This window comes from Musa acuminata, chromosome BXJ2-5 (assembly GCF_036884655.1).
Source record: "Musa acuminata AAA Group cultivar baxijiao chromosome BXJ2-5, Cavendish_Baxijiao_AAA, whole genome shotgun sequence".
NCBI classification, from domain to species: Eukaryota; Viridiplantae; Streptophyta; class Magnoliopsida; order Zingiberales; family Musaceae; genus Musa; species Musa acuminata.
The window spans coordinates 18,510,710-18,572,500 of record NC_088342.1 but is presented as its reverse complement, the minus strand read 5'-3'; the positions used below and the strand labels follow the sequence as shown (position 1 = coordinate 18,572,500).

Below are 61,791 nucleotides of genomic sequence, written 5' to 3'. Positions count from 1 at the left end.
TTTATTTTTTTATTTAAATAATTTAATTTATTTAGGGATATTTTGTACATGTAATGAGTCTCCATGTGTCAATCTTTATTCGGGAAAAAGGAAGCAAATGCGAAAAAGATGAAAGAAATTAAATTTATTTTATATTAAAGATTTATCTTTACAAAGATAAAAAAATCTATCAATAAAAATATTATGAAGTTTTTTTTTCAAATTAAGTTAGAATTATTGTCTTAGAACTTATTACATATATGATTTGATATAATTGTAATCTTTCTTATCTTTATATTTTTCTATCTTATTCTTATATTTGAGCTTATAAAAATCGTTTTACTAAGTCACTTTTTGGGTGGTACGAGATCATATTTATTTTTCAAATTGAATGTTAAAATGAGAGTTTTGTCCATGAGCTAGAGGGAATCTGATAGTTATTATTATATATTTTTTATTATCTTTCGATTATTTTTATTCTCTTTTCATTATTTAGTCCTTTGTCATAAGAAAATTGTGCTTTGATTCTACATTAGGAGTTACATATGGTTTTACTTGATATATTATATTTCTTTCTTTATTTATTTTTAATGATACAGATCGTCAATTATAAAAATAATTGTATAATAATATTATAAATAATATTATAAAATAATTTTATAAAATAAAAAATATTGTTATATATATATATATATTACATTCACAGTGAACATGTATAGACAATAAAATATTGTTAATATAATAAAATAAGAGCAGCTATATCGATGGGATGAAAGAGTAACAAATATATTATGATTTTTTTCTATTTTATCCGTATAAAAAAAAAATAATCACTTAAAAGAAATATCTCTGATAATAATAAAAAAAAAAAGAGTGAGATACCTAAATATCCTTTGAGATTCAAACCATTTAAATATTGAGCCGAACTGATTAAGAATCTGCTTCCGGATTTTCCTCGATCCGTATCTTATAAGTATGCTTCATGTGATATATATCTCAATCATCTTACAATGTCTGTGATGAGGTTCGCACATCTTATGGGCTTATGGGCCGACGGGCCCTCAGAAACCCAATGGCAACTTTGTAATACTATAGCAGCCGACAAAGCATCTATTTAAGACCACCACTAGCCCTTCCGCCTTCTTTACGATTGGGCGTTTTCTTAGGGTTTTCGGGCGGCGCTATCTCCCCTCCCTCGACGGTCTATCGTAACAATGACTGCCCCGACGCAAGAGGAGCTCCTCGCCGCACACCTCGAGCAGCAAAAGATCGATGTCAGTCTTTTCGATCTTTACTTCTTGTTATTCTACGACCGAATCGGTGCCTTTAAACCCCCTTTATTTATTCTGATTTGTTTTCTCTTCTAGAGTTTAGAATATATGAAGTTCTCAATATTGTTTGTTGTCATAATTTTTACTATGAGTTAGTGTCTACTTTGCGTAGACTTTAAGGGCATGTGTTTTCATGTATCATTATCTCCATATTTATATGCTTGTGTATTTCTTTCATCGAAATTTGTCTCTTTTACAGCGTAAGAATATTACGCTTAAATATGCGATAGTTTATTGTAGCTTAGCTGCGGCGATTAAGTGAGTAGAATGATGGCTCATCGTTGTGTTGTTGGGATTGGGAGATTCTGATATCATTCTAGGACGGTCACGGAAAGGTAATTTGTGCCGTTATTGGGATCCTAAGCATATGTTGGTGTCTCATGCATGGGGAGCTTCTTGCCTGAGAAACATATTGCAAAAAAATGGCCTTTTTTGGTCCTTTTTCTAGTTCTTGTAAAGTTGTTAAAACGTTCACTTGAGTCTACTTTTGATGTAGAGTTAATTCAGTCCAGCATTTTACTTACTGGCAGAGCCTTACGTCAAGGGGTGAATTAATATTATAAGTTAAGGAGTTCATACTACAAAACTGTAATTTTGATTTTTTTTGGAATTCTATTCTTTGTCAGGTGGCTGGTTTTGAAATCTTTTCATTGCCTCTGAAAAAGAAAGAAATAAATGCTTCTAGATTTCTCACTGTTAGTTTGATTCATTCTCATACACTGGTGTATTCTGCTTACGGTTGTGGTTGCTTATATTATCCTGAAAATTGGCTTGTAGAGGCTAATTTTATTGCTTTTTATGATTTTTCTTGTGCAAGAAATATGCATAGTAGGTTGCAAGATGGTAGTGTATGAATTAGATCAAGCAGGGGATTTGACTCTAGATTTGAGTTTCATTTTGATTTTCCATTTAGGTGATTTTAAAGTTCTCATCTAGAAAGTCCAGATTTAGTGAATCTTGGATCTATACTAGCCTAGTCAGAAGCCTTATTATTAAGGTTTACTTTAGGTTATCTTTTAATTGGTTGTTAGTTTCTTTCTATAGAAAACTATATTGAAAATCCTTTGGTAATCGATGTTTAGTTCTTTGTTGAATTAGACTATAACTTTTAATTTATTTTTTCATATAAATTTTTAGTCCTTTATACATAATTATTCTGTTATCAAAGAACATACTTAAATGTAAACTCTTCCAAGATGCATTGTTTTGCATCACTATCACATAAAGTATACGTAAAAAGTTAAAAGCGTGTATAGTTAGATGTTGTTCATAAATATGCTTCATTTGTATGCAAAGAACACAAATGAATAGAATAAAGGTGAAGGGGAGAGAGGTGGGGGAGTGGGAGGTTACGAGTTATATAACAAGAGAAAATGAAGTTGGGAAGTTCTATTTCCAGTCTTTTGAAGAAGATGGGATTAACAATAAATTTTCCATCGGGATTCCATCTGTGTATTAGATACAAAATAATGGCTCTTGTTGCTATTCAAATGATGGGATGTGGACTGCTACACTGGATGTAATTTCTCTCTAGATCATTCCATCTATTACGTAACATGAGTGGTTGGTCAAAACTCAGTTTTCCTCAATAGGATAGCATATTTGTTGTTTGAGGGTGCGATTAGGAAACAATTGCATTTTTCATGTGCATTTATAGAAAAGGGTCTAAGGGAATATGTAGTTATTGGAATGCTTTGAATGTTTGGTAAATAATAGATGAAAAATATACTTTTAATATTTATTCAAAAGTGAATATATATATATATATATTTATATTTAAATTAATAAGTAAATAAATAAAAGAATTTAAGCTTGCAAAATTTCATATGGCCTAGATATATAATAAATAAAAAATATAATCTCACTAAATCATGTCATCACATTAAGATACATCGCTCATTAAGCTGGTGGCTATTTGATCATGCAAATTAGCCATGTCATAATATACATTGTCATTAGAGCTTGTGAGAGAATGAGTAAATTGAGAGAACAGGAGAGGAAATGAAGTTAGGGTTTTTATTATACAGTGGTAATCTTGTGATTTTGGAGTATGTCATAGGGTACTTAGAGAAATTAAAAAAATTCATCAGCATCCCAGAAATGTTGAAATGCCAATGCTACCGTAAGGTAGCATTAGTTTTTGAGCATTTGTAATGCACCATCCAGGCTAAATTCGAATTGGAAAAAAATTACCAAACACCAAATCACATTTAGAATGAGCACTACTGGGGCCTCGAGGCACATTTCGAATGTGTTTCCAAATGCATCATGAATGGCTGAACAATCCTTATATCTCTTAACATCCAATAACAACATGTATATGACAACAGAAGTTCCTTTCTATTGTAATTAGTCTCCTAGATAATCCTAGAAGAATCAATACAAGACTTGGGGATCTTTATGGCATTCTGACCTTGTTGGTAAATTTTGATGGCTTCTAGTGCAAAATGATTTCTCCTTTTCAACCATACATATTGTTTTTTTTCAAGAATGTGGGGAGTTTTATTCTTGAAGAAATTAGAAATCATGATCATAATTACCATCTAATAGTCGAGTTGGTAACTCTTTCAGCAAATGTTGCATTTTGAGAGATGCTGCCGAACTTCCCACTATCAGATGGAGTATATGTAAGATGCTGATGGTGTTGTAGGTGTACCTCAGCAGATTTTGTTGAAAGGATGCAACATCAATTATATTTCTTTCATTATCTCATTATTAAAAAGATAATGAATATCTTTAATTGTTTGCTAATTGATAAATGATTTACTAAAATATTGGCAGCCATAATAAGCAACCAGTTGCTAAAGACTTGACAGTTTTTACAAGATATCGCCATGGGATCCATCATTAGGTAATACCATTTTGGGTGTTATATATGAATTCATCCTAAGGATTGAGTTTGGGTGAGGGAATTTGATATCTGTAGTGGTTCTCATCCCTGCCAGTAAGTAAATATATGTCATGTTAAGTTTGTCTCCTGGATCTGTCAGATCAGGTTAAAAATTTCATGAGATCTTCCATGCACCTGGATGTAAATGGTCTTACTAAGCCACATATGTTTTACTTAATCAGGAATGCTGTAGGAAGTAATCTGATCTGTATTTACTCTTTTTGTAGGTTTACCTGCATGAAATGAAAGTTAAAAACTTTTTTGTTGTTGAACTCTATAGCATTGTTCAAAAGATTATATCCGATTTGGATTGGACAAAATGAATTGGATTATATTGGTGGCACCAAGATCGGGATTGCCAAGAAAAAAATTTACAAGTAAAATATAGAAAATCATGAAAATATCAAAATAAAGAGTCATTTTATTATATTTAAAAAACCATGTATTTTAAAACATATGAAACTAAAATATTAAACATGAAGATATATTAAATAATAATGAACAACAGTGGAAATATGTTCATTATAAAATGGCTCTGATTTGTTTGGTGGAAGTAAGTACATAAATTATATCATACCATGATAATTCCTGTAGTAAATAATTATTATACATGTTATCCACCTGAAACTTTGAAAGGTAATGTGATACATTTTTCATCCTAGTTTTACTCCAGTCATAATGCCTATCATGCAAAAGGCTTATAAATCAAAATTTTCATTTGAAGATTGCAACATGGAATTTCAGATTAATTGTAAATTTCACTCTTATCAATCTTAGCATCCTAATGTTGAATTAAAATCAATGCTGTATTCTTTACTTTATTTTGTCTATATTCTTTCCTCTATGCGTTGCACACTTTGGTGGGTGAACATTACAGTAATTGTAGTCAACAACAAATAACATAGTTGTAGTAAATTACAAATTTGATAATAACAGTATTTTTTTCCTCTGTTTCACAATCGTAGTCATTGGATTTTCTTTTATCTCTCTATCTCTTCTTTTAAACTAATTCGAATTGATTTTTAACTAAGATTGAGAAATTGTCCAAAACATGATCAGCCTTGGACAAAATTATAGATTGGGTGGGATGGTACTATGTTTTCTTGGACTATAAATTCTGCTCTGATTCTAGCAACTCATCTCTAATGATGATTCCCCTTTATTGAACCAGGAATCTGTAGTTGGACAGAAATGGTTAATAATGTTAGTATATGTGCTGAGAATCTTGCACTGCAGGTTATAGAAAAGATGGACCTGTGGTATTTTTAATGTCCAATGGCTTCTCTTTGGTAGATTTGGGCAGTAAGTATCCCTATCAGTGGTTTAGGCTCATGGAGGTGCAGATGGTCAAGAATACTAAGATCTGACAATTGCATTAACATAATGAATGACATCTATGTAACTGTGCAATCTACACAATCTACTAATGGTACACAATTTAATTTTGGGAGCAAATCCTTAGTTTCTTCTCTATGCCTGTTTGATGTCTTTATCTATATGTGGTCTCTTTCATCAAATACTTCCTGATGTATGGGCTTCCTGATCTAGTTGAGTGTATATTTTATGGAGAGTTACTTTGGAAATCATAATATGCTCTGAAAAAATATTTAGCATAGTTGGATTGTTTAGCTGCTTCCTACCACTGGACTGGTAAAAATGACATGTTTTATTGCTTAATACTATATTTTTATCTAATTTTTACTTCTGTAAATCATATGTTTATATATTGCTGGTGTCATATTGCTCAGATGAATTCAAATATTATCATCTTGCTGCCTTTCACTTTATTTTTTAAGTTTCAGATATCAGAGATCAATTCTTTCATGCGTTTTTGCAGCCAGATGAGCCCATAGTTGAGGAGGATGATGATGATGATGATGATGAGGATGATGATGACAAGGATGATGATGTTGAAGGTAAATCTGATATTTTTGCTTAATTCTGTTCCTTGTATCTTGAATGAATAAATTCAGAAGCCTATTGGACAGGTATGAAGCATCTTAATTAAGTTGTTTTGTAATTTTCACAATGAGTAGTTTGTATTTGTGACTGTGGCTGGTTATTATATATAAATATGCTATATATCAACCAATCAATATTGACAAAAGCTGTCACAATGAGTATGCATTTTGACAATACTGGCAAAATGCTTGACCTAGTGATACAAATCCGATGTGAAACCTTATGTTTGTAGCTGCAACTCTGTTTGCCGCCGCTGCCTTCATCCGTCGCCCTTCCCTTCCTCAGCCACCAGTTACTCTTCTCAGTTCTCTTTTTAGAACTATTTAGCATTGGTTATAATTGTTTAGCACCATACTGATTCACTCTTTAGAACTCTTCAGCACTGGTTTGAACCGCTTAACACCATATTGATCCACTTGTTTAGGACTCGTTAGAAACCTGTTTAGCATAGGTCTCCATCAGTGGAAACTATATTCTGACATTTTTATTTTTATGATCATATTTATCAATTACAATATTTTCTTTTAAAATTTAATATTCTGGAGCTTCTCGCTTCTCTCGGGCAGATGCCTAGGTGAGTATCTTAGGTGTCTTGGGACCTTGGCACCTTTTAAAAACACCGCCTCAAACTGTACATTCTTCCATCTTCAGCCTCCATTTCCATGATGGTCCTTACCGTTAAGGCATTCATAGCAAAGGTTAAGCTGATTTCTTTCTTGTTTGGCTTCTCCTTCTTAGTTCCTTATTTGAATGTCTCCCTTCCCTTCTCTTTTCTCTTTCATATTGTTTTGGTTGGATAGCCAGAATTCAAGTCTAAATTGACTTTTTTACTTTCGAGCAATCGTGGTTGATTATCACCCACTTATAGATGCCTGATTTCTTATGCATATTGCACTCAATCGGCCTTGTTCCAGGTTAGCCTATTCCAATCTGCATTGCTCGAGTTTGAAACTTTTCTTTGATTAAGATATAATTGTCCTTTAAGAGGGTGGGCCTTAGTAGAACGGTAAGGTTCCTTTGCGACCTGGGAGACTAAGGCTTGAGTCATGAAAAGAGCCTCTTTAAATATTTAAAGTTGTGATCGTGTACATTGATCCTCTCCGGACCTCGTATTGGTGGAAGACTCATCCACTAGATACACCCTTTCTTTGTCCTTCTTGTAAGTCTTATCCTCTAGTTACAAGAATAATAGGTGAAAATATCTTGTTTCTGATTTCGATGCTTTTCAATATGAAGCTGACCATTTTGTATAATCTTCATCCGGTTCCCCTTAATTTGCTATTTCATTTTTTGAAAAATAAACGCAGGACAAACAGGAGATGCTGCTGGAAGGTCCAAGCAAAGCAGAAGCGAGAAAAAGAGCCGTAAGGCCATGCTGAAGCTCGGGATGAAGCCGATTCCTGGTGTCAGTCGAGTAACTGTGAAGAAGAGCAAGAATGTAAGTTGTGATGGGCTTTATTGTTGCTACTCACACTATTTTTGTAGACAATTGTGATTATATGTAGTTTCTGTTGTTTTCTTTCAGATATTATTTGTTATATCGAAGCCAGATGTTTTCAAAAGTCCAACCTCAGACACTTACGTTATATTTGGAGAGGCAAAGATAGAGGATCTGAGCTCACAACTGCAGACTCAGGCTGCAGAACAGTTCAAGGCACCTGATCTAAGCCATGTGATCTCAAAGCCTGAGACATCTGCAATGGCTCAGGATGATGAAGAAGTTGACGAGACGGGGGTTGAACCCAAGGACATTGAACTGGTCATGACCCAGGCTGGGGTTTCAAGGTCCAAGGCAGTCAAGGCACTCAAAGCTGCAGATGGTGACATTGTCACTGCAATCATGGAGCTTACTAATTAAACCTTTGGATTTGAGTTTGTCTACAACCTTTTGTTATCTTTCTTGTTTTCTCGAGGATATAACAGCTGAATGTTATTTGATCGCCAAGAGTTTTCAACTGTTTGTTGTATAAGTAGGGTGAACTGTTATCTGTGCTTAAGTAGGTCTGCTGGTGGTTCTCGCTCATTTGAGTCCAGCTGTGATGTGATCTTGTGATCATGAAGATCTGATAACTGGTGAGATGAGTCATTATACTATGCTTAAGAGATCAGCTCTAGTGTATGCAACATACCATAGAAAAAGTATCATGGGCTGGCAACAAACTTATAGGCAAATAGCAGGATTTCAAGTTTTGATGTTGAACTGACGATTCGAGTACAGTTCTTCACCCTACAAAGCTCAGTAGCAGCCGAAACATTTATCATAACTTAGAGATGAACTTCATATTTATTTGTGAAAGCTTTGTGATCATTTTCACTAGGTTCTAAAAGCAAATAGTAGCACCCTAAATGTGTTTTGTATGTGGTAATTATGATTGTTTAAATCAAGGACTTTGGAGATCATAATAATGGTCAGCTGATGGGTGTGAAACTTTGAGAGACCATTTTTTTGCTTGTGTCGTTGTGCTTATAGATTTGATCGAATGACTAGTGTATTATATTTGATCAATGGATCTTTTATCAAATAGTCGGGTGTCGTGATCTGCATAATTTTATTGATACTTTTAGTTATTTCCACTTTTAATTAGGATAATAGGACAATTTGCATGAAATAAGTGGTACAATAGTTTTGTTTGTTAGATTGGAAATTTTGTGTCGTCAATCCAACTGAAACTTGACGGAATTTTGGGGATGACTTTTTCTCGATTTTGTTAATCAACTTGATTATCAAGCTTCCAAATACTGATCGAAGTGGGACGGGTATAATATTATCACATTATGATCTAACTTGAGATGGAAGTGATGAAATCTGACCATTCTCTGACTGTGGTCGATGATGCCAATCTGTCCTTGGATGACTTTCCCTACGATCTCAAACAGCGACGAATTGATGATTAAATTCCTCGATATGATGAGATTGATTCGATTTGTCCCATTTTTCGAATGCTTTTATTTCCGATAGACGAACATAAATGCTTGCTTCATGAGATGATGGAGATCTTTAATCCAGAGACAGTTTCTCTTGATGATAATAAAAAAGAATATATATATATATATATATATATATATATATATATATATATATTGTTTCCTATATATGGGTGTTAACAAATTTCAGTAGTGATTTTCATTAATAGAATAGATAAAATGTAAAACTTAGTTGATTGAATCATCATCCGATAACCCTTAATCACGTTTATGTTGTTGAATGACGTTTCCAATTGAGAAACTTTAATAATAAATGAATATATATATGTATATATATATACAGCATTACATTTTCTAATGCCAAGGTGGTCAACTCACTATTTTTGAAATCTTCCCTATAATTATGTGGAAACGTTAGAGAAAATTCCCATCCCTTGGCGTTAGGAATAGCTCCTTACATCAAACTCCCTTGCCACAATCCAAAACCCATTAGATCTAGAAGCCTAAAACACCACCCCGCCCTTCTTTTCACCGTTTCCTTCCAAATCATCCGGAGAAAACACGATCAGTATAATAAAAATGTAAAAAAAAAAAAAAAAACTAAATCGCGTCGCCGCCTTCGAAGCGAAGCCAAGAAGACGTGGTTTTGAACCCCACCACCGATCGACGCTTCTTCTATTCCGCCCCACGCCAACCTCGTCTCCTCCGGCGATCTCGTTGGCCGGATTCCGCCGATGCCCGCTACGGCTGTCGCCGGAATCTAATTAGGCGTTCCCCCCTCGACGTCTTGGTGAGATCCCCGCGCGCGCTCTCTCCCCCCCTTCCTTAGCCTGCTTCCCTGCCCCCAAGCCTCCCGGTTCTTCTTTCATGGATCGGATTAACCTAGGGCATGGGAACGCCGGGCCTAGGAGCTCCCTTGGTGAAGCTTTTGATGGTGGATTTGCTTCCCCTGCCCCTTTTTTCCCTTCTCCCTACCTTCCCTCGGTTTCGGCCCCCGGGAAGCCGTCAACAGCCGCGGGGCTATCCAGACCCCGGCTTGTGAAGTCGAGGAAGCAATTCGCATCGCCTCGGGTGAGGGCGGCTGTGATCACCGATGCGGAGGATGGATCCGGGTTCAACCCATTCCGCTCAAGCATGGGGGTCACACCATCGGGCGCTCCGGAACGAAATGAGGGTGGTGGATTGCAGGGGCTTCATGAGAAGCTCCACGGATGCAAGCCATTTGATCCAAAAGCCGGTGAAAAGGTGTCTGGGAATACGAAATCGGGTAGTTTCGACTCTGTGAAGCATGAGATTCATACTGGTGCTTCTGTCTTCGAGAGTGGTGAGGAGAAATTCTCCGGCACAGGACGGAGCACCGGAGAAGATTCCATGAAGCTAGAGTTTGCTGGTTATGAGTCAAAACCAGCTATGTCGAATTTAGGATATGGGAGCACGGTAGATTGTGCATATCATTTTGGGCGTGATGATGCTGGTGTTTTTGTGTCTGGAAGTGCCATGAAGGAAAATGCTATTTCTGGTCAAAACTTGCCTGAGGATTTGTGTGTACCAAGTTTGGATAATTTTGTGTCAGTAGAATCCGGAAGCTCTGGGTTTGCCTTTGGTCGTGTCTCCTTATCGAATTTGAGTATGGAAAACATTGGGTCTCAGAATAAGGCAAGCAATTTGGGTGTGTTTCCATTTGGGTGTGATGTGAAGAGAAGTACAAAGTCTCACGAGATTTCAACAGCAGGTACCAGTTATCCAGAGTTGGGCGGCTTTGAGTTCGGAAAGTCTGAAAGTGTTCCATTTGTTTCTGAGTTAACCGATGATTCGACAAACACTGGTTCTGATAAAATATCTGGGAATCCATCCACCTTCAAAGATGAGCGATGTGTGGATTCTGTTTCCAGTTTGTATGCAAGTGTAAGTGGTCTGAACAAAAGTGATACGTTGAGTTGGAACAAGCCACAGGGCTCAGGGGTGCCAAGCATGGGTAGTTTTTTACCTGCAAAGCCTGAAAATGCTTTTGTCTTTGGTGCAAATTCGGGGAATTCAGATTCAAGAAATAGTGTCTCTATGAGTAATACAGGTACGTTTACTGATGAAAGAAGTGGGAGTTCTGATGCATATGATACTGGGGTTCAGAGAAGTTCTAATTCAAGTAAGAAGTCATTTAATGTTTCTGATGAAGTTTTATTCTCGGGTCTCCATGGAGAAATGACGAAACTGAATTTGCATAACTCTGGTGATGAAGATGCTTCTAAAGGGAGAAAACAAGCTTATGAGAGGGCAAAGGATAATGTTGGTAATTCTTTTCTGTTTGGTGGCAATATGACCACTCTAAGTTCCTTGGGTGGCTGTGATGTGAACACATTGTCGGAGGAGATGAAGAAGGCGACTATTGGGAGTACGATGCCATCACACAATGTTAGGAATGGAAGTCTGGATAACCCAGAAGGTTTCTTTGTCTTCGGGTCCAATATGAAGAAAAGCTTCACTTCATCTCAGACATCAACCATGTCTGAGAAGAGCTTTCCATCAAAGATTATAAATGTCATGCAAAAGCTGAACATTGAGGACTTCGAGGATGATGGTAACTTTAGTAGAAGCAAAGATGCTGATTGCCAGTTTAAGGTAGTTGTCATGGCAAATGATCCTGATAAAGTTCTATATACAGGAGACACAAATGTGTCTGCTTCTTTTGATGGTAATGCAGTTAAGACATTATATAATGACATCAAAATGTTGAACATAAGGGACAAAACAGGAAATTCAGATGCCAATGCAGAAAGAACTAGGAATGTGTTCCCAAATGCATCTGCTTCTTCTAAACATACTTTCGTGGTGAGCAACCAGGAGAAAAGTTCAATTGGAGATGATTTTCGATCATCTAAAGTAGATAGTGACTTTAGGTCCAGGGAATATGCTGAACCTACTTTTCATCGGTCATCATCTGGCCATGACCCCCGGTCTGTTGAGATTGGCTTCAATTTCACAAGCATGCAAGAAGAAGTTGGAATGTCACACATGGAATTTAGAAGCCCAAAATCTGTTGCTCCTGGTTTATCGAAGGAGAGTTTGTTTACTGGACCACGTTCAAATATGACATTCGGTGGAAGAAAGGTAGAATCTAAAGGTACAAAAACAAAGAAAAGAAATGGTAAACCAAAGCACTCCATTCCATTGCAGCAGACCTTTGCTCAAACATTTGTCTCCGTGGAAAAAGTTTTGGAAGGTAAGGATCCAGAATCTCTTGATGGTTACTCACCGATGGATTATTCTCCTTATCAGGAGAATTTAGTTGCTGATCAAACTTCAAGAGAAGCTTCAATACCGTCAAATGAGTCCATCCATATTGCCTCACCTAGTGCATCAATTGTGATGGAAAATCCAATTCCTGTATATGAAAGTGAATTTCTTGTTTCTGCAACAGAACACTTGTATATTGCTGAAGATGATTTAACACATGAAAAACCAAATCATAATAATTCCAGATGTCATGATGAAAGTGAATATCTTGTTTCTGCCACACAGCGTTTGGATATTAATGAAGATGATTTAACACATGGAGAAAGAGATCATAATGATTCTAGAGATCATGTTGATGAGGAATTTGGTCTCGAATGTTCAGATGATGGACAAAGATGTGAACCTGATGGGAAAACGGTTGTTTCCAAATCTGAATATGAGGATCTTGCTTGTGGAAGTAGCAGCACTTTAATGGAAACAGAAACTCACCTTTTTGGTTCAGAGATCGTCACACAAGCTGGTGAGAATGGTACAAGCTTAACTTCGGCTTCTAGCTTAGCAGGTTTTGGTGGTTCAAACTTTGCTTTTGGTGCAATATCTTTTGCTCAAGATCCATTATCAGTGTCAAAGCGACAACTTCGACGGAAAAGTAGGACAAAAGTTGGTCAGGAGATGCTTAATCCTAGTTTAAATGCTGATGTTCCTTTTGTTTCCCCTTTTGCGAATATGCTTCCAGCTACCTGCAGTTCTGTACGTCCAGATCCTGCAGGAGACCTAAAATCCATACAATCTGGTCCACAGAATGTAGTTAATACTAGAGTTGAAACTGGTACGAAACCAGAGGTCTTGAGGGATCCAGTTACCACTGATTCTGAAATAGTTGCAGAGCAAGAAGCCTGTGAGAGATGGCGTCTCAGGTACTTGAGAATATGACTTTCCACCATTTGTGGACTCCCATGAACAATTTTATATAGCTCCTGGTTTACGAGAATGGTTGCAGAATTCATATTCCTTATTTCTACCTCTAGTAAAAATTTTGATTAATTATATTGTGGATTAGAGACACATTGTCTGCATTAATTAAATTGCAATTCAGTAGTCACCTCTGGGACTTATTGCTGATGATTTTATGTACATTAGGGGCAATCAAGCTTATGCAAAAGGACTACTGCTTAAAGCTGAGGAGTATTATACACAGGGGGTGAACTCTGTCTCTCGGAAGGAAATTTCTCTAAGCTACAATCGAGCATTGATGTTGTGCTACAGCAACCGTGCAGCTGCACGGATGTCTCTTGGAAGAATGAGAGAAGCCCTTAATGACTGTATGCTGGCTGCTGCAATTGATTCCCACTTTCTAAGGGTTCAAGTCAGGGCTGCAAAGTAAGGTTTCCTTGGTTCTCTTAATCCATTTCTGCCTTATCTTTTTTCATTAGGTTCATAGCTGAAATTATTCTTTTTGTTTTTTGGACTTATACATCTTTATTGCACTCAATAATTGTTGAGACATTATTTCTCAACTCATCTGAATGTTGATATAGTAAAATTATGAGTCACATCATGCAAAGGTGACAATAAGTTAATGGTAAAGAAAAGTATTAAGCTGTATTGTCAAACTTTTTTCCTTTCACAGTTTTCTTTATATAATGAAATTGACAATAAAATGTCTACATTTAAATTGTTGACTTGGAATATACATATAGACAATGAAGAATAAATAGGAAAAGACATTTGAACGTTAAAATGAACAAAGAAAAGATTCACATTTTTTAATAAAATTAATGTCAAATACCTTTTTCCTCTTCAATTTCTATTTAGATTAAAAGATGAGAAACAAGTATTTAGATTTCAGAGCTAATTGTTAGGTTAAAGCTTTTCCATAATGTCAAACACTTCTCCTTTCCAATTTCTATCTTCATTGTTAAGCTGAAAAGCAAGTATTTAGATTTCAGAGTTTATTGTTTTGTTTTGTTGAAGTTATTGCATTGATGCCGTGGCAAGAAAATTTGTCATCATCAGTTCACAAAGGTTGCTGCATCTTTATTTTTGTTTCAAATATTTTTCTAAGTGTATCTCTCTGGGTTGGATTGTATCTTATTCTCTTGACATGGGTTGGGCCAAGACCAATCAAGGTTTGCCATGCCACAATGTATTGCTTGGTACTAGCGGTATAGGAGATCGGTACGGGTGGTACACATCGGTTTGTCGGTATGTCCCACTATATGTCGGTACATCGGGATGGTTCAATATGTATTATACCAATAGCCGATTGGTATACCGGTATAAAATGGTAAGACGAACCATGGGACCAATGCTTCTGTAAGGCTTATTTGTGCTGGCAGGTTGGAAATGTTAGTTTCAAAAAGTTTTTAGAAGTGCTACTTTTGGACCCATTGACTCTGTACTACTCTCCAAAAATATTATGTTCTTTTTCTTAATGTTGCAGCACCTAATTTAGGCATTTCTTTTATGTCTTATCAAACACCTTTGAACAATTTCTGGTTTTAGGCAATATCATAATGTATCATCTGGAATATTTTAATATAAAATAACAATGTTTTGTTTCATATGGCATATGACAAAATATTTTAATTCTTGAATTGTTCATCCTCATAAACCGTGCCTTATAGTTCAGCTACACCATATATCCATCATTTTGGTAGCCATCATGTCGTTGCTACTTCCTAATCTTTCTAGCCTTCCGTTTTGGTGGCATCTCAATGTTTCATCTAGCCATAGTGGTGCACTATAGGATCAACTTGTTAGGGATTTTCAAAATGAGAATTTAGATTTTGTACTAACTAATAATGATATTTGTTAAATTAATGAGAATTTGATTAGCATATATTCTAAGGTCACTGTAGTGAGAAACTTTAGTTGAACAAGTGAGACAATAAAGCACCAATAACAAGCCATAATCTCCCAACAACAAGAGAGGACCCTAAAGAGCAAGGATTGAAATATCGTACCGTACCGGAGTTTCGACGTTCGGTACGGTACGGTACGATATTGTATATCGAGCGGTATATCGTTCGGTATATATATATATATATATATATATATATATATATATATATAATTTTCGGTGACGTCGCCTTGTTTATATATATATAAAAATTAATAAATATATATTTATATATAAAAATATTATATATATATAAGATTATATATATATATTTATAAAAGATGACGTCACCTTTTATAAATAAATAAATAAATAAATATATATATATATATATATGTATTCGGTCCCGTCCGATAAGGGCGGTCCGTGTATCGATCGGCTGACGGACCGGTATGTACCGCCCGATACGGGCGGTATTATTCGAAACTGCATACCTTGCTAAAGAGTGTAACTAATACAAGAATATTAAGAAGGGTCCAGTCCCAAAAGCTCTAGTTGTTTTTGGCTTTTCCATTTAAGAGTAGAATGGAGTGGAAAAAAAGGATCATTTGCAGAATATGGATAGCTGAGTGGAGAGATTCACCAACTCTGCAAGGTTGATGGTGGATCTTCCAAATAAAGGTAAATTGTTTAGAGCAATAAGACTAGCTATAGGATGTAATCCTTGGTGTCACCTTAGGGTTGCTCCTTAGCAACCTTGTTATCCAGTGTTGGAATGAGGCGTCTATGGTTGGAGTCATGTAATTTCAGGGGTAGGGCTGGTTACATTGACTGTCCATTGACCTTGCATTGGTGATGTTGTTTGTTGGATTGACCTTGTTAACAAAATAGAGAGACTTTATCAAAACTAGATGATGAGCAAATAAGATTAGTTGCATGTGTTAAGTGAGAAGTTGTTTATGGTTACTCAACATTGCCTTGACCTTGCCATAAATTAAAATTGTACTTGATCGTATAACATTTAATTAGACTGTCCATTCTTTGCTCTCTCAATATTAAACACATGCTTTCTTACTCAACATTGGTGTGGCTTGCCATGTATTGAAATCCCGCATGCTTGAATGTCCATTTTCTTATGGGACACCCCATCTTTTGCCCTTTAAATTATATGGTTTCTGTAGAATCCTGATGTATACTTAATTCTACCATATAAAAGGACAACAAGCTCAATCCGTGGTTTGACAATTTAGTAAATTACTAAGAGATCCTGAAAGAAAAATCTTCTCCTTGTTTGGTATCTGGCCACTACATAGAATCCCACTATAAACAACAACTGAACTCTCCAAATCCAAGTTAATAATAGCAAAATAAACCACGTAACAAGTATTATGTTCATATAAGGACTCTTAGACAAATTATATTCAGAGTTAGCCCCTACAATATTAACTGAAAATAGTGATGAAAATCAATCAGAAGATCATCGAGAAATAGAAAAAGTCTATTTCTTGACCTTGCCTTGTCTTGAAGAGATTTGTTCCAAGTGGGTTTGAGCACCCCAAAGGTAAGTTTTTGTATTGGAATTAGATATCATCTAACTTTAATAGTAGTCTTGACTGAGCTACGTTATCATCATGGAAACTGAACAAATTTTTTAATTAGCTACTTTAGTCAAAATGATTTAAAAATTGTGCAGCATGTGGTGAGTTAAGATTTGTTGGTAGGATCAACCCTTTTGAGTAGTCCACATAAAGTTTTGGTCAAGCCATTGTTGTGGTGAAAGGTCCTTGGCTAGAGTTGGCTTAGGTGGGACACTATCAAGGGTAAATTAGGGTCTAGTTGGTCTCTAACTACTTCCCCCTATATTCATCCCGTTCCTATGTTCATCGCTTATCTTCGAAACGTTGTTGTGTGCTTTTGTGTGGTAGAGATATCACAGTTTCAACTTTTGGTTGATGTTCAGAGAATCACTAATTTCGTTTGTGTATTTCGCACAATGTTGTTGTCTTAGTCAATTTTGTTGATTTGAGCTTGGAGATAAATCTAAGGTTTGAATTGAACGATATTGAGATGTATACTTCAGTATCCCATTTTGTCTGTTTTTGCACTCTGTTTTGCTGTATGATAGTTGAGACTCTCTTAAAGACCTGATCTTCCCCTGATACAGTTGCCATCTTGCACTGGGCGAAATTGATGAAGCTATGAAGTATTTTAAGAAATGCTTACTATCAGAGTGTGACGGAAATTTGGACCAGAAAATATTAATAGAGGCTTCTGATGGCCTTCAGAAAGCTCAGGTAGCACTGAACCTACTACTGCTGATCTTTCAACATTTGATGTTCTGCAGCACAATTGATTTATGAAAGACTTCTTGTTTACTTGCAAAATGACTTGCATGTTCCAAGAGGGATTATTACATAAGAACCAAGCAACCTGGCGTATCAGAGAAGATTTACTTGTGCTTGTAATTATCTTTTGGTATTAAGTGCTAAAGTTTCAATATAGTAGCAATTTCTTAAGATATGGATTATGAACAATTCCTTTTCTGTCAGTTGAATTGTTATGACAAAACTTGAGTGAATGAGGTAATGTAAGTTTTACAAATGGTTTTATTGGATTAGAAATCCTATTTACCAATTTTGAATTTTACACATATATTGGAGATTGTCATAATGAAAGATTCCAGTGCATTTCTCGGTCATGGATTATCTGTTTTAGACCATCATATTCATCTATACTTTAAATCCAGATTTTTATCATCCTGTGTATCTAAAAAGGTTGCTTTGTTAGATTGAAAATATCTAACTTGACATTGGTGTTTTCATGTCATCAACATTTGAGATCCATCTGACAAGCTTTAGAACATCAAAATTGGTGTTGGACCATTACATTTATAGCATGTGTCTAAAATTTATGTTTCCTTCCACCTGCTTAAACAGCATAAGCCAAATTCTTTATGGAATGTTTATGAATTGTAACAAATACAGTGACAGATGCCTCATTTTGTGTCTGAAAAATATATCACAAAGGTAAAGAAGTACATTGGATATTAAAAAAAACTTGTTTCTTGTCTTGTTGAGTAATCCCAGATGTATTTGAACCAAAACACTAATAATGATTAATTTGCTTTAGTAATACCATTTTGAATGAAAATTACCTTCTGTTTTTGTTATGGTTTGTTTTTTACAAGTTATTATTGATTTCACATAACTAAGTATTAAATAATTTCATCTAGGATATATTATTTGTTTGATTTGTCATGCTATTTATATCTGCTTTATGTTCCCTTGTCTTTTTGGCATATATGTGACTGACATGTATTTCTCATGTAACAGCAAGTGGCAGGTTACGTGGTTCAGTGTGAGGAACTTTTACTGAAAAGAACATCTAATGAAGTGGCAAAGGCCTTGCATATGATCTCTGATTCTCTATCTATATGTACACATTCAGAAAAATTGATGGAAATGAAAGCAGAAGCTCTTCTATTGGTTAGTTCTAATATTTCTCAATGAAGTAGCTGTCATTAAGACCATGAATTTTCAAATTCCTTATGGGAAGCAGTAAACTAATTTATATTGTCCCAGGTATATCTCATAGAATAATATATCTGATCTAATAATGCTGTTCTTCAACCTGACAGCTTCGGAGGTATGAAGAAGTAATACAATTTTGTGAGCAGACTATGGAACATGCTGAAAGAAATGTTTTGTCCGGAACCAATGTACAGTTGAGCAAAGTTGATAATTTTGAAGATATTCAAGTTATTTCTGTGAGGCTTTGGCGTTGGTGCCTTATTTCAGAGTCTAACTTCTATCTAGGAAGACTCAAGGAAGCACTTGATTTGCTAAAGAAACAAGATAAAATGAAAAATATAGTGGAAAAGTACTATTTATATCTTATCTCTGTACTCCATTAATCATTTCTGATAGTAGCATATATTTCTTCAAATCATGTTTTTAATTTTCATTAATATTACCTAGGAATAGCAGTGGGCCTTCAGGATCTTCAACATCATTGTTTGTTACAGTTCGTGAACTCTTGCGCCTAAAAGTAAGTCTGCTCATTTTCTTTTTATCTGAGTCTTTTCATTGTATCTTATTTAGCAAAATTACTAATAATAATGTTTATATTTAAGAACTTATGAACATTGTGATTATAATTCTATGTTTAGTTGGTGTTGAGAATCAGCAGACAATTTTATAAATGCAAGTTCAGTTAAAGTGTAAGTCTGTTGACTTTGTCCAAATGGAGATGCGATTCCAAAACCACCATGACATGTGACTTGATTGGATCCTGGGCTTGTTGTTTGCCTTTTCAAATGATCAAAATATTTGTGTACTGAAGGCTTGAAATGTGGCTTGTTTTTAGAGGGGTTGTGCTGCTAATTTAGCCTCTCTGTGTGTTTTTTCATGTGTAGGTAATTAGATGACACTAGTTTTGGATGCTTCTTTTCATGATGATATCAGGAAGTTATATATTAATAAATTCCTTCAAATACAATTACATGAAGAGTTTTGACATCAACAAATGCTTTTTTTAAATTCCATTGCAGGCTGCTGGGAATGAAGCTTTTAAAGAAGGAAGACATGTGGATGCTATAGAACATTACAGTGCGGCTTTAGCATGCAGTACTGAATCACGTCCTTTTGCAGCAATATGCTTCTGTAATCGTGCTGCTGCATATCAAGCTATGGGCCAAATTGCTGATGCCATTGCAGACTGCAGTCTAGCAATAGCTCTTGATCCTAGCTACCTGAAGGTTGGTCAAGGTTTTGCTGACATCTTAATTGTTATTTCAATTTCACTTGCCATCTCTATTCTCTCATTTCTCTGGTTATGATTTGAAGCCTGCTGATATTGACTCATTGACTTACACATGATGCTCCAACATATATCATAATACTGTATCATATTGTGTAAAACGGGATGATGCAATACTATTTTGTGGCATTGCAACGGGAAGTTGAACTTGCTTGTCGTGTGTCCTTTTTATTCACATATTATCATCATCCCACTTAAGATTTTTTTCTTTGTTTTTAATCTCCATTGTATTATAAGTTCTTTATGGGGGATTTGTACCCATTTCTTTCATTGGAATTGCCATTTTATTATTTATTTTTGATGTTGTACTTTGGTGTTGCAACTATGCATCTGGTAATGTACTAATTGAGTTTAGATAAAGATGGAATGGGAAGATATCCTTTTCACTAAGATGCAAGCAAAATCTGATTAGCCCAGCTTCAAGTTCAGGTTTGAGTTTAAGGTTATTTAGATTAGCAATTCATGCTGTGATGTTCTGTGAGCTGAGTGCATCCCCACTGAGTTAAATGGTGCTACCGTGTTGCCTTAGGATTCGCTGTCGAGCCAAAACAAAAGATTCAACAATAGCCATGATCATTTTCATTTTTGTACTTAAGCACTGGTGACAAAAACCCAGCAAAGAAAGTATAAAAATTCTAAGAGCACTGTCATAAATAGGAAAGCTCAGAGGAAAATATAGATGAAGAAAAACAATGTTATCCACTAGGTTTAGACTGAGGATTTACTTGTTATATGGCCAATTCCGGTTGACAGCCGATTCAGTATGTGCTATTAGCATAATAGTCTATGCTGTGTTGATGCAAGTACTCCGGCAGCACAAAATTACGAGGAGAAAGGGAGGAAACATTCAACATGGGGACTTAGCTCTGGCTTGAAGGACGGGCAATCTGTATTGACAGAAATGTCAAAATTGCATTTGTAAGTCCATTGTGACATGGTTAGCTAGATACACCGGAGTATCAGTATGCCGATGTTCTGCAAGACAAATGCTTGTTCCTTAAAGACATGGTTACATACAAGGACTCAAATCTCGGCCAGTACCAATTTTAGCAACTATTCAAACTAGTATGAGACTGTTTCTAAGGTGGATACCAACCCATACCATGTGTTAATACTGAAAAATAATACATATAGAACATCAACATGTAACGATCTCAATTCAGACTGTACAGTACTTGAAGCTTTGGTTACATGTACTGATTTGTAATTTTCATTGTTGTATTATAGGCAATTTCTAGAAGGGCCACCTTACATGAGATGATCAGAGACTATGGACAAGCATCTAATGACCTCCATAAGCTCATATCTCTTCTGGAAAAGCAACCCAAAGATAACGACAATCAAGATGGAGCTTTGGAAAGATCAATCAGTAATAATGGTGATCTATCTCAAGCCCGCTTGCGACTTTCTACTGTGGAGGAGGAGTCCAGAAAAGAAATTCCTCTGGATATGTACATGATATTGTGAGTTTTTCGTCAACTTCAGTTTGTGTTGTCTAAGCTGAATTATATTGGTCTGCAGATAGCAATTTTTTTATTCTATGAAGGCGTTCTTTATTATTTTAGTTTTAATTTCAATTATAGGTGTGAATTCTCCACCATGTTCACCTTTAAGATTCTCACATTAGGGTAGACCCAACTGAAGTTGTATTAATGGTTGCTTTTATAACTGTTGTAAGCCAGTTATGTGCTGGTCTGTATGGTGGTGACTACTGCCCAGTTCCTGCAACTCCAATAAACCATTAAGATCTTGATTGACACAATGACCTAAAGAATGTGGGTGGCCAACTTTAAAATTATTTCTTGGGATAGCATCTTCTATACTAGTTTTAAAAAATATTGTGATGTTTTGCAAGATTTGTTAATTTGTCCTTTATCGATAGAGATTATTCTTTGATTAAGAAAACTTTTTTTTCCACTCCATTTGACTTAAGATTTAATTGCTGGAGACAAACTGAAAAGTATTGACAGTTGCTCTTGTATGTTGACCTAGTTTTGGGATATTTTATCAGACTAATTTACTGCTTCAGTTGGTTAAAAATTTCCTTATAGTTCAAGAATATAAATAAGTTGCATCAGGTTTAGATTTCTGTACCAAAAGAAAAATAAAAGTTTGATTTTAATCTTACATGTACCAGAAATTTAGTTTTTCTTGAATGAACATTTCCTTTTATTTTTAATCTTATCTAAGGCTCAGTTGCTTTTTTTCTGGATCATTTATTTGTAGCTCTAAAACATGGCTATACTCTATGCCTGTTGTTTTGGCATCTTAACCTGTAAATTTCTGTTGAAATTGTTCTTATAATTGATTATTGGTATATACAGGGGAATTGAACCATCAAGCTCTGCAGCAGATGTAAAGAAGGCATACAGGAAAGCTGCATTGAGACACCATCCTGACAAGGTATTGCCACTGGATAATTTTAGAAAAGTTGATGTTTTCAATTTTTTCATTGCAACTTGTTGCTGCAGGCTGGTCAGCTCTTAGCTAGGAGTGAGAACCTTGACAATGGCGTTTGGAGAGAAATGGCTGAAGAAGTTCACAGACATGCTGATAGATTGTTCAAGATGATAGGAGAGGCATATTCTGTACTCTCAGACCCCAGCAAGGTATTTACCAGATTTTAGTAAATAGGTGCCTAGCACCCTTATGATGTTTGTGGTGAAATGTCCGAAGGAGAGACAATAATCTATTCTTTTCAAGAGACAAAGAAGTGAAAAGTAATGAAGTGATTGGGTTACAACCTATTTTCATGTGATATGATGGTGAACAATAGCTCGGTGATTTAAAAAGCACTAGGCATCAAAAGGCGCTAAGACCCCAAGATGTTCAAGGTGCTAAGCGCTTGCCCGAGCGAAGCAAGACGCTATGAAATATTAAAATATAAAAAAATCTAATACAATTGATAAATAGAGATTAGTAGTGTTAAAATCTAAGTAGGGACTAGTATATGATAACGGTAGTTAACAATCTACTGTTAACAGTATTTAATCTACTGTTGATAGTAGTTAGAGGGGAGAAAAGAGTCATTGACAGTGGAAAGTAGGGAAGGAGAGGGCGACGGTGACGGAGGAACTTTCGAACGATGGCAACAACGACAGAGGAAGCTACAAACGATAGCAGCAATGGCGGAGGAAGCTTCGGATGACAGTAGCGGCTGAAGAATCTGTAGACAACAGTAGTAGCTTCGGATGATGGTGACAGCGATAGTAATGACAACAGAAGCTGCGGACAGCTTCTGTTGTGAGTAGAGGAAGCTTCAGATGTGTCCACCAGTGGCGGAGGAAGCTGCGGTCCTCTCCCTCGACGGTGGAAGGAGCTACTCACGGAAGCAGTAACGACGGAGGGAACTACGCATGAAAGCTACATCTTTGGATTTGTTTGTCGACGGCAGAGGAAGCATCGGTCCAGTGTGTTGGCGATAGAGGCAGCGATAGAGGCGCGACAAAGGCAGAGATTGTGCTAGGGTTGCTTGTGGTCGCGTGGGGGGACAGGGGGTGGGTTTTGCAAGTAAATTAACTTTATGTAGCTTAGTTGGTTCAATTGAACCAACTAGCTATTGTTCAACTGAATCGTAGGCGCTAGGGTTGCATGGTTTTCGCCGAGCGCTTGCTCGAGATGCCTGACACTGGGGTTCAGGCAAGCGCCCTGGTGGCGCTCCACTAAAGCGTGCTGCTTGGTGAATCTGTGTGAGAGAGAGAGTGAGTAGAGACTGTTTATGTTAGCATTTACTCTATAACTGGCTTAAATGAAAAGCTTATAGTTGGTGTTTAATACAATATGCAAGCTTTTATAAGAAATAAGTGTTTGCTATCGGAAAATGTTGAGAGATGGTATACTATGGATAAGCTTTAAGTAGCAAGCTATCACAAGAGATTTTCTTTCAGTTTGATTACTACATAGGAGTTCCATCTATACTTTATTCAAATGTAATGAACATACTACAACCCTGGCTTGTTATGTTGTGGCAACCATCATTCAATTTGTGAATCAGATAATCTACGGCTAACAAGAGTGTCTTTAATGTAAGCATTCACAAGAGATGTTCGTGACACCCATGTGCATATGTGTGAATAATTAGTAGGTTGATATTGATAGGTATTGCTGTGAAATGATGTTGGCACTAAAACTTTTACCAACTTGGCTGCTTAGTTTCTTATGTCAAGTCAGGCTAAATCATTAATAGTAATTTTAGGTATTGATGTTACATGTTGATTGAATACTTACAAGGCCTAAAGAAGCACTAAACTATTTTTTACTTGAATTATTAAAGAAAATGAATAGATTCTCCAAAATAATGAACTGATTTTCATTTTGTACATTTCAGGAGCAAATTCATACACTGAAGACATCCTAAATGATAGCTTCAAAATTGATGTTGTAATTGTTGTTCATGTTTATCCAGTCATGATGTTGCATATCGTAATGTCTGTGCTGAAAATGCTGCAATTTTATGCAATTAGGTCCTTGTCATTGTATGATACTAATTATTTTTTAGCTTAGGACGTGAGAACAGCCATTAATGATGTGCATGTTACTGTAGTTATTATCCAATATATAGTGAAGACTTAGTAGAGTGGATTTAACTGTCCATCTAAAATTCAAGACCCTAATTAGAGTGGAAGAAGAAGATTTCATTCCTACAAGTAATGTCTTAGTTTTGATGCTTTTGATTTTTGTGACATTTCTGTCACATGACAACTTATTATTGTAATTGAACTATTAAGATGTTGCATAATGTCACTTCATACATTAAATTTCTGATATTTCTGGTGGAACTGAACTTGGCATTAGAGACCAGCAAGGACTCCAGTGAAGTCCTTGTTTTCAGTTCAGATTCCTTGTTGGGCTTTAGATTTCTTTAATTGGCACATGGAAGTTCTCTTTGACTATAAGAATTCTCATTTATCATTTATGATCCTCTTGAAGAATGAACTATGAGGTGTGTTGTGTATACGTTGAACTCACAATACTGGGACTACCATTTCAGTTGAGTTTCATGAAAAATTTCTTCCTGATAACAAATTTTGGAACTCTATGACCAAACAATCGAGGAAGCATCTTGATGTAGGAAAGAGATGATATATTGAGCGAGTTTATTCGTTTAATTGGACTAATTTTTCTCTTTCCTTTGTAAAACATCATGTATCCATGAAAACTTTTATTTAATCTTAAGTCAGAAATCAAATAAAGTCTGTAAATCTGATAAATTTTTGACATTTTCCTTTTTTCTAACTGAAATTACTTGTGCAAAAAAGAGGTTCAAGTGGTTTAATCAGTAATGCCACTAGTGCAGAAAATTTCAAAAAGTTATGTTTCAGTTTCATGGTGTAGAACATGCCAATAGCGTGTTGACAAAGTTAATGGTGAGCAACACAGGTGGCAAGGGTTTCATGTTGGCACATGCTCTTTACCGAGGCCACCTTTGATTTCACTACACCTTTGATACAGCACAAAGTCTCCTGCCAGTTTGCATATAGAATCCATGATCACTAGGTCGCGATTAGATGTCAATGTGCAAATATGGAGATTTTTATTGGTTTTTTAATTATTTTCTGAGAAGACACTTTATATAAATGATTTCTTTTGTTTATGAATTGTTCCATTTCCGATAACTATTATGCTTTCGTTTTTTCATATGAAGTTTGTTTTGGTGGCTTACTGAACTAGGATCTCATAGACTTGGGAAGGTTTAATGTTATTCTGGCCTGACAAATGAAACTTGTTCTTGAACTCATATAACCTTGTTCCAACATTGTTCGTGATTTGTAAACACTTCATTCAATTATACTATTAACAGCGAGATCATAAGCATTGTGCTATTTTCTACAATTTGGGCTTATACAATTGCATTCATGTTTGGTTGCAATTTTGAATATGTTGTCTGAGATTAGAAATGCTTTGACTTTAGATTTACTTAAAGTTGAGGTACTTTAGATTATTTTCACTTGCACTTGTATTTTCTCCCTAGAAGCATAAAAAAAGGCTCTCCAATACAGGATTTGGGGAGGGTCAGTATACACCAGTTTACCCCTTGAAATAAAGAGGTTATGAATTTTGAACTTTGGTCAAAATTCATGAACTGCGTACCAACTGAATGATCAGGTTTTGGGGAGGGTCAGTATACACCAGTTTACCCCTTACCATGACACCTAGCTTGTACGAGTAAAAAGGTAGTATTATTATTTAGTAGAACTGGGTGTAATTAAAGTTGCAAGTAGCTGAGAAGGCTTACTAAATCATATGGAAGATTGTACAACTGCATGCGCTTTTCTAGGAGAATGTGAAAAAGCTAAGGGCTAGTGGCTCAATTGGCAAGACGTTAAGTTAAAACTAATTATAAAGTAAGATTAAGAGAATATCTTGGGTTGATTGAATTAGAATTTGTTTCAAGGAAAAATCTGCATAAATTAACTGATAACAAATTAACAACTATGCTATGTGATTTGATTCTAGAATGTGATCAGGTAAAAAAGGAGTTAACAGGATGAACTGTGAAGTGAGAAATGACTTAATGACAGTATTTATGAATTGGAATTTTATTTATTAAGAGATAGGGTGCATTAGATAAAGGCAATGCCAAATATCTTATTTGTCTCATTTTTCTTGTGTTACTTGGCCTACATGAAAATTAATTAGACACTTTTCATTGAGTAAATTTGGGGATGAGAGTACTTCTAGTCAGAGTAAGATATTGGTGGGATCAGAATTAGGATAGACTATTTGTGAAGCAATCAGAATACCTAATATTTATTGACAGGGTAAGCTTGGAGTCAATTATTAGACAACTTAAATAGCAGACTTTTTAGGTTGTGACATTGATTTTTAGTGTGAGTTTATTATGTTTCTCTATCCAATTTGATCAAGAATCTCAGGTCATGATAATGTAATGTAAGGCCACTAGTAGTTTATTTAAATTATTGTTAAAGGTCAATGACAATTTGCTGTGGAAACTGCAAACAAGACATAACTCTTTTCGACACAGTAGTGTTGTTTTTCTCTCTCATGTGCGTGGATCTCCAAATAGTTGGAAAATTATGACTCCTCGTCGTTGTCAATGTCGTTCTGTTTTTACTAAGGTAGTTTTACTGACTACACAGGTTCTATGATTTAGCTGCTCATATAGTTGATTGTTTTTTACTCTTTGCTTTGAGTTCAAAGTGCTTAAGAATTTTGATCAACACAAGTACCCATTTAGTGAATAATAAAAGCTAAAATGTTAGTTCAGTGTTCATAGTTAATAAGATGATATCAGTTGGTATCGGACCATACATTCCAATACCAGTCCTTTGTTGTATCAGTGATCATTCAGTTGGTACGCAGCTCATGAATTAATTATTGAAACTTGGGTGAGATCTGTAGGCCGAGATTGTTAAACAAATGATGAATATTTGATTGCATGCTTTAGGACAAACTGAAGTTGTACCCGTCCGTGATCCATGTCAAATTGTTGGAAGGAATGTACTAATACGATCTGTGACCAAGTTTACTGAACTTTCTTTTGTTATACACGAGAGTGGATGCTTGTGTGTGTGCAAATCAATTGTTTTGCTTTGGCTGTTTCTGGAAATTGGTTACTAAGTTTGTCAGACTTGCTGAGCAATTGACTTTTCATGCTCATTAATTGGGCTCCAAATAATGTCTTTATATTTATTTGCAGCGCTTACAATATGATGCTGAGGAGGAAATGAGAACTGCCTTGAAAAGGGGCTATGCCACTAGCAGTACACCAAAAGCCCCAGCTGATAATTGTGTCAGTCAGTTTGACAAAAACATGAACAGGCGTCAGTGGCAGACATATAGAAGCTCACATCACAGATGGTCAGAATCTTCACAATCAAAGCGGTAATTTGATGGAAGACTTGGGTCGTATGTGAAAGTTTTACTCCATTAATTAAAGTTGAAATCAGTGCTGAAATCTCAAAAGAGATAATTTAGTGATATATGTGGAGGGAATTCATTTATTAAAGTTCACATCAGTGCTGGGAGCAAGTCACAGAGATGCAGTCTGTGGATGGTTGGATGCACTGAAAATGACCTGGTTGCATCCCCAGATGGAAAAGGGCACAAGTACAGTTTTTAGCATGACCTACTGAAAAATTATCATCAAACTCATGTTGCTAATATAGAGGTGACTGACCAAAGAAGCAGCTTGTTTTATTGAAGATGTCGATCATCATGTCAGTCTTTTGCAAGCTGGTTGCTCTGGATTATTGTTTTGCATCTCTTTAGTATGGGAAAGATGAATGGCGTGTATGTGAGCTCATTGTTGTTCTCACTCCTTTATCCATGTGATGATGTTTGTAACAGCGAGTAGCAGCAACTTAATTGTACCTGAGAGTGTTCAGTGTTTTCACTCCCCATATGGGAAGTGTGAACAATGACTAGCAAAATGTGTTTCATCGGGTGTATGAAATTTTGTTAACCTTATCCAGGCGTGTTTGTGTTGTATCATGAAAGAAATAAAGGAAGCCGTGAGTGGGTTTTAAGGAACTGTCGTTTGAACAACTTTTGCTCCCTGATGAGGGGATTTCTTTTAAGTTCAAACACGGGTGAGATCTTTTTTGTGTTGTCAACCGTGAGTAGTGCTATTCTCTAAATTTTAGTTGTTAAAATATTTTAATAGGATTATTTTACTTTCCAAGTAATAGCTATCATCTAGTAATGGTCGTTGATGAACGCATATATATAAATTTATATGGTTGTATTCCATATTTTTAGGGATGAACGCATGGACTCGTTTTGTAAAAGAAGCATCTTTCAGGATACACACGAGTCGATTCTAGAACAAATTGCAGATACATTAGATCATATAATCCAACGTAATGACGGCCAAAATCTAATTAGATTCGTAAAAATAAAAAGCATGATGAGAAAACCAATGTGGAGTTACGACATAACTTTTATTTGCTACTCGAGCGTGAGGGATATTGTTGAATCTTGGATTTTAACGATGAAATCAATTGGTGAATTGTTTGACCTAATCTATGTGTTGAGATAAGTGTGCAGGATTAACTACGATAGTAGTAAGGTATAAAGCAGATGATGGGTCAAAGTCGAAGATTCAGACGATGTACTAGAAGTGTGTCGGGAGCTCGCCAAGAGTTCGTCGGAAGTTCGCCAGAGGCTCGTCGGAAGATCGCTGAAAGCTTGTCGGAAGATCGCCAAGAGTTCGTCGGGAGTTCGCCGGAAGCTCACCGGAAGTTTCACCGAGAAGTTCGCCAAAAGAAAAATCGACATACCGGATTAATTGCTTACCTTAATCATAGTTAGAACATTAGTTGAGTTAGGATCGCGAGGTAATCCCACTAACTTGGTTAGGGGCCAACTAGGCCCTTAATAGGGCTGAATTGGGCAGGATTGAATAGCCCATTCAGCACCTGAAATCACGGTCGACGGTGGCACTGCTTAGCAAACCCAGTCTCCCAAGTGTTCTAGGCGGTGGTACCATTGGTAGTTAATGCTGCTAGTGGTAGTACCGCCTTTGTCAGGCGGTGGTACTGTTAGGATCAAGAGCACTAAGAGGGGGGGGGGGGGGGGGGGTGAATTAGAAAACTGTTTTCGTTCGATAGAAGTGATTTTGGTAAGAAAGCCGATTCGTAAATCACTTCAACTTTTGACTAGGAGAGATGCAGCAAAGATATGAACGCAGTTTGCAGTTATGATGGAAATCAGAATATAAGCGCAAACTGAAATACGACGTTCGTATGATAAAAGCGATTTTGGTATAAAAGCTGATTCGTAAACCACTTTAACTTGAGATAAGGCGAGATGCAGTTAAAGCAAAGATATAAAGTCAGTTTGCAGTTATAATGGAAATCAGAACGTAAGCGCAAACTGAAATACGAAGTTCGTACGATAAAACTGATTTGCGTCTTAAACCTCGATTCGAAATGCACTAAACTTTGAAACACGTTCGTAAAAACACAGAAGGCAGTAAGCTATTGAGGAGGTTTGCAATAAAGATAAGATGCTCAAAGTAAATGCAAACCGAGATTTAGAGTGGTTCGGTCAATCTTGACCTACTTCACTTTTGGCTTCCTCCACCGACGAGGTCACTGACGTCAACTAGAGGCCTTCCTTCAATAGGCGAAGGCCAACCACCCTTTTACAGTTTCACTCCTTTTGACGGGCTTAGGAGACAACCCTTACAGAATTTTCTCTCCTCTCTTTACAACTTAGAACTTGGAAGAACAGAGGGAGAAGAACTTTTGGCCTTTACAATAATTTTGAGCTCTAAGAATCACACAAAAAGATCAAGATTTCGGTGTAAGTTCATGCCCTTTCAGTGCTGAATGGGTGGGGTATTTATAGGCCCCAACCCAGTTCAAATTTGGAGCTCAAAACTGTCAATTCCCGGAATTCCAGGATCAGGCGGTTGCACCTCCTGACTGGAGCGGTTGCACCGCTTGGCAGAGCTCGAAGACTGAGCCTCTGGGCGGTGCTACCTCTTGTCAGGGGCGGTTGCACCTCCTGACAGAGCTCGAAGACCGAGCTCAGGCGGTTGCACCTCCTGACTGAGGCGGTTGCACCGCTTGGCAGAGCTCGAAGACTGAGCTCAGGCGGTGCCACCTCTTGTCAGAGGAGGTTTCACTGCCCAGTCTCGCTCGGAGACTGAGCCCCAGGCGGTGCCACCGCCTGGCTGGGGCGGTTGCACCTCCCAGTCTCGCTCGGAGACTGAGCCTAGGCGGTGCAACCTTCTGCCTTGGGCGGTTCAACCGCCTAGCAAAAATCAGGGTCCGAATGGGTTGATCCATTCGGCCCAATTTGGGTTTTTCAGGGGCCCAATTGCCCCAAGATTAAGTTAATGGGATCACCTTCCATTTCTAACTTAATCAATGTGCTAACTACGATTTTTCCTAAGACATTTACTGCAACTTGCTCCGGTGCGTCAATCGCTTCTTCCGGCGAGCTTCCGGCGAACTTCCGTCGATCATCCGATGAACCCTTGGTGATGCTCCTGCGGACTTCCGGCAAACTCCTGGACTTGCGACGATTCACTTGGCGAGTTCCGATGAGCTTCTTTGGCAAGCTTATGGACTTCTCGGATTTGTTCTCGCAGAACCTCTGACGACTCTCCAAACTTCCGTCGAACTCTCGAACTCCCAACGTGATCATTGTCTTGACTCCGGCGCAACTCCTGCTGCATGTCTCACTTTCATCGTAGTTAATCCTGCACACTTATCTCAACATATAGATTAGATAACAAATGAAAATTGACTTCATCATCAAAATCCGAGATTCAACAATCTCCCCCTTTTTGATGATGACAATCAATTGATAATGGAGTTAACCTTAACTCCCCCTATCTATATGCCATACTTGAGATAAGTCATTCTTGAATTCAAGACCTAAGAATTCAATAGACATATTGATAAGTTAAAATCATTTGAACTTATCAATACTTCCATCATGATTCCCATCAAGATGTATTTCTTTGAAGATGATGTCAAGGCTTGACATTCATTTTCAAATATAACAAGTTTGAATGATGGTAATAGTAGCAATTCATCATATCAACATGTAAAGCTGTGAAGTAAGATTTTGATATCATTACATGATGTACACATTTCAAATATTTTAGCAAGTATTGTATTTCTTCACATGGTAAGATATCAACTCAAGACATAATGCAAATTAATGCATGACATCTGTTCATATATCTCTTGGTGATGCAAGCATGGCATAATCATAGCATCAGTGTTTATAGCATCAATTCATATATTTCTCCCCCTTTGTTATCAATAAAAAGCATGGTAGTTGTGATACCAGGAGAACAATATAAACAAATTATCAAGCATATAAAGGAAGGCATGATACGTAGGTTGCTTTGAATACTTCTTTCTCTTTTTTTTGTTATAATCATTTTTGCATGAAGGAGGAAAACCATTTGTGATTCCAGCTATTTGTGAGTTTACTTTGAGTCAAGATATGTGTTTGAAACAGCTTTTTGCAAGTAAAAATACTATCATCCATATTTCAAGATGGAATTCATAAGCAGGAATCAAAACATTTCAAGTAAAAATACTATCATCCATTTCAGAAAAAAATATTTTTCATAAGAGTGTATGAGAAAATTCGATTTTTAGCATTCCAATTGTTAAGCGAATCCGAAAAATGAAATGAACTCTTTCATGCATTCGGACAAGACTATGCTACAGATTTTCAAATACAATCATGAAGACAAAATTTAGGCATGTTATTTAGGCAACATGTTATTTAGGCATGTAATGACAATCAAGTGATTTGAGCATTTAATAAAGTCCGAAAAATAATTTTAACTAGTTTATTTATTCGGACACATCAACATTCCTAATTCTCTTCTTATGAAATCAAATTGTTCTTCACTTAGCGGTTTTGTAAATATGTCAACTAGTTGATGTTTAGTATCAATGAACTCTATGATTACGTCATGATTAGTAACATGATCTCATATAAAGTGATGTTTAGTATCAATATTATGGCAATGTCATGACTTATCAACTGCATTGGTATATCACTTTCTCAAATTATATTTATCATGGAAATCAAGGCACAAGGTTTTCAAAACATTTAGTTTAAGTGTAAAATCCGAGATAAACAATGAGAGATGTTTACAATTCTGCATATGCTCAAATATATCAGGTAACCATATCAAGGATCAAGGCAAAGCCCATCATGGTGAGTAACATAAGGAGTTTACAATAACAACAGATGATTGTGTTCATACAAGCTCATTCATGAGGTGGAAAATTAAATTGCCTAAATAAAGAGTCAAATTGTCGATGAATTTGCTGCAGCTCAGTTAGGATTTGATCTTGTCAATGTTCAAGCCGTTCTTGTCTTTGTTCGAATCGGTCCATCCGAATTCTAATATCTTCGACAGATGATGTATGAGTTTGCTCAAATGGATGTGTTTCCTCAAAGGGATAGATCGGAGGAGATTGGGTACCCCTAAAGACTGGTGTTTCCGGTTCTGGTTCAAGTTGAGGGGGATCGGTTCTTCTTGACATTCTAACCAAGTTACCGTTTCTATAAAAACATCTTAATCGGTGAAGTAGATTTTTATTTATTATGCTAAATCTATCTACTTTTATTACTTCTTCTTCTGGTGGTATTAGAATATCATAGGCTTTCATTATTCTAATGATTATACCACCATATGGGAGCATCATGTCTTTCTTAAATAGTTCTAACATGTTTTGTTGGATAAGATAACCAAGACAGATGTCATGTCCTTTCATGATCAAATACATAGTTCCTAATTCTAATTGGCTTACTTCATCATGATGGTATTGTTTATGGAGAATGATGCTAGTTAGGATATGATGAAGTACCTTAGTGTTTAGAGGCAGTAGATGTTCACAACTTTTAGGAACAAATGCTAAGTTGGGATTGGCAAAAATTGTTCCTAAGGTTTCAACATATGTTGTTCCAACAGTTTCATCATCCCATGATCCTCTAAAGTAAAGTCCTCTACTTTTCATGGGAATGCCTATCATGTCGCAAATGAATTTATCCATAATTGAGATGTGTTGTCCTAAAAGATAGGTAGACATTCTTTCTTCTTCATCTATTTGTATGTTGTTGTAAAACAATCTAACAAGTCTTGGATAGATGGGTTCATTAATTTGCAAAATAGGGAGTAGATCTAAGTTTACAAACCATTGGATTGTTTCTAAGTCTCTTAGTTCATTTAAATCTACATATTTTCCCTTATTGACACTCCTAAGTTCGAAAGAGGAAAACTTTTCAGCATGGTATTTTGAATCGAAAAGGGTGAGATCAAAATCTTCTACTAATCTCCTCTTTCCTTTGTCCCTTGAGGATCTTCTAGATCCCATAACTACTGCTGTTTAGAAGAATAGTAATGGGCAAGAGTAAATGAAAAACAAAATTTAAGGGCTACTTAGAGAATACCTTAGTGGGATATTCAAGAGAGGGAAGGATTGTTGATGTTTTGCTCTGAAATGAGGGGTATTCGGGATGCTATGAGGGGAGAAATGGGGATGGAGGAGCCTTGGAAGAGTAAAGAGGGGAAGGGAGTGAGTTGGGGTCGGTTTCACCGTCGGCCCTAGCTTGGGTTAAAAAGGGCAGAGTTGCGGGCGGTTGCACCTTTGGCTGGGGCGGTGCAACCGCTTGCAACACGTGACAGCTGGAGGTGCTACCTCCAGCTGGGGCGGTGCCACCGCCTGCAGGCGGTGAGCACTTGTTCTGATCGCAGTGTAATCTGATTTGAGAGTTTTTGTCTTGAGAAGAATTTTCATTCAGAGCAATCAACTTTACTTACGTAATTACGTAAGAGTTTTCATTTTAGGTCAAGAACTTTTGCACGATCAAGATAGATCTTTTAACGTGCATACTCTCAATGTCGTACACATGTTTGTGACCGTTTGTTCAAGTTGGTAAGCCTTGCAAGTTCATGACAGACTTAGTCAATTCATGATATAGAGTTGGATTCGAAAGTTATGAACGAATGAAATTGATGGGTTCGAAAATCCAGAGGATATGTGAATTGAGAATCATGTGTTTCTAATTCTGAAAAATCAAATAGGATTGTATCTAAATCGCATTTGTGATTTTAATCTTCATCTCTTATTTAGGCTAGAGAGCATTGCGAGTTCTTTTTGGATCTTGGGTCATGAATATCGAGAATCCAAGGAGCAGAATATTATTTCTTGCTCCAGCTTATAAATTTTTTTTATTTTTATGTTTTTATAGGAAAGGATGATTTTTAGGTACCCATTTGCTTTTGGGTGCCTCAAAAATAGATCTACATTGTTTATCATGTTGCATAGAATTTGTCATGGTTTCTTTGAGAACCCAAATTAATTTATTCGGACTAATTTTCTTGAACGGACAATAATGCGTTTTGTGTCCAAATTTGCAACAAAAGTTGCATTTGCTTTGGTGTCGAACATGTAAGATGGGGCCTTTTATGAAGGTGGTTGGATTTTGGTGAGGACTTCTCACAAATCCAATTCCAATTCTTTTGGGAACGTGACCCTTGTTTGCAAGGATCATGTTCAATGACTTGCTACCAACCTCGAATTTCTTCAAGGTGTCCTTAAGTAGCAAGTTTTCCTTTTGGAGAGTTTCTAGATCATGGCATTTATGCATGAACTTAAACTGTCATGATATTCAGTTTTTAACTTATCAAAATTACAAGTAAGACTATCATGCTCCTTTTTTAGCAATTTGTATTTTCTACTAATAATCTTGCATTCATCAAATAAGTCATGGAAGACATTTAATAATTCATCAAATGATAAATCTGCATCTATTAAATTTGTTACCTCCTCTCCGATGGCCATTAAGGCGTAGTGAGCAACTTGCTCGGTGTTGGACTCCTCTTCTTCGGACGCGCTCGAGTCATCCCACGTTGCTTTGAGCGCCTTCTTCTTTGATGTTCTCTTTTTGGCTTGGGGACAATCACTCTTGTAGTGTCCCGGCTTTTTGCATTCATAGCAAATAACTTGGTCCTTCTTGGGTTCAAGTTTAATTTTTGTGTCATTCTTAAACTTGTTTCTTTTAATGAATTTTTTAAATTTTCTTGTTAGAAGTGCCAAGTCATCATCACAGTCCTCGTCACTTGAGTTTTCTCTCAAGTGGCCTTCTGAAGTTTTAAGTGCCATATCCTTCCTGTTCTTTGGAAAGATGTCTTCTTGCTCTTCATGAGCTTTACAAGTCATCTCGTAGGTCATTAATGACCCGATTAGTTCTTCAAAAGGGAAGTTGCTTAGATCTTTCGCCTCTTGAATAGCAGTGACTTTAGGATCCCAACTCTTAGGAAGGGATCTTAGAATCTTATTTACGAGCTCAAAATCCGAGAAACTTTTTCCGAGTCCTTTTAGACCGTTGACGACATCCGTGAAACGGGTAAACATGTCACCAATGGTTTCACTCGGTTTCATCCGGAAAAGTTCGAAAGAATGTAACAGAAGATTGATTTTTGACTCTTTCACTCTACTTGTGCCTTCATGAGTCACTTTCGAGTGTGTGCCAAATATCAAATGCGGTTTCACAAGTCGAAACACGGTTAAACTCATTTTTATCAAGTGCACAAAATAAGGCATTCATAGCCTTTGCATTAAGAGCGAAAGCCTTCATCTCCAATTCATTCCAATCGATCATTGGAAGAGAAGACTTCGAAAATCCGTTTTCGACAAGATTCCAAAGTTCAAAATCCATAGAAATAAGAAAGATCCTCATTCGGGTCTTCCAACAGGTGTAGTCCGTCCCACTGAACATGGGTGGACGTGTAATAGAATGGCCCTCTTGGTTTCCGGCGTATGCCATCTCTCTTCGGTTTTAATCCATTAGAGAGTTAACCCCGCTCTGATACCAATTGTTAGGATCAAGAGCACTAAGAGGGGGGGGGGGGGTGAATTAGTGCAGCGGAAAATCTTCTGCGATTAAAATCGAAAACTGCTTTCGTTCGATAGAAGATATTTTGGTAAGAAAGCCGATTCGTAAATCACTTCAACTTTTGACTAGGAGAGATGCAGCAAAGATATGAACGCAGTTTGCAGTTATGATGGAAATCAGAATATAAGCGCAAACTGAAATACGACGTTCGTACGATAAAAGCGATTTCGGTATAAAAGCTGATTCGTAAACCACTTTAACTTGAGATAAGGCGAGATGCAGTTAAAGCAAAGATATAAAGTCAGTATGTAGTTATAATGGAAATCAGAACGTAAGCGCAAACTGAAATACGAAGTTTGTACGATAAAACTGATTTGCATCTTAAACCTCGATTCGGAATGCACTGAACTTTGAAACACGTTCGTAAAAACACAGAAGGCAGTAAGCTATTGAGGAGGTTTGCAGTAAAGATAAGATGCTCAAAGTAAATGCAAACCGAGATTTAGAGTGGTTCGGTCAATCTTGACCTACTCCACTTTTGGCTTCCTCCACCGACGTCAACTAGAGGCCTTCCTTCAATAGGCGAAGGCCAACCACCCTTTTATAGTTTCACTCCTTTTGACGGGCTTAGGAGACAACCCTTACAGAATTTTCTCTCCTCTCTTTACAACTCAGAACTTGGAAGAACAGAGAGAGAAGAACTTTTGGCCTTTACAACAATTTTGAGCTCTAAGAATCACACAAAAGGATCAAGATTTCGGTGTAAGTTCATGCCCTTTCAGTGCTGAATGGGTGGGGTATTTATAGGCCCCAACCCAGTTCAAATTTGGAGCTCAAAACTGTCAATTCCCGGAATTCCAAGATTAGGCGGTTGCACCTCCTGACTGGAGCGGTTGCACCGCCTAGCAGAGCTTGAAGACTGAGCCTCTGGGCGGTGCTACCTCCTGTCAGGGGCGGTTGTAGCTCCTGACAGAGCTCGAAGACCGAGCTCAGGCGGTTGCACCTCCTGACTGAGGCGGTTGCACCGCCTGGCAGAGCTCGAAGACTGAGCTCAAGCGGTGCCACCTCCTGTCAGGGGAGGTTGCACCGCCCAGTCTCGCTCGGAGACTGAGCCCCAGGCGGTGCCACCGCTTGGCTGGGGCGGTTGCACCTCCTAGTCTCGCTCGGAGACTGAGCCCAGGTGGTGCAACCTCCTGCCTTGGGCGGTTCAACCGCCTGGCGGAAATCAGGGTCCGAATGGGTTGATCCATTCGGCCCAATTTGGGTTTTTCAGGGGCCCAATTGCCCCAAGATTAAGTTAATGGGATCACCTCCCATTTCTAACTTAATCAATGTGCTAACTACGATTTTTCCTAAGACATTTACTGCAACTTGCTCCGGTGCGTCAATCACTTCTTCCGGCGAGCTTCCGGCGAACTTCCGTCGATCATCCGATGAACCCTCGGTGTGTTAGGATCGGAGCGGCACTAAGAGGGGGGGGTGAATTAGTGCAACGGATTAAAACGTTGATTTCGACAAATCTTTCGTATGATAAAAATCAGAATCGGAAGTGATTAACTTGAAAGCGTATTCGCAAAGTTGAGCAGCAAAGATAATGATGAAACAAAGCAAGTAAGAAGGTTTGCAGTAATGTAAATGATAATAAGAAATGCAAACCAGAGATTACGCAGTTTTTAAAGTGGTTCGGTCAAGTGACCTACATTCACTTGCGAGGCCCCTCTTCGATGAGGCTCCCACCTTCCACTAGCAAATCTGTTGAAAGTGAAGGGTGAATACCCCTCTTACAACTTTTACAAGCGGTTCACTCTCTTACAGATTTTCAGAAAGAAAGAAGGAGGTGAACATTAGCAAATTGAAAACAAGACAAGCTAACACTTTTCTAAGGCCTTTCTCTCAAACACTTGCTGCTCAAAAAGTTGTAATCTCAGCTGAAATTTGAGGGGTATTTATAGGCCTCAAGAGGATTCAAATTTGGGCTCCAAAATTTGAATTCTCTTAGGGTTCCCGATGCTGGAGGTGCCACCGCCCAACCAAGCGGTGCCACCGCCCAGCGCTCGGGTGCTGGATGGTGCAACCGCCCAGCCTAGGAGGTGTCACCGCCCAACTCTCGGGTGCTGGGCGGTGCCACCGCCTAGGCCAAATCAGCTCACTGGTTGAGCTCCAAACTTGGCCCAAACCAGTCCGAACTCGGGCCCAATTAGCCCCTACTTGGGTTATAGGATTAACACCTAATCCTAACTCTAATTAACATGATAACTACGAATTTAAAGACATTTTATAAGCTATTACAAAGTCCGTAAGTCAAGACTTCTTCCGACGAGTTTTCGGCGAACTTCCGACGGTCTTCCGATAAACTCTCGGAAACCATTCTGCGGACTCCCGACAAGCTCCTAGACTTCACGATTTGATCTTGGCGAGTTCCAACGAGCTTCTTCGGAAAGCTCCGATCATTCTCGGTGAGCTCCGCGAACTTCCAACGAACCTTCCGGCGAGCTTCCGAAAAACCCTTCGGTAAGCTCCCTACTCATTCTTGGCTAATTTCGGCAGCATTCCCGACGAACCTTCGGACTTCCGTCGAACTCTCGAACTCGCAATGAATCCTTCGTGCTTGACTCCGACACTTTGTTTTGCTTTATGTCTTCATCGTTATCGTAGTTAATCCTGCACACACAAGCAAAAACTCTATTCCGATCTAGACAATTATTATAAAGCGAATTGACATTCTGTTGCCCGGCACGTCATTGGTTGGCGCTTCGTCCGATTCTTCGGCGCATCATCCTCTCTTGCGGCTTGTTGCCCAATCGGCGGTTGACATCCGCAACGCTGATATCCTTGGCATAGTTTCGCTCTCCTTGGCCCGATGCCTGACGTCCGAAGCATTCAGCCATCCAATATCCTAACGTGATCTCTTCCAGCGCAACGTCAATTCCTCCTACGTCAACTGTCTAAACCTGATCGAGTAGACCTGCATCACTCAAAATGTAGTTAAACATCTAAACACAATCAATTAGTTTCATCATCAAAATCTGATATTCAACAATCTCCCCCTTTTTGATGATGACAACTAATTGATGACTAACGGAGTTAACCTTAACTCCTGGAGTTTAAACAAACTCCCCCTATCAATATGCCATATTGATAGAACCTTGAATTCAAACAGAATTCAAGTCATTGCAATATTCATCATGAATACTTGCAACACATCATCATGAACATATGCATAAAACTTATGCATCATATGTCATGTCATCAACATACTTCTCCCCCTTTGTCATCAACAAAAAGGAGAAGTACCACAATCAAGTGTTTGTTATATGGGTTCAACTTATTGCATGAAAAACATAATATCAAGTTTTATCATCATGCAATCTAACGATTAAAGATGTGTAAGTTTAACATGCTTGGTCTTCTTGAGATAGCTATTGATTGCTTCTCTTTAAACTACTAGCTAGCAGTTTTCACGATATGCAAGTTGCAAGCTAGCAAATTTTTGCTTTCTTTGCAATGTTTGAGCTAGCAATTTTGCTTCTGTAGCAAGTTAGCATATTTTACATTTTGAGATAGCAACTATTGGCTTCTCTTTAGACTATAAGATAGCAATTTTTACACTATGCAAGTTTTACTACATACAAGCTAGCAAAAAAAAATTACGAAAGCAAATACAAGATAGCTTTCTTGTGTAAGCTCATGATTCCTGCTTCTTATTGCAATGTGCAAGTTGCAAGTTTTGCTTCTTTTGCAATGTGTAAGTTTTCAAATTTTGCATCTTGAGCGAGCAATATTTCTCCCCCTTTGTCATTGTCAAAAAGAAAAGAAGAATACAGTTTTGTTGTTCTTTTTCCTTTTACAACGATTTCAAAATCATGACAAAGGATGAATAATCAAGTTATGAATGTCAAGACAATTTTTCATCATGAATATTTTATCATTGCATGCATCATTATCATAAGTTGAAGTATTACATGCATATTTTCGAAAACCTTATATTTCATTCATGCACGATATTGAATAAATCGATCGACATTATGAGGATATCATACATGATACTAAAATTTTTAACTATTTATCAATATTTTGATCATGGTACCAAACAATCATCATTTAGAGCATTCATGATACAAAACATTAAATCAACATTTATCATTTTAGCAACAACTTATAGCATTTTAAATCATGATTTACATCATATGCAATACATCATATGCAATACATAACATCAAAATTAGAAAGCACAAGTATTGCATGCATCATTGTAAATCATAAATGTTTCATGATGGTATAAATTTTGTCAAATTATATCCTACCATGCATGATCAAAACTTCTCCCCGTTTTATCATTGAAAACAAGAAAGAAGTAGGGAAGAGCATAACATTTGTGTAAAATATTTCAATCATTTCAAGACATTTATATCATAGATATAAAGAAATCATATCATCAAAGATAAGACCATTTGAATACTAAAAGACATGATTCATTTTATCAAATCTCTTCCTTTTATAAATAACAAAAATTGTAGGTGTACAAAGAAGAGATTGTGATTAAAAAAGAATCTCAAGTAGTAAATCCAAGAAATCAAGATCATAATTTAAATACAACCTCATTCAAATTCAAATCATCAAAATCTCAACATTACTTTCAAGAGATTCAAAATGGTATACATAGATTTATCATAATAATCATCAAGATCAATAAGATAGAGAAAATTAAATTTTCAAGGAAAAAATATTTTTCTCTTTTTAGTTGTTTCAATTCATATGATTTTATTTCATTTATGCCAAATAAAAACATGTATCATGTTTAAAGCCGAAAGTGTAAGATTTATTACAACAAAGATCAATAAGGCACTTCCATTATAGTAAAAATCAATAATCCGTAAATCGCAAGATTCATCATGCATAATTTTAAAATTTATTAAGCATGATCATTATGCATGACACTAAAACATGGTTTCAAAATGTTTAATATTTTCATTGCACAATTTAATCATTATGCATCATCATATTTTCAAATTCGAACATGCACAATTTCAAAACTATATCTTTTATTTTTCATGCATGATACAAATAACTCAATCATCAATATCGGCATATCATACATGATATTCAAGCATTCATGATAAATCATTTTGGCAACATGATCATAGCTATTCAAATGATAGTATCTAAATGTCAAAATTCATTACATCCTATCATGCATGATCATTAACTTCTTATTTGAATTTCATGCATTATTTTGTTTCATCACATAAGGAATATCAAGAAGAGTTATTGGGTGATGAGATAAATATTTCATGAGTACAAGGAATTGCATGAAAATCATATCATGAAAAGATAATAATAGAAGACACATTTTGTTTTGAAAAATCTCCTCTTAAATAATCAAGAAAAAATCTTAGGAGATCATGATATAGATAAAATTCATTCAATCATAGAATAAGATATTAATTCAAGCATATAAAATTTCTCAATTCATTATGAATCATAAAAAGAATTGTGGTTCCGAAATATCACGATTCATTTAGAAAAATTTTCTCTTTAGTGCACGATAAGAAGAAATATAGCAATGATACCAATCATAATTCATTTGGATAATAGATGCTAAAAAGGAACATTGAGGATACAAGATCTTGATTTTTATAGAGTAAATCTCAAGTTATAAATCTCGAAAAATCAAGATAAAGCTCATTCAAATTAAAATCATCAAATCAAAATCATTTTCAAGATATTCATAAAAAGATGATAAAATAGATTCATCAAACCAAGAATTTTCAAGAAAAATACTTTTATCTATTTAGTTGTTTCATATAAGTATGCCTTTGTCCTTTTTGTGCCAAAAAATATATATATATCATCAATCATTTAGGATCGAAAAACAAATTTCTTCATAACAACCATCAAGATCATTATGTATAACTTTTAAAATCTCATGCATAAAATGGTATTAAAACATTTAATATTTTCATTCCATCATTTTGCATTTTTATTGAACATAATTTTGAATGATTCTTATAGATAACTAAAACTTCTTTAGTTTTAATTTATATGATTAACTTTATCTTAGCATGCTCAAATTTTGTTCATATGTCAAAACCATACATCATGTTTGAAAACCAAAGACAAGGTTAAAAAAAAAATCATCAAGCCTTCCTTTCAAAAGTCATGCATCGTCATTGAAAATCAATATAGAAATCGTCAAAAGATACATTCTTGCTTCTCAAACACATATATAAGATTAATCTTACTAGGTGTATAAGCATTAGATTTATATCTAACATTTTATTGCATTAACATAACACATGTAATTTTCAAGAAAATTAATCCTAAACTAAATTAAAAATAACTCATGAAAGTAGTATGTAATTTCGAAATAAATTAGGGGGATTTCGATTACCTCATTTTTGAAAGTGGTTGAGGCGTAGTTTGCCACCTCGCCTTTCTTGATTTTCTTCTCGTCTTCGGAAGAGCTCAATTCATCCCAATTTTTATTCTTCTTGCGTTCAAAGCAAGTAGTTCCATTCTTTTTTCTTTTTAATTTTTGTTTCATTTGTAGTTTAAGTTCATCATCACTTGAGCTTATGCTCGAGTGGTCTTCATGTGTTCTATGTCCGAAATCCTTCCTGTCCTTTGGAAGGTTATTCTCGAGTTTCCTTTTTGTCACATTGTTCATTTCGTAGGTCATTAGAGACCCAATAAGTTCTTCGAGCGGGAATGTTTTAAGGTCCTTGGCCTCTTGAATGGCCGTAACTTTTGGATCCCAACTTTTTGGAAGGGATCTTAAGATTTTAGTGACTAGTTCAAAATTAGAAAAACTTTTACCAAGAGCTTTGAGTCCATTGATAACATCCATGAAATGGGTGTACATGTCTCCGATGGACTCACTTGGTTTCATCCGGAAAAGTTCGTAAGAATGCATAAGAATATTGATTTTGGACTCTTTCACTCGGCTAGTGCCTTCATGAGTGACCTCTAGAGTTCTCCAAATATCAAAAGCCGAGTCACACATCGAAATGCGATTAAATTCATTTTTGTCAAGTGTACAATATAAGGCATTCATAGCCTTTGCATTTAGAGAAAACATCTTCTTCTCCAAATCATTCCAATGGTTCATTGGAAGAGAAGAAATTTCAAATCCATTTTCGACTATGTGCCATAAATTCAAATCCAAAGAAAGTAAGAAAACTCTCATTCGAGTTTTCCAATAAGTGTAGTCCGTCCCATTGAAAAAGGGAGGACAAATGAGAGAGTGACCCTCTTGAAAGCCGTAAAGAGCCATTTCTATTTGGGTGTTAAACCAAGGTAGAAAAACGTGGCTCTGATACCAATTGTTAGGATCGGAGCGGCACTAAGAGGGGGGGGTGAATTAGTGCAGCGGATTAAAACGTTGATTTCGACAAATCTTTCGTACGATAAAAATCAGAATCGGAAGTGATTAACTTGAAAGCGTATTCGCAAAGTTGAGCAGCAAAGATAATGATGAAACAAAGCAAGTAAGAAGGTTTGCAGTAATGTAAATGATAATAAGAAATGCAAACCAGAGATTACGCCGTTTTTAAAGTGGTTCGGTCAAGTGACCTACATCCACTTGCGAGGCCCCTCTTCGATGAGGCTCCCACCTTCCACTAGCAAATCTCTTGAAAGTGAAGGGTGAATACCCCTCTTACAACTTTTACAAGCGGTTCACTCTCTTACAGATTTTCAGAAAGAAAGAAGGAGGTGAACACTAGCAAATTGAAAACAAGACAAGCTAATACTTTTCTAAGGCCTTTCTCTCAAACACTTGCTGCTCAAAAAGTTGTAATCTCAGCTGAGATTTGAGGGGTATTTATAGGCCTCAAGAGGATTCAAATTTGGGCTCCAAAATTTGAATTCTCCTAGGGTTCCCGATGCTGGAGGTGCCACCGCCCAGCCAAGCGGTGCCACCGCCCAGCGCTCGGGTGCTGGACGGTGCAACCGCCCAACCCAGGAGGTGTCACCGCCCAGCTCTCGGGTGCTGGGCAGTGCCACCGCCTAGCCTAGGCGGTGCCACTGCCCAGCCTAGGCGGTGCCACCGCCTAGGCCAAATCAGCTCACTGGTTGAGCTCCAAACTTGGCCCAAACCAGTCCGAACTCGGGCCCAATTAGCCCCTACTTGGGTTATAGGATTAACACCTAATCCTAACTCTAATTAACATGATAACTACGAATTTAAAGACATTTTATAAGCTATTACAAAGTCCGTAAGTCAAGACTTCTTCCGGCGAGCTTTCGGCGAACTTCCGACGGTCTTCCGATAAACTCTCGGAAACTATTCTGCGGACTCCCGACAAGCTCCTAGACTTCACGATTTGATCTTGGCGAGTTCCAACGAGCTTCTTCGGAAAGCTCCGATCATTCTCGGTGAGCTCCGCGAACTTCCAACGAACCTTCCGGCGAGCTTCCGAAAAACCCTTCGGCAAGCTCCCTACTCATTCTTGGCTAGTTTCGGCAGCATTCCCGATGAACCTTCGGACTTCCGTTGAACTCTCGAACTCGCAATGAATCCTTCGTGCTTGACTCCGACACTTTGTTTTGCTTTATGTCTTCGTCGTTATCGTAGTTAATCCTGCACACACAAGCAAAAACTCTACTCCAATCTAGACAATTATTATAAAGCGAATTGACATTCTGTTGCCCGGCACGTCATTGGTTGGCGCTTCATCCGATTCTTCGGCGCATCATCCTCTCTTGCGGCTTGTTGCCCAATCGGCGGTTGACCTCCGTAACGCCGATATCCTTGGCACAGTTTCGCTCTCCTTGGCCCGATGCCCGACGTCCGAAGCGTTCAGCCATCAAATATCCTAACGTGATCTCTTCCAATGCAACGTCAATTCCTCCTGCGTCAACTATCTAAACCTGATCGAGTAGACCTGCATCACTCAAAATGCAGTTAAACATCTAAACACAATCAATTAGTTTCATCATCAAAATCTGATATTCAACACGGTGATGCTCCTGCGGACTTCCGGCAAACTCCTGGACTTGCGACGATTCACTTGGCGAGTTCCGATGAGCTTCTTTGGCAAGCTTATTGACTTCTCGGATTTGTTCCCGCAGAACCTCCGATGACTGTCCAAACTTCCGTCGAACTCTCGAACTCCCAACGTGATCATTGTCTTGACTCTGGCACAACTCCTACTGCATGTCTCACTTTCATCGTAGTTAATCCTGCACACTTATCTCAACATATAGATTAGATAATAAATGACAATTGATATCATCATCAAAATATGAGATTCAACAGGTACTACCTAATGTCAGACTACAGGCGGTAGTACCGCCCAGTAATGGTGGTGGTACCGTTAGTACCCCGAAAAATCACGATGAGATACTTTTTGGCTCCAATTTCGAAGCCATTAGGGCCTATAAATACCCCACCCTTTTCTGCATGAAAGGGTACTAAAGAATTGGCATAATCTTGAGTATTTGAAGAATTAAAATGTTGTAAAAGTGCTAGAGTACTCCTCCTCCCTTTCTAAGTTCTAAGTGTTGAGATCATTCAAGAGAGGTGTGAGACTTGTAAGGGTTATCTCCTAAACCCGTGAAAAGGAGAAAGCATTGTAAAGAGGTGGTTAGTCTTCGCCTATTGAAGGAAGACTATTAGTGGACACTAGTGACCCCGACGGAGGAGGAATTGAAAGTGGATGTAGGTCACAACGACCGAACCACTCTAAATTCTGGTTTACTTTTCTATTTATACAATTTACATTACTGAAAATTTCCTTAACCTTCTATTTGCACACACAAAAGTTTTCAAGTTCAGTTTCTTTCCGAAACGGATTGAATCGAAACGAATATTTTTCAGATTCAATGCTTTTTTTTCGCTGCACTTATTCACCCCCCCCCCCCCCCCCCCCCCTTATTGTAGCTCTTGATCATAACAATTGGTATCAGAGTAAGGTTACTCTCATTTGGTTTAAAACCCAAGAGAGATGATATTTTTTGGCAACCAAGAGGGTCATTCAATCACACGTCCGCCCATGTTTAATGGAATGAATTACACCTATTGGAAGACTAGAATGAGGATTTTTCTAATTTCAATGGATTTTGAGTTATGGAATCTTGTAGAAAATAGTTTTCAAAAGTCTTATTTTCTAATGAGTGATTGGAATGAGTTGGAGAAGAAGACTTTCACTTTAAATGCTAAGGCTATGAATGTCTTATTTTGTGCTTTGGATAAAAACGAGTTCAATCGAGTGTCCATTTGTGAAATGACTTTTTGATATTTGGCACACTCGAAGTTACTCACGAAGGCACTAGTAAAAGTATAAAAAATTAATCTTTTAATCCATACTTATGAGTTGTTTCAAATGAATCCGAGTGAGACCATTGGAGACATGTACACTCGATTTACGGATGTCGTCAATGGTCTAAAAGAACTTCGTAAAAGTTTCTCGGATTCTGAACTTGTTAATAAAATTTTAAGATTCCTTCCAAAAAGTTGAGAGCCTATAGTAATGGCTATCCAAGAGGCCAATGACTTAAATAACTTTCCTCTTGAAGAACTAATCGGGTCATTAATGACCTATGAGATGACTTGTAATGCTTATGAAGAGCTTGAGAATAACCTTCGAAAGAACATGAAGAATATGATACTAAGAACTCAAGAAGACCACTTGAAAGAAAATTCAAGTGACGAGGACTTTGATGATGACTTGGCACTATTGACAAAAAAATTAAAAAAATTCATAAAAATGAATAAATTTAAAAATGACACTTAAAATAAATTTGAACATAAAAAAGAACAAGTAATATGCTATAAATGCAAGAAGCTAGGACATTTCAAGAGCGAATGTCCCCTTGCAAAGATGAAGCAACCAAAGAAGAATAAGGCTCTTAAAGCAACATGGGATGACTCAAGTGCATCTGAAGAAGAGGAGCCAACCAACACTGAGCAAGTTGTTCACTATGTACCAATGGCTATCAGAGATGAGGTAAGTAGTTCATTAGATGCAAATTTATCTTTCAATGAGCTTTTAAGTGCTTTTCATGAATTGTTTGATGAATATAGAACCTTGAGTAAAAAGTATAACTCTTTGAAAAAGGAGCATGCTTCTCTTGTTAGTGATTTTGATAGACTAAAAATTGAGCATGATGATAGTTTAGCTCCTTGTACAAAATGCCATGACTTAAAAAGGAAAACTTGCTACTCAAAGAAGCCTTAGAAAAGTTTGAGGTTAGTAGCAAGTCATTGAACATGATTCTTGCCAATAAGGGTCAAGTTCATAGAAGAGACAGAATCAGATTTGTGAGTAGCTCTCACCAAAATCCAATCACCTTTGTTAAAGGCTCTACCTTGCATGTATCACTCTATACCAAATGTAACTTTTGTTGCAAACTTGGATATATTGCCTATAAATATCCACTTAAGAGATATAGTTCACACAAATTGATTTGGGTTCCTAAAAGAACCATAAAGAACTCTATGCAAAATGATAAGTTGAGTAGATCAATTTTTGAGGTACCCAAGGTCAAATGATTACCTAAAAATCATCCTCTTTTGTAGAAATGTTTACCATCACAAGCTAGGAGAAAGAGATGATACATTGATAATGGATGCTCAAGGTATATGACTGGCGATCCATCTCAATTTTCTAAGTTCATTAGCCTAAACGAAGGATATGTCATCTTCGGAGACAACAACAATGGTAAAATCATTAGCAAAGGAACCATAGGTAATAAATCGAACTTCTTTTTTGAAGATATGTTATTGGTTGATGACTTAAAGCATAATATTTTGAGTATTAGTCAATTATGTGATAAAGGATACATCATTAGATTTGAATCCAATGTTTGCATTATTGAAAAACTATACAAAAACACATCTATGATTGTCCTAAAATAAAATAATGTATACACTATCGACATTGATGATCTTTGTAATGAAATGTGTTTTTCGATTTTGAATGATGATGCTTAGCTTTGGCATAGGAGATTAGGTCATGCTAGCATGAAACTAATCTCTCAAATCTCATCTAAAGAACTTGTAAGAGGAATTCCTCACATTAAGTTCGTTAAAGACAATGTGTGTGATGCATATCAACTAGGAAAACAAAAAAATGGTAGTTTCAAACCAAAGAACCAAATAAGCACCTATAGACCATTGCAATTGATCCATATGGACTTGTTCGGACTAATTACTATATCAAGCCTAGGAGGTAGCAAATACGCCTTTGTTGTCACGCCCCTCAAAATAGCGATAATATTAAAATTTTCATCACAAATCAATCCAGGATCCAAACTAACATTTGAGGTCACTAAGAAAACATTCAGATTAAAATTTCACCTCTATAATCTATAAATTTATAAACCCTGTGCAGTTTATAAACATACAACACATCGCTCGATGATTCATAAAATCTGAACCAAACTCACCAAAATAATAACCACAACATAAATTCACAAGTGTGGGAGTTTGTACAATCATAAAACCAACGTTTACCATAAGTTCATATCATTACACGAATTAAACTGAACATTCCAGAATCTTAAACATGAGAGGTCCTTTAAACTTTTACAAAATCCACAAGTTTAGATTTATCGTTAACATTTCATTAGATGCAGCGTGTGCTTATACAACAAAAATATATATACTAATAAAGATCTGCCCAAAATCTTTTAGCTTTCCACCGCCTCAGCCCAATCTTAACATTTAAGCAAGCGACAAGCTATCCTAAAAAATTTATACAACAAAGGGGTGAGCATATAGAGCTCAGCAAGTGACTAACATATCCATGTCAAAAGAGGACAATTTCCAAAGAGATAAAGTTTCAAAATACAAGGCATAATATAAGAATTCATAGACGTAATATCATTAGGTGCATAATCACAATTGTCATTTCAATCATACATATTTGGTTCCTAACAGATGGGGCATAGAGAAATTAGAGCATATCAATAGCGTACAAGATGTTCCGGAGCATATCAATGGCAAATAGGACATTTCAGAACATATCAGGTCATAACAAATAGAACACAGAGTTGCTTCAACAACGAATGAAATGTTTCAGAGCATATCAATGGCAAATAGGACATTTTAGAACATATCAGGTCATAGCAAATGGAACACAGAGTAATTGAAGCATATCAATAGCGTATGAAATGATCCGGAGCATATTAATGGCAAATAGGATATTTCAAAATATATCAGTTCATAGCAAATGAAGCACAGAGTAATTGGAGCATATCAATAGCGTATGAAATGTTCCGGAGTATATCAACGGCATATGGAACATTTCGGAGTATATCAATAACAAATACCAAACAAAAGCTCAAACGTCGTCTTTGACGTTGCATTCATATCATTCTTATCCAAAGCATGTACAGAAACACATAACCAAAGCTCTGGATATCATATCAAACATACAGAAGGTGTAGTGGGACCATAGACAGAATGTGATTCATCCATTTCTGAATGACCACCAGACAGAAGTCTCCCACGTCAGGGAGCTCCATCCACCCACGTCTAGGTGAAGTCAGAGGGGGCCGGCAGAGCATCGTAGGCTCTATGCATAACTCCCTTTACCATTTCTGGTAAAGGTTCACAAATCCCATAAACACTAGAGTACAAAAGGATAGTATGAACAATGAATAGCATATATCGGAAGTACACGCAGAACAACAAAACGTACATGTGCCTTTACGAGTCAATCCGAAGTAAGCAATAATCTTTCACAATTATATTCAGATTTGAAAGGAATTGAAAGCAAGGGCACATATGGAATCCAAGCAATCACATACAACTCAATTCAAATAAGAAAGTTAGATGAATTCAATATCCAAAGGAAAGAAACTAGAATAGGCACACATCGAAAGCAAATGCGGAACAATGGGTTATACATGTGCCTATATAAGTCAATGTGATATAGCATAAACGTTACACAATATGTTCAGGAATGGTAATAATTTATAGACAAGAGCAAACGAGAATTCAAACATTAATATAAGCCACAATTGAGTGAAGGGAACTGAATAAAATCTATTTCCAAACGAACGAAAACAGAAGATACGAAATCGATCAAAGCTCGATTTCTAGCAGAATTCAAGAGGCACATTGAACAAATGATTCAGATTGTCAATTATGATCCAATACCCTCAAGAAGGCTATTGTCAAAAGATATATCAATCTATTTTCTGTTGAAACAAGTTTCGTACGAATCATGGTTTCCAACAAGGAGTTACCTTTGATTTGGTAACACAAGGTCAAAAACAAAATTATTGTCTTGCAGAATTCATAGGGTCAGATTCAACAGATAATAGGGTAGGCATTTGAATTTCAAATTTTTTAATCTATATGTGACAAGAAAGGTCTATAAGTCTAGTTTCGAACGAAATCAGTTTGGTACAAATCAGAATTTCCAACAGGGACTTATAGGTATTTTAGTATCGAAAGGTCAGAAATGTTGATCCATGTTCTGTAGCATCTATAGGCTCATTTGAAACAGACGTTTGGGTAAGTATTCCGTATCCAAAATCGACAAAATTAGTGTCAAAAGAAAGATATAAGAGTCTAATTTCAAACGAGCTAGGTCTTGCCTGAATCCACATTTGGTGCTAAAATTTATGGTTGAAACAATGTATAGGGGTCAGATTATCGAAAAAATTTCAGATCCTTGGTTTTATGTCCAAAGAGAGAAATATCAGATTCTAAGCATAAATCTTTCGGAATCAATATAGGAATATAGACTAATGCTTCTGTAGGATGGGGTTAGAACACTTGCCTTTAAGAATTATGGCCCTAAATGAGAAGATTTGAGCAAGAAACCTTAAAGCCCCAATTTTTTTTTCTTGATTTGTATTTTTGTGCATTTTGCAGTTTAGTCCTTGTATTATTATATTTACGATTAGGTCCTCAGGATTTACATATAGTATAGGTCCTCAGATTTTTTTTTTTTGAATAAATCTCCCAAATCTTATGAATAAGTTCTCATATTCATATTTTTGTTATTTTATCAAATTTAAAATAGATACTTACATTATAACTAGAAACTTATATGAAAATTTCGATAATGAGGGATGTTACATTTGTCATCGTAGATGATTATAGTAGATACACTTGGACTTATTTCTTGGCACACAAAAATGATTACTTTAGGTATTTTTCTAAGTTTTGTAAACTTGTTCAAAATGAAAAGGGTTTTATGGTTTCATCAATTCAGAGTGATCACGGTGGTGAATTTCAAAACTGTGATTTCTAAAATTTTTATGAATCTAATGGATACAATCATAATTACTCTACTCCAAGAAATCCCTAACAAAATGAAGTAGTAGAAAAAAAAATAAAAAATTACAAGAAATGACAATAACCATATTGAACGAACATAGCCTACCCAAATACTTTTGGGCCGAAGCCATTAATACGGCATACTATGTCATGAATAGGGTTCTAGTAAGACCATTACTTTCTAAAACTCCTTATGAATTATGAAATAACAAAAAACCCAATGTTTCGTATTTTAAAATTTTCGGTTGTAAATGTTTTATCTTGAATGAAAAAGATGCTTTAGGAAAGTTTGATGCAAAATCTAATGAAGGAATTTTTCTTTGCTATTCTTCTATTTCTAAAACATTTCATATTTTTAACAAAAGAACTTTGGTTATAGAAAAGTCTATTCATGTTGTTTTTAATGAAGTTTCCGAAGTTAAGAAAAATGATTTTGATGATAATATTAATTTTGATACTTTGAATTTAAATGAAACCCTTTTTCCATCTAGCAATTTGGATGCAACTTCTTCCGAAACATCCTTATCCAAGGAATGGAAGTATATATATGCTAATCCTAAGGAGCTAATCGTAAGAGACACATCAAAAAGGGTTCAAACTCGTTCTTCTCTTAAGAATTTTTGTGCCAACACCGCTTTTCTCTCCCAAATTGAACCTAAATACATTGACGAAGCCTCAAAAGATGATTTATGGATTATCACAATGTAAGAAGAGTTGAATCAATTCGAGAGAAATGAGGTATGAAAGCTTGTTCTAAAGCCAAATGACCATTTAGTTATTGGTACTAAATGAGTCTTTAGAAACAAGCAAGATGAATTTGGTATCGTGGTTAGAAACAAGGCTAGATTAGTGACCAAGGGTTTCAACCAAGAAGAAGGTATCGATTATGAAAAAACCTTCGCTCCTGTGGCACGAGTATATGCTATAAAGATGCTCCTTGTCTATGCTAGTTATAATAATTTTAAGTTATTTCAAATAGATGTTAAAAATACTTTTCTTAATGGCTTTATTTCCGAAGAAGTTTATGTTGAACAACTTCCTGGATTTGAGAATGATAATTTCCCTTATCATATGATTAATTTGACTAAAGCTCTTTATAGATTGAAACAAGCCCCAAGGGCTTGGTATGAGAGACTTAGTTCATTTCTTATCCAAAATAATTTCAATAAAAGCAAGGTCGATACCACATTATTTATTAAAAATTTTAAAAATAATTTTTTATTGTTCAAATTTATGTTAATGATATTATTTTCGATTCCACAAATGAATCTTTATGCGAATTATTTGCCAAAAGTATGAACCAAGAGTTTGAAATGAGTTTAATGGGTGAATTAACTTTCTTTTTAGGCTTACAAATCAAATAACTTAATGATGACATTTTTGTGAGTCAAACAAAATATACATTAAACTTGCTAAAACAATTTAATATGGATAGTTCAAAGGCTATCAATACTCCTATGAGTACCTCCACTAAGTTAGACATTGACGAAGGTGGAGAAAGTTTTGATCAAAAAGCTTATAGGGGTATGATAGGTAGTTTACTATATCTCACCACAACTAGACCAGACATCATGTTTAGCATAGGACTTTGTGCTAAGTTTCAATTTAACCCCAAGCAATCTCATTTAAAAGATGTCAAAAGAATTTTTAGATACCGAAAAGGAACTCCTAAACTAGGATTATGGTATCCAAAATCTAAAATTTTTGAATTGCTTAGTTATGTCGATGCTGATTTTGCTGGCTACTAAATAGATAGAAAAAGCACATCCGGAACATGTCAATTTTTAGGACACACACTTGTCTCTTGGTCTTCCAAGAAACAAAACTTGGTTGCATTATCCATAACCGAAGCTGAGTATATTACAGTAGGTGCATGCTGTGCTCAAGTTATATAGATGAAAAACACTTTAGAGGATTATAAAATTCATATGAAGAATATACCTATAAAGTGTGATAACACAAGTGCAATATGTTTAACGAAAAATCCTATTCAGTACTCTAGAACAAAACATATTGACATTAGGCATCACTTTATACGAGATCATGTTAATAATCATGATGTAATTTTAGAATTCATTGATATAAAATATCAATTGGTTGATATCTTCACAAAACCTTTAAATGAAGAATAATTTGATTTCATTAGAAGGGAGTTAGGAATGTTAAATTATCTGAATGCATGAGTTTGTTGTATTTCTTTTCAGGACTATCATTCTCTTAATGTATTTCATGAATGAGGCTTTCATGAATCTATTTCATTTTTTATCTTCTATGGTATCAAGTTTACTTCATACCCTTGCTCCATCACTTAATGATTTTTGATACACTTAATCACTTTATGGATTTCATTGACAAATACATCTCTCACGGGTTTAACTCTTGTGAATTTTTAATGAGAAACGATTTTGAATTATGAAGTTCTATTTGTGAATTTCTTTCTTCATGTTATTAGAATGAGTCGGCACTAAGAAGGGGGGTGGGGGTGGGGGTGAATTAGTGTAGCAGATAAAAGTCGTCGGTTCAAAAATTTCTTACAATAAAACCTGTTTCGTAAAGATGCTTAAATTAAAAATGTATGGAAGAGTATAGCAAGTAAGGCAGTTTGCAGTAAAGGTAAATTGTAAAAAGTAAATGTAAACCGAGTTTTATAATGGTTTGGTCGTTGTGACCTACATCCACTCCACTGATTCCTCTTCCATCGAGGCCATCGACATCCACTAATGATCTTCCTTCAATGGGCGAAGATCAACCACCCTTACAACTCGATTCTCCTTTTGACATGTTCAGGAGAGAACCTTTATAACCCCACTTACTCCTCCCGAAATAGAATTCTAAACACTTAGGTAAGAGGAGGAGAACTCTCAAGATTACAACAGAGTTTTTCCTAATTTATATGCTCAGTTGTGTGTGTGTTAACTAAGGATGAGAGGGGTGTTTATAGGCCTCAAATTGATTTAAACTTGGAGCATATAAAGGTCTCATCCCGGGTTTCCCGAGTCCTGGCGGTACCACCACCTGTGCTAGGCGGTACCACCGTCTGCTATACTAACACTAGGCGGTACCACCTCTTGGGTGACAGTGTTTGGGCGGTACCACTGCTTGACAGCCTCGGAGACTGAGTCTGGGCAGTACCTATTAGTTTGGCAAGTCCCATAGTCCCACATCGGGAAAATCAGGCTTGTTATCTCTTATTTGAACTATAAATAAGGGTCTGGACTTTGAAGTCAGATACACCACAAAAGACACCATAAGAAAAACCGAAGTGTTTGCTTTGGGTTTAAGTCCACACTCAGTTAAATAGTTTGGGCTTATAGTTTGGGTTCTTTCTTGTTTAGTATTTTCGGGTGTTTTATGGCCTAGGAACATCTTCCTAAGGCATTTGTAATAGTCTCTTTTATAATAGTGATTTGCTCCTCTTTCGTCCGTGGATGTAGGTCAAGGTTAATTGACCGAACCACGTAAATCTGGTGTTCTTGTCGCTTTTATTTTTTTGCTTTATTGTCTTTGTTGGGTTACCAAAATTACCCTTTGGTAAATTTCCTAGGGCTAGCTCTAACAAACTGGTATCAGAGCTTGGTTTTGGGATCTTTTGGCAACAATGACAATAACAAAGATCATTGTCGAGAAATTCGATAGAAATGTCAACTTTGGCATGTGGCAACTCAAGATGGAGGTCATTCTGGTTCAAGACGGAGTTGATTTGGCACTACAGGGAGCTGAGAACATTCCAGATGGTACGTCAAAGGAAGATCTTGCGGGTATGGATAAGAAGGCCCGATCCAACATTATTCTAAATCTCTTTGACGAGGTTTTACGGGAGATAGCTACGGAGACTACGACTAAGAGCATGTGGAACAAGCTTAAAGCCTTGTATATGAAGAGGACAGTAGAGAATCATCTCTACTTAAAGCAGAGTTTGTATATGCTTCGGATGATTGAAGGTACATCTATACTCTCACATCTTGATAAGTTTGATTCCTTGGTTATGGATTTGGAGAATATAGATGCAAAAATTGATGATGAGGATAAGACCTTGTTACTTTTGTGTTCTCTTTCCCAATCTTTTAAGCATTTTCATGATACTATGATTTATGGAAAAGAAACAATTTCGTATCAAGAAATTAAATCTGCACTAAAATCTAAGGAGCAGATAGACAAAGATATTATTGGGGAAAGTAGAGAGAATCAGGCTGAAGGTCTGGTTGTTAGGGGGGGAACAGATAAAAGGGAATTTGACAGTAGTAGATCTAAATCCAAACATAGAAATTTGGAGTGTAGATATTGTCATAAAATAGACATTAAATCTGATTGCTTTAAATTGAAAAATAAATTAAAGCAAAAGGAAAAATTTGTTGAGAAAACTATTGAATCCGCTGAAGCTAGTGTAGCAACTGATGAGAATGTTGGAAATATTTTCTCTACTATTGATGATAGGACGAGGTCTAAAAATGAATGGATTTTAGATTCTGGTTGTTCTTATCACATGTGTCCTAATAGAGATTTGTTTTTCACATATGAATCTTGTAATAGTGGAATTGTTTTGATGGGCAATAATACAGCATGTGATGTTGTTAGTAGAGGAATAATCCGAATTAAAATGCATGATGGTATTGTGAGGACGCTCACTAATGTTAGACATGTTCCTGATTTAAAAAGAATCTCATCTCTTTAGGCAACCTAGAGGCCCTTGGGTGTAAATACATAGTTGAAGGTGGAGTTATGAAAGTTTCTAGAAGTGCTCTTGTTGTTATGAAAGCTTGTAGGTCTGGTAGCTTATATATTATGCAGGGAACCACTGTCACAGGCTCGGTTGCAGTCTCGTCATCATCATTGTCTGATTTTGACATCACCAAATTATGGCATATGCGTTTGGGTCATATGAGTGAAAAATGTTTGAGCATATTGAGTAAAAAGGGTCTACTTTACGGACAGAGTACTGGGCCATTGGATTTTTGTGAATACTGCATTTTTGGAAAGCAGAAAAGAGTCAGCTTCAATTCTCCGACAGTTCATAAAATAAAAGGTACTCTTGACTATATTCATTCAGACCTTTGGGGTCCAGCTCATGTTCAGTCTAAGGGTGGTGCTAGGTATATATTGACTTTCATTGATGATTATTCTAGGAAAGTTTGGGTTTATTTTTTGAAGCATAAAAATGATATTTTTCTAACCTTTAAACAATGGAAGGCTTTGATTGAGAAGCAAACAGGTAAACAGATTAAGTAGCTTCGAATAGATAATGGCATGGAATTTTGTGAAAGTGACTTTAATGAATTCTGCAAAAATGAAGGAATCGTTCGACATCGCACTGTTAGGATAACGCCTCAACAAAATGGTGTGGCCGAACGTATGAACAGAACACTCTTGGAGAGAGCAAGGTGTATGATCTCAAATGCAGGGTTGACAAAGGACTTTTGGGCAGAGGCAATTAATATGGCCTGTTACGTTGTCAACCGCGCTTCGTTTGCGACACTTAACTTTAAAACTCCGGAGGAAGTTTGGTCAGGTACTCCTGCTGATTACCCTAATTTAAAAAATTTTTGGGTGTCCAACATACATGCATATAAATGAAGGAAAATTAAAGCCTCGAGCTAAAAAATGCATTTTCCTTGGGTATGCTTCTGGGGTGAAAGGATACAGATTATGGTGTTCTAATCCCAAATCCCCAAAATTTGTAATCAGTAGAGATATTACTTTTGATGAATTGTCTATGTTATCTTCTAAAGAAGAATCTACTGGTTGTACAAATGATAGTGCGCAGAAGTAAGTGGAGCTTGAGATTGGTAGTTCTAATTCTTTTCAGTCTAACTCTTCTATTCAAAGAATACCGGTAGATGGTCCTGAGTCTACTGATGAAGTTGATCCAGAGGAAGAGCAATATTCCATAGCCAAGGATAGACCACAGAGAAATATTTGACCACTACAAAGATATGCAAATTTGGTTGCATATGCTTTGTCTATTGCAGAAGAAACAAGTGAAGTTGGTGAGCCTACTTCCTACTCAAATGTAGTTTCTTGTGATAATTCTGCTAAGTGGTTGATTACGATGAATGAAGAAATTGAATCTCTCAATCGGAATAAAACTTAGGATCTTGTGAAGCCGCAGTAAGAAAATTGTTGGATGCAAATGGGATACCATTGTTGAAAGAAAGGTCCTTGTTCAAAAAATTCATACGAAGGACAATCCAGCTGATATGCTTACGAAGCCTCTTCCGGTTTACAAGTTCAAGTAGTGCTTGGACTTGGTTGGTGTTCATTGTTGGTGATTGCCCATTGGGGCTTTTGTGAAGAAGGTAGAGCAAGTTTTGTTGGGACATGCCAAGGTGGAGATTTGTTAGTTTGGCAAGTCCCATAGTCCCACATCGGGAAAATCATGCTTGTTATCTTCTATTGGAACTATAAATAAGGGTCTAGACTTTGAAGTCAGATACACCACAAGAGGCACCACAAGAAAAACCTAAGTGTTTGCTTTGGGTTTAAGTCCACACTCAGTTAAATAGTTTGGGCTTATAGTTTGAGTTCTTTCTTGTTTAGTATTTTCGAGTGTTTTATGGCCTAGGAACATCTTCCTAAGGCATTTGTAATAGTCTCTTTTATAGTAGTGATTTGCTCTTCTTTCGTCCGTGGATGTAGGTCAAGGTTAATTAACCGAACCATGTAAATCTGGTGTTCTTGTCACTTTTATTTTTCCGCTTTATTATCTTTGTTGGGTTGCCAAAATTACCCTTTGGTAAATTTTCTAGGGCTATCTCTAACAGTACCACCACCCAGACCGATGATACCACCGCTTGACATAGTCTCGAAGACTGTGCCATGACGGTACCACATTATGGGTCACTATTTGAGCCTTTTATTGGGCCATCACAATATATACATAGGCCCAACTAACCCCTAATTGGGTTGGTCCAATTCCAATTCCAATTATATGTTAACTACGAATTCTAAGTCATACACTAAGCAAATCCATTCCGGTTAGTCTTGGTTTCTTCCGGCGATCTCTCGATAATATTCCAGTGGACTCCCGATAAGCTCCTGGACTTCATAATGATCTTCTTGGCGAGTTCCGACGAGCTTCTTTGGTAAGCTTCTGGACTTCTCGTTTAATTCCGATAGAACTTCCGACGAACGTCCGGACTTTCGACGAACTCTCGAACTCCCAACGAAGTCTCATTCTTGACTTCGGGACTTCATTTTGCTTTATGCCTTAATCACTATTGTAGTTAATCTTGCACAAATAAAACCTACTTCGATCTAGATAATTATTATAAAGCTTGAATCAAATGTTGTCGGACATGTCATTGGTTCATCGGCGCTTCATCCGAATCTTCGGCGCATTGTCTTTTCTTACAGCCTATTGCCTAATCAGCCAGTTGGCCTCCGCAACTCCAATTTCCTTAGTACAATTTTCGCTCTTCTTGGTCCGATGCCCGAACCCATGGCCCGAAGCCTTCTGCCGATATGTCAACCGATCCTTCGGCTCGACGTCCAATCTTTTGACATATTTTTCTCCGGCCCAACATGATTCTTCATGTTTTTTAGTTGTCTCTCCCTGATCGAAGCTTCCTGCGTCACTCCAAACATAGATCAAATCATAAATACTATCAATTGGTTTCATCATCAAAATCCGAAATTCAATAATTTTTCTCTTTTTGTTGATGACAACATACTGATGACGGAGTTTAAACAAACTCTCCCTAACAATATGCCATGTGTGAGATGAACCTTAAATTCAAAATGAATTCAAGTCAAAGCAACTTTAATCAAGAATATTTGCAACACATCATCATAAAATCATGCATAATCAAATTTACAATACATCATTCCATGCATGATCATTATCATAACTTCTCCCCCTTTGTCATCAACAAAAAGGAGAAGTGCATTTAGCAAGTTTCAAATCATTGCATTATAAATATAATAATGCAAGCAAGTAATTTTCTTTCTTCTCTTCTGAGAAGTTCAATGTTTTGCTTCCTTGGCAAAGCACAAGGTAGCAAAAAATTTACATCATTTTATATGCAAGCTAGCAATAATTTTGAGTTTTGCAAGTTTGTAAATTTTGCTAGATTAGCAAGTTAGCATGTTTTAGTTTTCTTTGCAATGTTTAAGCTAGCAAGTTTTCGAAAAAGAATACAAGATAGCATTTTTGCCTCTTGTTGAAGTGTGCAAGCTAGCAATTCTTGTTTTCTTTTGCAATGTCCAAGTTGTAAGTTTTGCTTCATGAGATTTGCAAGATAGCACATTTGTTTCTCTTGAGATTGTAAGATTGCAATTCTTGGTGATGTTCAAGATAGCAAGTTCTACATCATACAAGCTAGTGAATTTTACAACATTTTAGAACATGCAAGCTAGCAATTTTGAGATGTTCAAGAAAGAAACTTTTGCTTCTTGAAATATGCAAGTTAGCAATTTTTGCTTCTATTTTGAGATGAACAAGTTAGCATGTTTTTGCATTTTCTTAACTTGTGCAAGCTAGTAAATTTAGTAAATTTTACATAATTTTGGAACAAGCAAGCTAGCAAATTTTACATATATAAAAGTTGGTAAAGTTTTGTATCTTTTGAGATTAGCAAGCTTTTTGCTTCTTTATGATGTGTAAATTAGTAACTTTTCTCCACCTTTCTCATTGTCAAAAATAAGGGAAGAATATAATTTTATAATTCTTTTCCCTTTACATCAAATTCTAAATTATGACAAAGATAAAAAATAATTCTTAATTACAATATGGTATCATTTCAGGAAATGATAATTGTTGACTTTCACATCATTTCATTAAAAAAATAATATCGCATGCATGATTCCAAATCATAAGTATTTCAAATCAAGATGGTATTAAAATATCAAATTACATTACATCCTACCATGCATGATCATAACTTCTCATTTGTATGCATCAACATAATATCATGAGTATTTCATGCATAATTTCATTTCATCATATGAAGAATATCAAAAAATTAGTTGGGTGATGAGATAAATACTTCATAAATACAAGGAATTATATATAAAAATCATATTATGAAAGATAAAATATCAAAGATCATGAAGAATTAAGCCATGAATACTAACTGACATGATTTATCTTGACAAATCTCTCTTTTAGTAAATAACAAAAAAGAAACATGGGAGTTCAAAAAAAAGTTCTTGATTCATAGAAAAATTTGAAGTATCAATATCGGGAATTCAAGATCATGATATCGATAAAGACATTCCTATAGCGAAAGGTGTTATGAGAGAACACATAAAGGATCTCGATTCATGTATAATATCTCTCAATTCAATATGAATCATAAAAATTGTAATTCCAAAAAATTATGATTCATTTAGATGGTAGATAGCGAAAAAAGAAACATCGAGGATAAAAGATCTTGATTCATATAGGGTAAATCTTAAGTTATAAATATCGAGAAATCAAGATAAACATCATGGTTAGATGAAACTCATCTAAATTCAAATCAACAAATCATCAAAATCACTTTCAAGATATTCAAAATGGCATAAATAACTTTATCAGTCTTTTACTGAAAAATCGATAAGATAGAGAAAAGGAAATTTTCAAGAAAAATGCTTTCCTCTTTTTAGTTGTTTCAATTCATATGATTTATTTCATAGAAGCATGCCTTGTTCATTTATACCAAATAAAAATATGCATCAATGTTTAAAACCGAAAAAGAACTTTCATTATGGCAAAGATTGATAATCCATTAATCACAAAAATCATCATGCATAATTTCGAAAGATAAACTCATTAAGCATGTTATCAAATCTCTTAGCATTTTCATTAAAACATGAAGCATAAGACATCTTCAATCAAAATCGAAAAGTAATACGGAATTCAACATCACATGGGAGTGTCTAATTTGCTACAATCTGTTCATAGGGACCATACTAATAATATGATATTTTTTTCAGCCAACAATATTGCTACATAATCTTCAACTCAGCCTACTCAGATAAGACAGCTTATCAGCATATTCCCTGCACAAAGGAATACATTAATGTAGTTGGTTGGCAACTGTAAAGCTGTATCATGGTGCTTTTCTTCATGGCTAAGGAATATATTAATGGAGTTGGTTGGCAGTTGTAAAGCACTTAATTTTGAAATTTCCTATGCATGAAGGGTCGTGTCATGCACTAGTATTTATTTTGGGGTTTAGGGCTTAGAAAGGACTTTAGAAAACTGAGGATATTGGCATAAGCTCTCTTGGAGTGCTCTTTTGAACTCTGT

At 36.3% G+C, this 61,791-nt stretch overlaps 2 protein-coding genes across 3 annotated transcripts; both read left to right on the top strand.

The window, feature by feature from the left end:
• Positions 1-1,097: 1,097 nt before the first annotated feature.
• On the top strand, positions 1,098-8,185 carry LOC135612560 (nascent polypeptide-associated complex subunit alpha-like protein 1). The gene is made up of 4 exons (XM_065108996.1): positions 1,098-1,253; positions 6,038-6,116; positions 7,470-7,600; positions 7,688-8,185. Exons 1-4 carry the CDS (start codon positions 1,194-1,196, stop codon positions 8,018-8,020), a joined length of 603 nt encoding a protein of 200 aa, XP_064965068.1. The 5' UTR covers positions 1,098-1,193; the 3' UTR covers positions 8,021-8,185.
• A 1,353-nt stretch (positions 8,186-9,538) lies between these two features.
• LOC103985264 (uncharacterized) lies at positions 9,539-28,471 on the top strand. 2 transcript variants are annotated; one of them, XM_009402914.3, is made up of 11 exons: positions 9,539-13,235; positions 13,459-13,698; positions 17,325-17,454; positions 18,493-18,645; positions 18,798-19,039; positions 19,144-19,207; positions 19,710-19,916; positions 21,206-21,441; positions 22,303-22,381; positions 22,450-22,587; positions 27,639-28,471. In XM_009402914.3, the coding sequence occupies exons 1-11, from the start codon at positions 9,955-9,957 to the stop codon at positions 27,825-27,827; spliced, it is 4,959 nt and encodes a 1,652-aa protein (XP_009401189.2). In that variant the 5' UTR covers positions 9,539-9,954; the 3' UTR covers positions 27,828-28,471. The 2 variants fall into 2 exon arrangements, with proteins under 2 accessions (XP_009401189.2, XP_009401188.2); XM_009402913.3 differs by having other exon boundaries at positions 19,138-19,207.
• Positions 28,472-61,791: the final 33,320 nt, after the last annotated feature.

What these genes read in the sequence shown, in the direction of transcription:
- LOC135612560 (XM_065108996.1), top strand. Translation starts at nt 1,194, where the DNA reads ATGACTGCCCCGACGCAAGAGGAGCTCCTCGCCGCACACCTCGAGCAG. An exon ending in CAAGGATGATGATGTTGAAG is followed by an intron (nt 6,117 to 7,469) that starts GTAAATCTGATA and finishes AAATAAACGCAG; the next exon opens with GACAAACAGGAGATGCTGCT. An exon ending in CTGTGAAGAAGAGCAAGAAT is followed by an intron (nt 7,601 to 7,687) that starts GTAAGTTGTGAT and finishes GTTTTCTTTCAG; the next exon opens with ATATTATTTGTTATATCGAA.
- LOC103985264 (XM_009402913.3), top strand. Translation starts at nt 9,955, where the DNA reads ATGGATCGGATTAACCTAGGGCATGGGAACGCCGGGCCTAGGAGCTCC. An exon ending in TGTGAGAGATGGCGTCTCAG is followed by an intron (nt 13,236 to 13,458) that starts GTACTTGAGAAT and finishes TATGTACATTAG; the next exon opens with GGGCAATCAAGCTTATGCAA. An exon ending in TACTCTCAGACCCCAGCAAG is followed by an intron (nt 22,588 to 27,638) that starts GTATTTACCAGA and finishes ATTTATTTGCAG; the next exon opens with CGCTTACAATATGATGCTGA.